General features: G+C 35.9%; 1 protein-coding gene and 2 pseudogenes across 2 annotated transcripts; 1 reads left to right on the plus strand and 2 right to left on the minus strand.

Annotated features, from left to right (window-relative positions):
• Positions 1–13,016: 13,016 nt before the first annotated feature.
• LOC143616084 (axial regulator YABBY 5-like) lies at positions 13,017–20,051 on the minus strand. Its single transcript, XM_077089032.1, has 6 exons — positions 19,528–20,051; positions 19,255–19,410; positions 18,942–19,062; positions 14,249–14,297; positions 14,081–14,156; positions 13,017–13,085 (listed from the first exon to the last, which is right to left on the minus strand). The coding sequence occupies exons 1-6, from the start codon at positions 19,660–19,662 to the stop codon at positions 13,017–13,019; spliced, it is 606 nt and encodes a 201-aa protein (XP_076945147.1). The 5' UTR covers positions 19,663–20,051.
• Positions 20,052–49,418: 29,367 nt separating this feature from the next.
• Positions 49,419–49,943, plus strand: LOC143616085 (auxin-responsive protein SAUR36 pseudogene; annotated as a pseudogene).
• A 450-nt stretch (positions 49,944–50,393) lies between these two features.
• Positions 50,394–55,262, minus strand: LOC143616082 (vacuolar-processing enzyme-like; annotated as a pseudogene). Its single transcript, XR_013150598.1, has 9 exons — positions 54,752–55,262; positions 54,506–54,670; positions 52,236–52,392; positions 52,040–52,129; positions 51,761–51,956; positions 51,614–51,662; positions 51,332–51,532; positions 51,036–51,256; positions 50,394–50,608 (listed from the first exon to the last, which is right to left on the minus strand). The product of XR_013150598.1 is annotated as a vacuolar-processing enzyme-like (transcript).
• Positions 55,263–65,164: the final 9,902 nt, after the last annotated feature.

Below are 65,164 nucleotides of genomic sequence, written 5' to 3' on the forward strand. Positions count from 1 at the left end.
CGCCAGAGGAATGGATTCTCAACCCAAAATTCCCAGAACAAACAATCACAATCGGAGCTACGATATCAGATGACACAAGAGTGAGAATGAAAAGATTGCTCACAACGTATATGTCAGTCTTCGCGTGGCAACATTCTGATATGACTGGGGTTCCGCGAGACCTGGCGCAGCACTCTCTCAACACATTCAAGTCCGTGGAGCCAATTGCTCAAAAGAAAAGAGTCATGGGAGACGAGAAGACAAAGGCCATGAATAAGCAAGTAGAAGATCTACTGCGCGCGAATATCATTCGCCCAATACGATATCAAACATGGGTAGCCAATCCTGTGATGGTAAAGAAGAGCAATGGGTCATGGAGAATGTGCATTGATTTCAAGGACCTCAACAAGGCGTGTCCAAAAGATTTTCACCCCCTCCCAAACATTGACATGAAGGTGGACTCTGTGGTGCCATTTAAGCTCAAATGATTCCTGGATGCCTATAAGGGCTATCACCAAATTCAAATGGCACCACTGGATGAAGACAAGACTGCTTTCAGAACTGACAAGGGTTATTTCTGTTACACAAAAATGCCCTTTGGTTTGAAGAATGCAGGTGCCACTTACCAAGGACTCATGGATGCAATTTTCAACGAGCAGATTGGAAAAAACTTAGAAGTCTACGTGGATGATTTGGTGATTAAAAGCAGGGAGGAAAAACAAATGCTCAAAGACATCGAAGAAACCCTTCGGCGCCTAAAGGAAGTAAACATGAAGCTCAACCCGAGCAAATGCACATTCGGCGTGGAAGAAGGGAAATTTCTCGGCGTAATGGTCACCAAGGATGGTTTCAAGGTGAACCCAGAGAAGGTGGAGGCTATCCTCGGCATGCCCTCACCATCCACCATGAAGGAAGTTCAAAAGTTGAATGGTAGATTGGTATCAATTAACAGGTTCCTAGCAAACCATGCAAGCAAATCTACCCCATTCATTAACACATTGAGAAATTTCTTAAAGAAAAGCCAATTCAAGTGGACGCCTGAGGCCGAGCAAGCTTTCAGTGAGATAAAAGAATGTCTGATAAATCTGCCTGCGCTCACAGCTCCACTACCTGGTGAAACTTTAACGTTGTACCTGTCAACAGGAGAGCGCGCCATTGGCGCAGTATTATTGGTGGATCGCAAGGGAATCCAAACACCAATTTATTACGTAAGTCGGGTGCTGACAGATCCTGAGACGCGCAACACCATCATAGAAAAGTTAGTTTTATCACTAACGGATGCGTCGCGCAAGCTTCACAGATACTTCAATGGTCATCCTATTGAAGTCCTGACTGATTACAACATCCAGCAAGTCTTGCAACGTCCCGCGCTCTCAGGAAGGCTGACAAAATGGGCGCTGGAATTAGGGGAGCACACGATCACCTATAAGCCTCGTCCAGCAATCAAGGGACAAGTCTTAGCTGATTTCATCGCAGAAATCCCTGAAGGAAAAGTCGAAGAGGCTCAGCGCGAAGTAGACCCTCCGCAAGCCAATAATGAAGAAAACGTTTGGAGATTATTCACTGATGGAGCTTCAAACAACGAAGGGTCCGGCGCAGGCCTCAAACTGGTGGATCCAGAAAATCATGAGTATACTTACGTAATCAGGTCGGATTTCAAGAGCACCAACAATGAAGCTGAGTATGAAGCCCTGCTGGCTGGTTTGCGCATCGCGCACAAGTTCGGAGTTAAAAAGCTAGAGGCTCATGTAGATTCATACCTGGTAGCAGCACAAGTCAATGGCCTTTATGATGCCAAGGAGAACACCATGCCTCTGTATCTAGAGCAGGCGAAGAAACTCACCGAACAATTTGACTTTTTCAGAATCATACACATTCCGCGCAGTGAAAATAAGTCTGCCGACGCGCTAAGCAAGATGGCATCAACCAGCTTCGATCATTTTGGCAAAGATGTCAAGGTGGAAGTAATGAGCAACCCGTCAGTGGGAGCGAAGTCTGTTCTTGTAATTCATACAACACCTTCATCATGGATAACTCCAATAATGGAATTCTTGAAGGAGGGAAAGGTACCAGACGATCGCGCACAGGCGAGGAAGATAAGACACAAGTCGCAGAACTACGAAATGCTCGATGGTACGTTATATCGACGCTCTTATCTTGGACCACTCATGAAATGCCTAGACGCTGAGGAAGCAAGCTATGTGATCAGAGAGATACACGAAGGAATCTGTGGAATACATGCTGGCCCGCGCATGGTGGTCGCCAAGGCAATGAACGCAGGTTACTATTGGCCAGGCATGTACTTGGACGCGTTAAAAGAGATCCAAAAATGCAAAGCGTGTCAGAGCTATGCGCCAAATACCATGCGGCCAAAGAACAACTTGATTCCGGTGACCTCTACATGGCCTTTCCACAAGTGGGCAATCGATATTGTGGGTCCCTTACCACAAGCGCCAGGGCGAGTAATGTTTTTGGTAGTGGCAGTAGACTATTTCACAAAATGGGTTGATGCCAAGCCACTGGCAAAAATTACAGCCGAGGCAATGAAGCAATTTATTTGGAGCCACATCGTATGCCGTTTTGGCCTGCCCATGGAAATCGTGAGCGACAATGGCAAACAATTCACTGACAGGAAGATATCCAGTTGGTTCAAGGAATTGCACATCAATCAGGTCTTCACTTCAGTATACCACCCTCAAGGGAATGGTCAAGTGGAACGCGCGAACCAAAGCTTGCTGAATGGGCTGAAGAAAAGGTTGGAGGGAGAGTCCCATGCACGGGTCGAGGAGTTACCTAATGTCCTGTGGGCTACAGGACATTAAGCAAAACCAGCAATGGCGAGTCCTCGTTCAGCCTAACCTATGGAACGGAGGCTATGATTCCAGCAGAGATTGGATGCCCATCCTATAGAGTGCTCATGATGAGTAAGACGGATAACGAGCAAGAAAGGAGGTTGGATCTCAATTTGCTTGAGGGACGCAGAGAGGCGGCTATCATCAGTGAAGCCAAATACAAGAAAAAGCTAGAAAAATACTACAATCAGCGCGTGAAAGAATGCCACTTCAAGAAGAATGATTTTGTCCTTCGGAACAATGAAGCTAGTCGCGCAATACCCCCGGGAAAGATGTCTCCCAACTGGGAGGGACCTTATCAAGTCTCGGAAGAATTGGGAAAAGGCGCATACGCTTTAAAAGATCTAAATGGAAAGAAGATCCCGCGCACATGGAACGCAGCACAACTTAGAAAATGTTTCATGTAAAAGTTGTCAAGTTTGTAATCAAGGCTTTTTAAGCCATTATGAATAATGATACGCTCTATATGCGTTCTATTACCTTTTGCATACATGTTTCGCACTTCCCTTTATTAATTTTGAGCAATATGACAACATTGTATTGACATCAAACTAAAAATAAAACGAAGTAAAACATACATGCGCGAGCTTCAAGCTCAGACGCGTTAACGAGTTTTAACTCTAAAATGTAAGGGCCTTAGCCCAATAATATGAGCCTTAGCTCAAATTACTCATAGCATCCATCCTACGTATTGCGCAGCTGGACCATAAAAATACCTAAGCACAACTAAGGCAAAGCACATGCCAAAGCATAGTTGTTAAGGTCTCAGGTCGGGGCCGCGCATGGGATTATAATGGATATAAGCAGAGTAACACATACTGACACGTAAAGGCTAAAAAACTCATTCATAATTCCCTATAATAAATGCACGATAACGTCGCGCAAAAGAGGAATAATGAAATGCCAAGGCACGTGTCAGCATATTCAGAATATCGCAAAAAAAAAACTTGAAATATGACAACTGTTAAGGATTAAGTAAAAATAATTTCCGTACAACCTTGTTCAAGTTTCAATGTGTAAGCATACCTTATATTCAACAAGCACACACATGCAATATAAAGAGATGAATTGGGAATGCGCAAGATGCGAATAAGGGAGAAACAAATTTCATTCCTAAACATAGAAGTTTACAAATTTACAAATGATGAGGTAAAAACTACAAACACAAAAAAAAAAACAAAAAAAAAAAAACAAGAAGGGCTTTTCAAGTCTCTATGTTAATATCAGCCTCTTCATCTTCCTCATCATTATTTCCTCCCTCAGCATCTGGCGCAGCCCGCTCCTCGTCATCTCCAAACTTACCACAATCAAGCTGTTCGTCTTGAATATAGTCGTCTTCTGTCATGATAGCGTCAGGAGTAGGTCCTTTGGCCACGCCAGAGCCGCTGGCAGAGGTAGCGTTGCCCGCGCCATCATCATTGCCACCATTCCCTTCATATTCATCAAGTAATTTCTTTAAAGCGCCAAGATCGGGCTGGTCAGCAAGCGCGGCTATCTGCAAGTCACAAGGAACAGTATAAGTACAAAAGATTATGAAAATAAGTCAAGTAAACTCATTAAGGTTAAAATACCTGCTCAAGGATGGGAATTGGAGTATTCAAGTACTTCTCCCCCACCTCAGCCATGTCAGCACAGACAGCGTCAAGCTGATAAGGGTAGTCGGATGGATTCTTCTTTAGTATGCCATATTCATAACCATCCTTAAACCCCTCAGCCCGACCCACCAAGCGCGACACCGCATTACAGTCCATCACAAGGGTCTGGAACTCGTATGAATATTTCATGGCATAAGCGCAACGAGTCACACCCTGTGAAATCAGCCAATGACGATCCTGCGCAAGAGAAGAGACAGACGTCTCAAAAGCAGGAATCTGAGAGTTTAACAACTCAACAGTTTCTTTGGCTTGCTTCTGCTCTTCCTTTTCGGACGCCGCCGCCGCCAAGGCCTCTTTCTTCTCTGCTTGCGCAGCAACAAGCTCTTCTTTCAGGCGCGCAACCTCACTTTCCAACAAAGATTTTTCAGTATTAACCTGCGCAATAGTTCGGTCACGCGCCTCCACTGCCAACTCCAGGTCACGCGCTTGACGCGCGCGCTTTGCCGCATCTACCTCTGCCACTTGCAGTTTCTTTCGCGCAGCTTGCAGCTCAAGCCCGCGCTTCACAAAAGCAGCGTTGGAACTTGCCCGGTTCTCGCTAAGTTCTGCTTGTAGTTTCTCAGCTTTCTCTCGGGCATCAGAAAGATTCCAAGCAGAAATCTTAGCCTCTTGCTTGGCCTCCACAAGGGCATCACGTACCTTTATATAATCATTGCGAAGCTCTTGGGAGGCAGCAAAAAACGCAGACCCAGTAAAAAGGTGGTCATTAAGCAAATTCACGCGAGCGCGGTCCTCTGGAAACCTCCTTTCAGCTGGAGGAACAGAGTGAGCCCAAAAGTCTTCACATACGCCCAAGGATTGGAATGAGCTCTCTTCAGTGATACTCGAACTCGGGCGATATATGTGATCGGCTCCCTACAAACACAAAGCAACGCAAAGAAACGTTTTAGTTATCTAAACACTAATTTGGAAGTCTGCACAGCGGAGAAAAATAAACTTATACCTGAGGAGAACCGGCAGAAAGATTAGCGCCAGCTGATGAGCTCCCGCCTGCCCCATGAGAAAAAGGCTGCGCCACGAAATCTCGTGGCGCTATAGGGCTTACGCAGCCACCATCAGAATTTTCAAAATTAACCTCCTCGTCATCCTCTATAACAGGTCTCTTCTCCTGCGACTTGGAAGAATCAAAAATAGTCTCGCGAGGAGGGCTGCGCGCAGGAGGAGGTGAGGGAGGTCTTGACGCTGTTAGAGTAGCGCGAAATATAGTCTCCTGCTCCTTATTGATCCCAATGAGGGGAGATTCAGTACTTGTTGGAGCAGGAGCAGAACTAACGGCGCCAGCGCTAGCAGTGCCACCAGCAGCTTGTGTGCCAGCTATAATTCCTATGAAAAAACCAACAAGGAGAAATGATTCATGACTTGAACTAAAGGAAAAAATCAGACAATTAAAGCGCAATAAATACCTTGGCGCACCGCAGTCCGCAAATTAAGCATCGCCATGAAGTCCATTTTCCCCCTTTTTGAGGGAAAAACAGAGGACTTCAAAACAATTTTCGGCATAGCCTTGGCACCTTGCTGCGCCTGAGGTTGAGCCACCAATGTTGCCGGCTCTACAAACATTTGAGTGAACAAAGCTTCATTAATAACTCTATCCGAATCACGCTCAAAAAACCACAAAATATAAACAAAGTATACCTATTGGAGAAGACGAAACAGCAGGCGCAGCACCGCTTCCCTTGTCTGCCGCGCGCAGAAATGAGGTGGCAGCACCATACCTCGGGTGGACTGGAGGATTGCCCACACCTTGAGGCAAAGAAGACGAGGAAAACTTGGAAGTAAAACCCTTGGTTTTCTCAAGTCCCTTCACTTGAGTAGGAGGTAGATTCTGGGCAACAGAGGCATCATCTTTTTTCTGTTTTTTACTGGCTCCTGCGCCAGTTTTGCCTTTAGCCTTGCGCTTGAGTTTTTGCGCTTCAGCTTCTTCCTCCTCCCCTTCCTCTTCCACAGGCTCCAACCCATAATTAGCGAGCGCATCTACAATACGCGCAACAGAAATGTTAAAACCAAATTTGGTATTCTAAGGGCCTAAACACAAATACAAGGGCTTACCAGACGCATCGCTGCCAAAGCAAAATTCTAAGTCGACAGGGATGAACATATCATCGAAGCGATCAGGGAAAGCAACTTCCCCAGCGTTCAGGGCGACAGAGCCACCTTCTGTATGCTCGTCATAGGCGGCGTGGATGTATTCCTTGCTTTCTGTATAAAACAAGACAAGTGATATCAGCAAAACGAATTATACTCGCGCAAAATTAATGCAATGAACAAACAACCCACCTGAGCCATCAACATGGATGACAGGCTCAGTCTCGCTGTCAGTCCACCTCTTGCTCATACCAACCCCCACCAACGCTTCCTCGCAAATATTCTTGGCGGGGGATGGTTCAGCAGTTAATTTTTTAACCCACGCGCCCGATGGATTCTTAAGAACGTCATCATCCGCGGGCGCGGAAGTAATCGCGCGCATGGTCATGCGAATGGGAATAACACCAGCCTTGATATAAAAGAATTTTTCAGCCCAGTCATGAAGGCTTTTGAAGGTAACAGTGCAGCACTTAACCTTCTGACTGCGCGGTGTGAATGAGAACCAAGAATCTTGGATTTTCGGCTTATAAAAAAATTGAAAGCGCCGAGGGGTGGGCTCCTCGCGCTGAGCTTTGCACATGAACTCAAAATGAGTCATGCGCACTAATCCACAGGGATGGACTTGAGATATATGAATCCCGTAAAATTGGAGGAGCGCACCTATAAACCTCGTCATCGGAAGACGAAGATTACAGCGGGTGAAAAAGTGAGAATATAAAGAGATATAGCCGGTGGGAGGATTCGCCGCCGTCTGCCCGGCTGCCGGGAGCAGACAACCATACTCAGGGAGAAAACCATGAGAAGCAATGAGACTATCAAGCTCAGGCTGTTTCAACTTGCAGGGGATCTCGGCAACCCGAATACTTTTGCCGATTTTCTTCAAAGTAGACATAACCACTGATTTTACACGGCCTTTACTAGGGGAAATTGTGGTGTCTGGGTTATCAGACATACAATTGCGAATAGAACAATATGGTTACTTTAAGCACGGAATTCAGGGACGAAGACGAAAGCTCTTAATCGGAATGTAAATGATAGGCAAAAGCTCTGAAAATGACAGTGGAGATGAAGAAAAAACCGTTCAAAAGGTTTGGTTTTATAGGCCCAGGGGAGAGAAAGAGAAACAAGTAATAATCAGATCTACGCTCACGCGCCCCCACTCGCAGGCGTAGGCCAACATAAGCGCGACACGTGTTCCTGACACTGCATGAGGAGACGTGAAAGGCCACTGTAGCACCTCGAGCACACGAAAGGTCTGACACATAACGTCTCTATCTCTGATGCATGTCAACACCAACCAACCACGTGCATTGACGATTCGTTTTAACCAAAGGGATGGAATTTCGCGCAACGCGCGTACAAGAAAAGAAAAAGAAAAAACAAGCCCTATTGAAAAAGCAAACTATTAAGTCTAATATCTATCTTACATCGCTCGCGCGAGACAAGACACACATTAGACTGGGGGGGCTTGAAGGGGTATGCACCCGCCTTAACATCGAGCGGGGCGGGTCAACCCACAAGATATAGACAAGAGGCTTGAAATCAGGATGTCAGGAAGACACAAAGCCAAAACCTATGCGCAAGCGCATGAAACATCTGCGCGTGGCGCATATCACATACGCGCAAGCGCATGAAACATCTGTGAGAATAAAGAGAAGACCTTGCGCATCCCCGGGATAGGCGCATAAAGACCGCGCGTAAGTGACACACAACAAATGAGACAATAGTCTAATCCAAATTAGGATAAGGACAACCATGATTGTACTCATCAGGCAACCTTCCAGAAGGTATCTTTTAAGGAATAAAGAATGTGCTGTTGTTGACAGCTGCCAATGAAGGGTGGACAACTCAGCAAAGCCCATGTGCCACCACGTGATGGCACATGGGTCAGGTGAAATACCTTGGTCAGAGAATAATCAATGAAAAAGCACCAGGTGTCCTAAGTACACGTGGCGCGAAGCAATAGGAGGAGGCCAAAAAGGCCCTAATTGGGTCTGAGCCCAATCATTGGAAACCCTAATACTATAAATACCACACCACCTCCACAGTTGGAGGCAGGCAAGAAAATATATTCCAAGTCCTTTACTCACTTTTACATCCTGATTATCTTCTCCTACAATACCTGATTCTCACACCGGAAGGTTACCCCAAAGAGGACCCCTCTGTCCCTTTCTGAGGGGTAAGCTCACGGTGCTGTTCGTTTTGTAGGTGGAAGAACTCGTATCTCGGAAAACCATCGGTGATATAACACACTCGTACCCGAGGAACGTTGATCGTATACAAGTAAGTCGATACACACTTCTTCAATATCTAAGTTGCATAACGTGTTCATCAACCGTTGAGTTCTTTTTAATGGATCAAACGTTATCAGTACTGCGGCTGCTAAACTTACCTCATCAGTCGACACATGGCTGATGCATTCTCTCATTTTTTTTATTTTTTATTTTTCAATTGATAACAGTCTTTTCATTCAATAGGGATGAGCATTTACATCGAAATAAAAGGTAAAATGGCAACAAATTGTGTCACCAAGTCTTTCGGAATATCAAAATTTAGTCGTTTAAAAATAACATTCATAGATTGTGAGGTCATAACATTACTTTTCAATATCCGTTGGACACAAGTATGTTCTTTGTGCAAAATTTTATAGGTTCAAGTCTCCTTGGTAAAAGATTTATTAGAGTTCATTTCTCTTTTATCAATTCCACCGAAGCACAAAAAACTTTTGAATGGAGTATTTCTTACAAGGTTATGGTGCATTTGGCATTCAAGAAAAGACAGAATTCTAACAATATAATTCTTGTCTAAAATGGATTGTTGAAAAATGAAGTGAAGTTAAGGTGCTCTTTTGATGTTTTAAGATATTATAATTTAATTCACCAAGTATTTGATATTTGTAATTGTTTCTTTTGTTTTGTTATTAATATTTTCTCTTATTTTATGCTTTTTAAACATTTATATAACTGTTTTTTACTTTCTTTTTAATAAAAAGACCGGGGTCATAAAAATTAATTATTGATGTTTTGCATGTTTTTTATCACGATTTGTTTAGACATTTAAGAATCTATTTTTGGGTGTTTTTTTTCCGTCGTTATAGCGTATATAAGTATCACACCGGTACCTTAACGACCCAATACCTACCGGATTCCCTACACGTCCCCTACTAAAGCACATGGGTTTAAAAGCACAATTTTTATTTTTTATATTATAAATTGGTTAGTTGCATTTATGTTCAATGAGGAATATCATTCTATGTATTCGAAACACATTGAGGTAAATTAATTTGGAAGTTCTTATAATTCTTTGTGTTTTTGAATTTCGAATTTTATTTGAATTTCGGAATCTTCAAATTCTGGTTGGATGATTGGATCATCGGATCTGGCCTTTGGTAGTTGGTTTGGTCTAGCACTGACTCAATCAGTCAAGCCATGTCCGACCCACAAGAGCTAAGGCTCACTGCTCCTCTAGCCCAACTATCCGCCCAACTTGTTTTTGATTTATTTACATTAATTTGAGTATTTCATGCAAGTAAATTAACATTTACATTTCAATTTTTATACAACCTCTTTAATTTTACAAAATTACTTTATGACATCAATAACGTTTTTCACTTTTGTTATATAACTTGTATTGATATTATATAAAGTAATCGTTGACTTATAATTGACGTTGTCTCAATGGATTTAATATATATTTGTGTTAAAACACAATCTTTAAACAAATTTGACTATTTATTTACTTATGAAATGAATGTAATGCTTGATCAAGCATTTTTCTTTTTTAATTATATGAAGATATATTATATTTTAGATCTTATACATGTCTAATCTAAGATAAAATGAATATCCAATAATTAAGCTGAATAGAAGATGACGTGTAACCGATTAAACAGCCAAAATCATGATCAAGAAACTTAATTTGCCAAGAACCAACATTCAAACATTCACATATGAAAACACGCAAATTAACTACAACGCAAAGTATTTCGAATGATTAACTATTTACCTTAGCTTCTTGCAATCTTCGATGAGGTTATAGCCCTAATGATTTTGGTTTCACCTCGTGACCGTTTTAAGTGTTTTCAAACAACCGTTTTAAAAGTGGCGTGTGAATAGACAATTTTGTATCTAGTTATCTTTTTGTATATATCTGAAACTCCGAATCGAGATTATGCCAACAACTTGTCATTCCTATCAATTCGACATACGATCAGTTGGCTATTTGAATTACGTGTCCATCATCACTAACGAGTAACGGCATTACATGATTCATATTGCCTGCAGGCATTCAAAATATAAGAATTTGCGAAACACATGCGACAATAATATATTTCAAATCTTTGTTTCTTCGATAACTTCTAAAAAGATGTTTTAAATCCGAAAAGAGAAAATGACAACATGCTTAACATGTTGGAATAGATATTGGCGAAAAATCAAATTCTCGGGTGTTCTTTTTCAAGCTTTATTAAGTAATCTTTTTCAGGAATTTACTTTATGGTGGGGGAGAAAAGAAAAGAGCTTTCAGAAAAATTCTTGTGTGCTACAATCTAGATAAAAGTTGTTGAAGCAAATTAAGTAATTCGTTATGTAACTCTTAGTACAACTCATGTTCATTCTTCATAATAATAACCAACACCTATTTTCGCTTAGGCTGAGGGGTGTGGAGCGCGAGAAAGGGCGCGTGAGGCCAGCCGCTCGCGCCCCGGGCGCGAGCACCACACCACCGAGGCGCGAGAGGGGCGCGAGAGGGGCGCGAGCACGAAAAACAACGCAGGCGCAAGAGGGGTAGCGGGAGGGAAGAGGCGTAAAGGGGGCTTGGGAATGCGTGAAGAGCCGTTGGGCTTGGGAATCCAGTTAAAATAATAGTTTAAGGAGGCTTTTTAAGGTGGCCAAGGTCGGATTCCGACGGCCGGAAACCCAAATCGGAAAAACGGGAATGAAGGAGATGGCTAGCATATTATAATTTAAATGTATTTTCACTTTTAGCCCTTGATCTTTGAAGCTTTATTATAATTTAGATGGCTAGCTTTATTTTCACTTTTAGCATATTATAGTTTGGATATTTAATGTTTTTTTTTATTTTGTACTTTAATTTTTTTTTAGATATTAATGTGTTTTTTTAATTAATGTGTGTTTTTTTAAATAATTTATGAGTTTTTTTAATAATACGTTTTTTTAATACATTTATAAAAAAATAAAAAAAAAACCGCTCGCGCCCCTTCTCGCGCCCCTCCACACCAGGGCCAGGGGCGCGAGCACCACAACCAACACCCATCTTATCAAGTTTCTCTCTCTGCCACACGTCACAATATTATTGGCTGGCGCCCCCACTCGCGCCCCCTCTCGCGCCCCCCACACCCCTCAGCCTTACATAAAATCATATGTATTAGCTAAGTCTGTTTTAGTCGACACGACAATGTAGAGAGCTCATGGGGTTAAGTACCGATACAACTTGGTTAGGGACGTTCGTTTTGACATATTTAGCCATGTCAGGATATCTGTTAAAATGAAGCACCTATAAATTTCTTGACCTACTCGTTGGAAAGAAGATCATTACTCAGACCAACAGACATTTTGGTATTTGGATGGATTGATGGAAGGGAAACACGTATGTGTGGACCTAACAAGGGTTTTTCCGTCTTTTTTATGTTTGGGGGTAGCGATTTCATGGTTAGTATGCTGCTCTAAAAGCTGTTTCATGCAAAGTGACGAAATACGAGAATTCGTATCTTGATAATCAACATGTGTTTTTATCTTTTCAATTCTTATACTTTTGGTTTCTTCGGCCTTGAAATAGTATCTGATTTCAATAATCATGCTTAGTAATGTTATGACTTCAAGATCTATCAATGTAAATTTTAAAACACTTGGTTTGGAAATTCAAAAATAACGGATTTTGCTTTACATATGTAATGGTGCTGCTTAAATTGTAATATTAAAAGTCCTTTAAAAAAAGTTGGTTTCGGCATTATTGTAAGTTATCTCCGGTAATAATGGGGAGTGTGTATTTTGGATAAAATACAAATAGATATTAGGGTGCGAACTCAAGTGCGAAGTGTAGAAGAGAAAGACGCAGTGACAATCTGATAATTACCCTTAATAAAATTATCAGACTACTACACTAAATTATACAAGTAGCTCATCGTATTACGCTAAAGTTTACAACTTTCGTAATAATTATTACGCTAGTTCAAATTGTTGTAGCATAATTACGCTATTTATGAAAATGCCACGACGTGTATTTTGCTTCACTTTGTACTCAATCCCGACAATATATATATATATAGAGAGAGAGAGAGAGAGTGAGAGAGTGGCAGAGATAGATTTGAAGCATAAAGGAGTGTGATATTGGAAACAGTTTGCTACATTAAAATTTGAAGGTACAAAGGTAGATAAGCAGCTTCTTATGCTGATAAAGCTAATTAATTAAGTTGGGATAAGGGTAACTAGTAAGGAGAGACCCCCACATTTGCAGCAGCAAAGAAACCATCTTTCATGAAACCTCCATCAGTGTCCTATACGCACAAAAGAAAAAAAAATATATTTCAAAAATGATATTAATAATGTTTCTTGTAAAGAAAATCATTTATTTTGTTTTTCAAGAGCCATGGGAATGTGAGATCATATAATAGAGAAATGATATATATCAACAGTGTACCAGTTGGCGCATGCTGCTCTTGTTCACAGCACTCATCTGAATATCTGATCAGGCATCAGACCAAAGTGAATGTGTGGAAAGTGGGCCCACTGTTGGATCAAAAAACAATTAGATCACATATTTAAATAATAAAATATACCTTTCTGTTTACATTATTTACGCTTTTTGTATTTTTTAAACAATAAGCATGAAACCTATTTTTTTAATTCTTGCAAATTACTTGCATGGTTAGTAATCAACTAATCATGTTGTATACTGCATACATCTATAAGCATGCATTTTGTTTATCCTTCATTGAAACAAAATGAAAGAAAATGAAATCTGGAACTTGTATTTTTTTTTTGTAATTTCATATATACCTCTAAAAAAATTTAAAATATCGTATGTACTCAAACAATACCGTATATGTCCTTTTAAATGAGTTAAAGTTAGGTATGTATAATACTTTTTAGTCTAATTGGGTGTTTATATATATATATATATATATATATATATATATATATATATGAGAAAACTAACGTACAAATGAAATTAACGTGTTAAACGTAAAAATCAAGTAGAGTAAATATATATAAGTAGAGTAACTATGTAATTACATTATAAAGTAATTGCATAATTACTCTATGATGTAATTACATAGTTACTTTACTAGTTTACTTGATTTTCACGTTTAGCACGTTAATTTTATTTGTATTTAATCCAAACCATATATATATATATATACATATATATATATATGATATTTTCAGTATTTATAAAGACATATATAAACTGTTCCTATTTTTTAACGTAAACCCTACGTGTTTACGAATAATAAACACCACCGAATACTAAGGAGGGGAGAGAAGTTACATTCTTAGCAGCGGCGCTGAAGGCTTCTCGATGGCTAATGTCCGGATTCCCAGCTTTGATCCTTTGAATCTCTTCCCTGCATTATATTCACATTATTATCTGCATTATTTCATTGAAAATGGATGGTTCTAGATCGAGCAAAAAAGAAAAGAGATTTTGAAAGCTGACTTGATGAACCGATTGTAGGCAGAGGGGACTCTTTGTCTCTTCTCCGGAGCTGACATCAACAAAAACAAACTATCAAATTTCACTTTTGTTTGACTGTGTCTGTGTGTGCTTCCATCCTCTTCTTTCTTGTGTTTTGTCATTTTTTAATAATTGAACAAAAATATAAGGAATGATAGGGTATCTATACTGTCACCTCATCCATCCTTTCTTATTTTCATACAAACTATCAATGTCAAATCTGTTCAAATTGTGTGCATTCCCTCATTTAATAAACTTAATAAATGTTAGTTATAAATATATATATATATATATATATATATATATATATATATATATACTTCACTTATATAAAATATTATGTGTAAAAAGAATGATAATATACAAACAAAAGAAACCAAATATATTACTGATTAAATTTTAGTTGATTTTTGAGTTTCTGGGATTATATGATAATGAATACAATTATATTACAATAAAAAAAATGAAAGATGAAAACTTTGCTATACTAGCTTATGATCATAAATGGTATTTTAAAACTTGTATATATTTTAGGTCAAAAAATAGTACAGTACAATATATATTATTTAGAGGTGGTCGAATCAGAGTGAAATATTTTATCTTTTAGCAAATAAATAATTAATGTTAAAATAGTGCAATGTATGTGTTTTATGCGTAGATCTATTATCTATAACCTCTAAGTTAAAACTTAGCTGAATTTGTAGATGTACATTATTATCTAGTTTGTTTACTATACCATTTCAACATAATCCGTAAAAAGAGAGATTAATTAGACCATTTTCAATATTTTAGATTATTTTTTGTATTTTTATTGGGAGAAATCCACAACCATGGTTATGAATGTTATGAATAAGTAAAAGGATTAGTTCAAAATTCTCCAAAAAATAAGTTAAAATATTGAAAATGGTGTGTGTTGGGTTCGTAGGCCTTGTTGGCCCGGTTTATTATATGAAGTCAAAAGATGAGACGGGTGTGGGCGGTCGGGCCCAAGCCCGGCCCGGTTTAGATTTCTTGCATAATAATTTACTAACCCTAGTTCAGTCTCTATATAAACAACATTATGTACTTGTAATATTGGTCACTCAATAAAGAAATACCTAGTTGCCACCCGTGGACATAGGTCAGTTTAGACCGAACCACGTTAAATCCTCGTGTTCGTTTATTGCTTTCGCGTTTGTGTTCAGTTCGTGTGTGTGTTTAATCCTAACAAGTGGTATCTAGAGCTTAGGTTCAGATCACGCGAAGAACACGTTGAACCAGCCGAGTCGCCGCCAAACCATCCAGCCGCCGCCACCCTACTGCGCTAGGGTTCCGCCGCTTCTACGGTTTTCCGATTGTCGTTAGGGTATACGCCGCCGCCGCCACCCTACTGCGCTAGGGTTCCGCCGCCGCCGTCGCTGTACGACTCTCGCCGCTACAACAGCCGTTGTCGCGCTCGTTGTAGTTGTTGGGGTTTTTTTTTGTTGCGCCAAAGAAAGAAAACCCACAGCCGATTCAATTTGCAATCTTAAACCAAAAAGTCAAACCCCACCTTTTGCAATTAATTGATCAAATATTATACTACAGACATCAAAATCGAGGAGTGGACGATTTTTTGTTTTTTGGTGTAATCTATATTAGTTCAAGGTTGCTATTTGGGTGGGAGTTCTTTTATCAGTTTTAATATAGCAAAGAACAAGTCTAGATTCTATTTTTGTTGAAGAACAGTTGTTAAGTCAGAAGAATCATTTAAAGAAACGGAGAACCAGTGCCAACCGCGTTTGTCAGGTTTTATCGTTTCAGTTTAAAGTTTCTGTTTCTGATTTACAGTTCGTATTTCTGCGTATAAATAGGTTGATTTTTAACAAAGTTCAGTAGAACAGTTGTTAAGTTCAGGCCCGTGCTATTGTTGTGTCTGTCTCTGTTTTTATCCAGTTTTTTGTTTTAGTCATTGTTATGGCAGAAGACGGAAAGGTTTCGATACAGAAGTTTGACGGACAGAAGTTCGGTTGGTAGAAGATGCAGATTGAGGCACTACTTTGTCAGAAAGACTTGGATGTAGTGCTTGAGGATGAAAAACCAGAAAAGTTGTCAGAAGCAGATTGGAAGAAGTTAGACAAGAAAGCTAGGGCTTGTATTACTTTGTCGTTGTCGGAAGATGTGGCGTTTAACATCATGAAAGAAACCACAGCACGTGGTATGATGGAGGCGCTATCCAACATGTATGAGAAGCCTTCGGCAGCGAATAAAGTCTATCTTATCCGAGAGCTAGTGATAACAAGAATGAAAGAGGGTGGGTCAGTTACAACTCATATCAATAATCTTAATTCGATCTTGTCCCGCTTAGTGTCAGTTGACATTAAGTTTGATGATGAAGTTCAAGGCCTCTTGTTATTATCCTCTTTGCCCGACAGTTGGTCGCAAACAGTGACTGCAGTTTGTAGTTCGTCTACAAATATTACTTTCGATGGGATTCGAGATCTGATTCTGGGAGAAGATTCAAGACGCAGAAGTTCAGGTGAATCATCAGGCAATATGCTAGTCACAGAAGGTAGAGGTAGGGGAAAACAGCGAGGCAGTGGGAGCAGGAAGAGGAGTCAGTCTAAGACTCGTAAGGATATTGAATGTTGGGGTTGTAAAGAGAAAGGACACTTCAGGAATCAGTGTCCGAATGGTAAGAAAGAGGTGAACGTTACAGAAGACGACACAGATGACGGGGTCAGTAGTGATGAGGCTTTGGTTTGTAGTGTTGAGATTAGCGTTGATGCTTGGGTGATGGATTCTGGTGCATCGTTTCATGCCACTCACTGTAGTGAAACGATGAAGAATCTTAAATTTGGGGATTTTGGAAAGGTTCGACTAGCGAATGATGATATTTTAGAGGTTACGGGTATGGGAGACGTTGATTTGATAACTTCAGCCGGTACTTCTTGGACTTTGAAAGACGTGAGGGTTATTCCAAGTTTGAAGAAACGTTTGATATCAGTTGGGCAGTTGGATGACCAAGGGCACGATGTTAAGTTCGGGAATGGGCAGTGGAAAGTAGTCAAAGGGAATCTCGTTGTTGCTCGTGGCAAGAAAATGGGTTCGTTGTATATGGTCGATATGTCATCGAAAGGAGTGGATCCAGTTTTGGTGAAAGACAAAATCCGGTTCACAGAATCTCGTGGGCAGAAGAAGGTTCGTTTTGCAAGTAACAAACCCAGAGCCAAAGTGAAGATTCAGGATGAACGAGCTAGGAAGGTTAAATCAGTTGGGGGACATCGTGACAGTGGGAGCACAGGTCGTGTTTCAGTTACAGTTCCAAGTCGACAGTGGATTAAGAAAACCAGTATTCCAGCTGTAAAAGTCTCTCTAATGAATTACTTGCTGAATATGGAGAGTGTTTGTTCTCAGGTTATCTCATGATCCGGTAGTTCGTTACAGTGGGAGCCGGTAGGGACAGAGAATGGGTCTGGGGCAGTTTCAGCCGTGACTGACGTGTTGGAGCTCCGGGGAGCTTCAACGGGCCTTCTGGTTAATTGATGAGAAGGCGGTGGCAACTAGAAGAAGTTTAATGTTCAGATTACAGAAGTACAATCAGGAGTGCAGACGAGAGTACTTAAGGCCTCCGAGTGGGAGATTGTTGGGTTCGTATGCCTTGTTGGCCCGGTTTATTATATGAAGTCAAAAGAGGAGACGGGTGTGGGCGGTCGGGCCCAAGCCCGGCCCGGTTTAGATTTCTTGCATAATAATTTACTAACCCTAGTTCAGTCTCTATATAAACAACATTATGTACTTGTAATATTGGTCAATCAATAAAGAAATACCTAGTTGCCACCCGTGGACATAGGTCAGTTTAGACCACCACGTTAAATCCTCGTGTTCGTTTATTGCTTTCGCGTTTGTGTTCAGTTCGTGTGTGCGTTTAATCCTAACAGTGTGTGTGTTAGAGAGAGAGAGATAATAAGCTTTTGATTTTAAACATGATCAAGGATCATGGAAAATGAGGGAATGGAAGTTTTTGTTAATTAGTCCTTTGAACATCAGTAATTTATGATCAAACAACTTATACATGTACCTCACTAAAACTTTCTAAAGAAGGAGATCCATAAGTAATCATTAATCATATAACCATATTGGATACTTTTCGCAAGTGCTATATTCAAAAGAGAACTCATGTCCAAAATAACTAGTTCTTTGAAGGTATACATATATTACTATCTTTTAAGATTTTGCAAGCTCTGTTTTAAAAACCAACAAGAATAAAAGGTTCCAAAAAATGAGAATATGGGTTAATTCTAATTTCCTCCCCTTTCTGGTTATGGCTTTAATTAAGATAATAGTTAGTGAAACACTTAATTAATATGTAAAGTATGATCTGAACATTTACAGTGCCTCAAGACGAATATTCAAAGTATGATCAGAACATTTAACAGCTAAAACCAATATGTTTTTGTCCAAAAGTGAAGAATGTTTGTTTCTCAGCTTCAAAGATTTTCAATTTAATTTTTACAAAGTGAATTAGAGTTTTGCCAAATGTTTTATTTGAATTGACACAACTTTATCACTTCTAATATTGAAAAAGAAATTTTCTAAACTTATCATGTTAACAATATTCATGCTTTCATTCTTGATCATCAGTATAGTTGTTTCTTATAGCATTTATAATAAGAAAAAGTTAAAGAAACATGTGATCAAAAGAAATTTGACTTACGTCTATTAGTCACAGGAGGCTTTGGAATCTCTCTAAATCCTCCTCTTGCAGTCAGCGAATAATCATTTGGGTAATTCTGATTGGTCAGAAAGTTAGCACTCACATTTGAAATTTGATCATCCTGTAAAAAAAATTAAACATTTAGATTACTTCTACCAATACTATGGTTGCAAAAATCACGTCTAGTCACTGAGTATTCAACGAGTAATCCCTGAGTACTCTCCGCCTAGGCTGAGTACTCCAGACTAGCAGCGACTAGCGACTTCTACAACCACACATTTACAAGCTAAAATATTGAAGAAAGGTTAATTACCAGATGTGTGTGAGTAGAAGGAGCAAAGAAATTATTGTGACCAAAAGGAAACTGGTTCACTGAAGGTGGCAGCACCATGTTCATAGGCAGGAGGCTGGTGCAGTGACCACAACGGACAGTTACTGTCTTGTACAAGCTGGTGCAAGGAACACTCACCTGAAGTAGTAGTTCATGAAGCCAGTTAAAAAATTAACAACAATAATAATAATAATAATAATAATAATAATAATAATAATAATAATAAAACCCTAGTTGAAAAGATGATATATATACAGCAAGGACAGTGTCACAGTGAGTGCAATGAACATAGTAGAGTTGATCAGAGCATGAAGGAGGTGGTGGTGGAGGTGGGAAGTGGTGGAGGAGCTGAGATACGGTGGGAGAGGTGGTGGAGGAAGAGATGGACATGTTTTTGGTTTGGTATGTTTGGAAATTTATGTGGGGTGTGATGTGATATGATTGATTGATTGATGTGAGTTGAGTTGATTGATAGTTGTGAATTGACAGATTAACAACCACCTTGGATCAGCTTTTGGGGTCTCATGAGTTAAGTTGAGAAAGAAAGGGGGAGCAGATAAGAGGTAAAGAGGAGTGGTGTGCAGTGCAGAGAGAAATTATATAAGGCCACAACAGTCAATTTGCCTTTTCTTTTTGGGTTCTTATTGCAAATAGTGGGTTGGGTATATGTACCCATGCATGGGTTGCATGTTATGTATGTATACTCTACATTCTTTCTTGGCTTTTTGTCCAATTGACATGGTATATAATTTACACTATCTAAATGTTAGTAAAATGTTATGAATCTATGATATAGAGTTCATGATTTTCAAATTTTCATTCATTCATTACTAGTAATGATTACTCTAGGCAATCGCTACTAAACATGACGAATCATGATAAGTCGATCATATTGGTTAATCAAGATCAACAAGCCTCATTTGATCATATTGAAGAATAACATACTCGTCATTAACAACTATAACACATATATAACATTTGTATATATTATATATTTATATAAACTTCTTCGTTAGTTATATCCATAACAAATGTGGTCGAAAATATACAAAATAAATCAAACACAAGTAAAATTTAACCTATTTATCTATGTGCATACTAAAATTTAGGTGCATTGAGTAAGTTCTAGTTAATTAGGCAAGTTACATTACGTTCACATACTATATACCTAACCTGCTTTACTTTCTTTAGTACATACACAAGTACACATATCCATACTTACTTTCATACATCCATTCTTTCTTACCTTCACATACATACTTATACGTTTTATAGAGCCTTTCTCCTTATATTATTAGGGTCTGGTCCTAACATCACATATATCATAAGGGTCTGGTCACTAACATTAGAAATGTATAAGGGTTTGGTTCTTAACATCACATATATTATGAGGGTCTGGTCCATATCCTCGCATATATATTATAAGGGTCTGGTCCCTATCATCACAGATATTATGAGAGTCTGGTCCCTACATTCCATACGACCGTACCACCATACGTTCATATATACATTTCTTCATATTAGATTTCATGTCATTATATGCAAATCTTTAACCTTTTCTATATCATTCAAACATCATCCATAAGACATCCATATTGCATGCACTTACCGATAAATGTGTTAACTAATCACATCGAGTATGCACACAACCTTGAAAACATAATAAGGAAATGGGGCTAGAAACTCACACGTGTCATGTTTTTCTCTGAGCTAACTGTAGTACCCCTCCTTAGCTGTGAACATCTAATCGTGTTATAATTATAAGTATCAATTAACTACCTCTAACTATATCATAATTCTAGGTTAGTGAAACCCCTAGCTAGCGAGGGTCCGAGGACAGCGCCCCTGGTAGTGGGGTTATAGGGGCAAAGACTCTGGCTGGGGTTAAGCTGCATCAAAAAACTGAAAACTTCATTCGTAAGTCTTTACTAAAAACTTTATCAGAAAACTGAAGTTTAAACCATCGAATCGAGTTTTCAAACATTCGAATTGAATTTTCATACCATTCTAAATCGAGTTTTCAAACCATATCGAATCGAGTGTTCAAACCATTCGAATCAAATTCCAATTCGATTCGATTCATTTTCAGTTCGATTCGATTAATTTTCAATTCGATTCATTTCAATTCGATTCGACTCGTTTTCCAAATGAATCGAGGTTCTCCAGAACTCGATTCAAACATGGTTTCTCGTGTCTTTCTTTCATAATCACATCTTGACATCTCGTTATGCCCGCTTTACTGATAAAACGAGTTTCAGTCCATAACAACTTCATTTTCTCATTCTAACACGCTCCAAACATCACTCGTTTATCCCGATTCATTCCAAACATCTTGTTTACGTTAAAGTTTACATTTTTCTTACATAATAAGGCCCGATTTTCTTTAGTTTCAAATCTTAAAACAACCTGATACTTAAAAATTAACCGTTACATCTAGAACGTATCTTTTAGGGTTTCGGTTTGGTTCGGATCTGGACCAACACATTATCTTAGACGGATTTCTTGTTGTTTGATGATGCTCGAACATGAAATCCAACCTTTCTCCAGCTCGGATCTAGGACCGAAATGATGAGAGTGTTTGTGTATTTTTCTGATTGTGTATGGAGGCTAAGTTGGTAGAATGAGGGTTTTAGGGAGGTTTAAGTGTGTTTATATATCTCTAAGCCTATGGACCTAAGACCCATCACCAACCCTTATCCCATCTTTTATTGTTTAAGCCCACACTCTATTATTTTTATTTAACTTAACTAAGTAATAACACCATTAAGTAAGCATAATTCTTCTATTTATTATTATCAAAAGTAAGATGTTACAATAATGATTCAACTTCACTAGTCTTTTATTTTTATAGTTATTAAGCCAAGAATCATGGTTAACACATAGTAATAATCTATTAAACATATTAGTATTTGATTAAACATGAAAATATAGTATTTGATCAAAACAAATCTATTTTCATTTTCTTCTCATTCAAGAAATTTTAAAGAAAGAGAACCGTGTTTGAGGTTTTCAACTTGGATTCGAATTTTAAGCACACCATCGCATATGGAATCTCATATTGAGAAGTTTGGCTGGTGGAGATCATCAAAAACAACTTCTATCATCGTCAAATCTATCGAGAACAATTTTGGGTTCATTTAAGGTAAAAAATTGCTTAAAACTTGACACTCATCATCCAATTTGCATGAAAAGTTCAGGGATTTAATCATGCAAAAGTGATGTTCAGATCTGATTATTTAGAGTTTTCACGAAGAACAATCTGAGTTTTCTGTTTTTCGCATATAGTTTTGATTTTGATAAATTTTCTCTTAGAGGTTAGTTTTTGCTTTAGGATAATTATCGCATCATAGCAGTTTTCGCTTTAGTTAAGTTTCTGCCTCGAGTGTAGTTTTCTCTTAATGTATTATCCGGTTCAAGTCGGCTAGTATTACCGATTGTACCGGTTATCGTAAGCATTATGCCAGCCGGTTTAACCAACCGTTACAACCTATTGAACCATTTCTGACCCCGCCCTGGTACGGTATAAAATCTGGTTTTTAAATCATTGCTTGTATTATAGTTTTCGCATGTAGGGGTCTAGCTTGACTTGTTTTCGTATAGCTTATGAGTTCTCATATGGCAGCAAAATAGATGTATGCGAAAATTAGGTACGAAGGAACATTGTAATTTAAGCGATAACTAGGTGTCTTTGGGAAAACTTAGGGTAAAGCGAGAACTATGATGAAGTGAGCACTTGTAGTTTTCGTGTTTCTAGTAATATTGATATGTGGACATTTTATTGTCATTCAATGGTCCATTTCACACAAACTACCTTTAATAATGAAGTGTTAGCATGCTAAGTGAGTTTTAGATCCTCACTATTATAACTTTTTTGGGTTGGTGGACATACGAGCAGGGTCACGGATATTGATCCCTAACAGACACCTAACAAATAGCCAACAACCCATCGATAATCCATTTAGGCAACAGACTTCTCTGAGTTGAACCAACGATCCGACACGTGCTACTGATGGAACCAAAAGTGACACATGGTCTTCACATTGTGGCATTGTCACAAATTGATCAACTAATAGAGAGTGACATCGGTTACTTGGCAATTAAGTGTGTCACGATCTATTAGTAATAGTAAAGGGTAGACTTAGCCATTTAATTCAAACTCATGGATGTTATTTTTCTACGGGGAAGCCTATCAATGTAGTGTACATTTTTCTTTTATAATTATGTTTTTTTAGCTTCGGGCACATATGTTATTATTCTATAAAAATTGTAAGTAAAAGAGTAAGAGTAGTAAAACTAGAACTCACTTAATGTGACGTTTAATATTCATATCAGGTTGACAGGTTAGCTATGACTAAAATAAGGATGAAGTGGCATTCGGACAAGTTTTTGTAGGCAAAAATTGGCATCCGTATTAGTCAAACTTTTAATTGTTGGGTTTCAGTTCAAAACAATATGGTATTTGATTCTTATTTGACTTTGTATGAGATATTTCCGCTGCTTATATGTTAATGTTCGTAATCTAAGTAAGAACTATGTTACATATGTAAACCCAACCTCTTAAGACACACTGGATTTACGTTGTTTAAATGTGTTTATAGGATTTCACTTTTGAAGCGGTTCCTCTATAAAACTGTTTCTAAAAAGTGCTACTCCATTTTTGGAAGCAGTTTAATATTTAATCCATATTCATGGAAGCAGTTTTTTAAACGGTATTTACACTCTAAAAAGCAATTTCTAAATGCTCCTAAAGGAACGTTTTGTACTAGCATCTATCAGTAAAGCTGTCGCTGGTGAGTCAAAGATAAAATCGATTGTGCCCGACAAAAATAGTATCACCCACGACTAATATACAAACGATGCGTCCCTAACTGATATGCCCATTAGTGATACCCTCGAGCCTTGTGTTTCTTGTATTACTATATATAATAAAATATAAGTTTGATGCCGCTAAGCCCTAATTGGTCCAAATGGCCGCACCAAATTAGTCCACGTCATTTTGATTTTTTTTATGTTTTAGTAGTGGCAGGCGTTAGGGATAAGCAAAATCGGGACCGGTACCGAAATCGGTACCGATTTGGTACCGTCGGTACCGAATCGGTACCAAAGTTTTAAGTTTCGGGATCGGTACGGTACCGGTATTTCCCGACTTTTTACCTCCGGTACCGGTATAATCCCGAACCGTCCCGGTACCGAACCGAATATTTCGGTACCGGTACCGGTACCAAGAATTAGGGATTTTCAGGATCTGGACCGGTCAGTACTGATCCGGTACCATGCTCATCCCTAGCAGGCGTGGCTAACGTAATGGAAATCGATCGAACGCCAATTTTTTTATGTGATAAAAATTGACTTAATTTGCATAAACTCGTCGCATCAACGTCCGGGACCGATAAGGCTCGGGTTTTGACGCCATTTGTTTTAGTTCCGGTACCATAACGAAAATCGACCGGATGCCCATTTTTTAGTTTTAGTTTTGGTACCATAACGAACGTGTCGAAACCCAACCAAGTTCGCATAGATTCACCGACCGAATTTGCGTAGACCCGCCATCTCAACGCCTGGGATTTATCGACCGACGTCACCCCATTGGTCCATCTAAATTTTTATCTATGTTTTTTTTTTGTTTTATTTTGGTTTTTGTACCGAGGTCATAACGCACATAACCGAAACTGGCCTAATTCGCATCGACTTACTGCCAGAGATTTACTAACATGTCGTCGCAACACGCCGAGTAAAACAATAGTTGTTTATAAGGCCATGGAGAATATTCTAACCACTACATGGGTTAACATGACATGACACTTTAAAGATGGATTAAAATACTCCCAATTTTTGTTAAGTGTGTTAAAAGACTTTAACGGGTTAAAATGAACAACATGTATTAAATATGTATATTAATTACTAATTGATTTGTTATTATTTATTTTTGTAATTAAACTAAATTTTTTATTTTAAATTAAATATTAATAGAAGATAGATGGAGTTAAATGAGTTAAATAATTTTATTTGCATGACATTGAATGAAAGAGAAAAAATGAGTGATGTGGAGCTTATGTGAAATTAAGATGGGTTAGAGTATATCTTATGGCCTAACTAATGTATTAAGTTTGGCCAAAGTAACATATTAACCATGATATTAGAGAGTTAAAAGAAATAGAAACAACAATAATTCCAATCAACATAACTTAACATAATATAAACCAATAATTTAAGAAATAATCATTCTTTTTTACATAAGTGTTGAATAAATGTATTTATTAATCGTTTCATTACTATTTATTCGCTTTACATATACAAATTAATCAATCATCTTAGGAACTGATGCCACGTGAATATGTTAACGGGTCTATTCTTGAACATGTCATTTGATTCAAAGATAAGAACGATGTGACTACTATTAACTATTGTCAAGAAAACAATAATACACGTTCCCATTGACAGGAATTTATCAAGCAGCCATTCAAGACATTATTATTCTTTGTAAAATATAATTAATATACTTTTTAAAACATAAAAATAATAAGCACTAACATCTACAATGCGCCCTAACAATAATAACTAAAGATAAGTGATGTTGCATTAGACTGATTGTTATGACGTTGTAAAGGAAGCGGTAAAATCACGTGGCCCTAGCTACTTCCACGTCTGAGACGTCACGCCGGGTAACCGACGGTAAAGGGTTGGGCTTCAACACATTAACGTGGCTGGAAGAGTAAAAAGAGAGAAAATGGTAAGGCTCAAATACTTTAATTAGAAATTTGTGGGGCTTTATTATTTTAACCCATAATGTGGCGTCAAGCGATGTGTTAATTACAGCCCCACGACCCCCACCGCATGTCTTGTAGCAGTAGAGTTGTAAACGAGCCGAGTCGAATCGAGCCAGAGTGTGCTCGAGCTCGAACTTAATCGAGCTGGCTCGAGCTCGGCTTGTTTTCTTTATCGAGCTGAAAAATCAAGCTCGAGCTCTCGTCGAGCTGGGCTGCTTTAATTTTTTTTTAAATTATTTTTTATTTATTATAATATTTTACAAATTTTGATATATAAAATACAAAAAATATAAGTTTAACATACATATTATATAAAAATTTATAAACTATAGAATTTATAAATTTATATGTTTTATTTTCGTTATTTTTTATAAGGTTTTAAATATTGAGTGACACAATATATGTATAAATTTTATTTATTTATTTCTTGGTATGATATTATTATATATAGATATTAAAATTTAGGGTTTAATCTAAACGAGCCAACGAGTCGAGCTAACGAGTCGAGCCAAGACCGAGCCACGAGCCGAGCTGACCCTCTCGGCTCGTTTAGAAATCGAGCCGAGTCGAGTCGAGCTCATTTGGAATCGAGCTTTTTCGAGCTGAGCTTTTTTCGAGCGAGTTTCGAGCGAGCCGCGAACCACGGGCTTTTTGAACAGCCCTAAATGCCTAAACTTCGTACAAGAATCATACGGGGTGTTTAGAAATTGTACTAAAGCGTTTAAAAAATGTACGAAGTGCCTAAACTTCGTATGAACGATAGACGCTTCCTCTTAAATATATCACATATAAGTAGATAAGTGGTATGTTTATGGGTTCGACAATCAAATAAAAACCTCTAAAGCCAGACGTTTAATCTCTTAAAATTTAAGAGACTTTCCATGCTTATTTTGTTTTTTTATTAATTGTCCATAGTTAATAGTTTGGTGCTTTTCCCTTTTATTTTGGCGGTTATACTTAAGCAAATACACAAATTTTTATGACTGATAATAATATGAAAAATTATTTACTGTAAACATATATAGATTTTGCAAATTATGGTCCAACCCCACCCAACCCCACCCAACCCCACCCACCCCCCACGGGCGCATTAAGACCCCCACCCTTCCGTTTCCGTCTCCGGCTCATTAGGGTTCTCACAGCCATCATTATGTTTTTTTTTCTCCCACATAATTAACTCATTTTGATGATGTGTATTTTATTAAGTTAAGAAAGCAAAACAAAATTGACTTCTCATGTTTATAATCTAGTATTCAAATAATGTATATTTATATTTTCTTTTTAACGACCAACAAAAATACGTTTCATTAATATAAACTTTAATCGAGAACAACAAGTCGATCAACCACCCGAACATATATACAAACACCAATACTATTAATTAGAATCAAACCGACACCAATTCTCTCAAAAAAGCTCAGTCAACTTCAAGCGGTTTTTGATCTATAAGAAACCAAGCACTTGATGTCCAGAACACCACTGAAAACTAAAGCATTTCTCGCCTTACAAGGACACTGAACCGCGACTAAACAAATAGCATAGACCGCTCTAACCTTCCTTTCAGGAAACTTGGCAAACTTATAGGAATCGATCACATCCCGAACCGGAAAATATAAAAATTAGAATACATGTTTGACAGTTTCATCCACAACCCCGCAGCCGGGCAAGAAACTGTTGAGACGTGCACGTTACTAGCTTCCAAGGCACTCGCCAAGCCACTAAACACGCCTTTTTCGGCGCCCGGTATATTTATATGAATATGAAATATGTGTTTGGACTCTGCCAAAGTGTTGACTATATTAACAAAATAAGCTAATTTTATGAAGAAAAATAATATCATAAATAGTCATGTTAACAATTCATAGAATTCATAAATATATCAGAATTCACATAAAACATTTCTAAAAATGAGATGAAGGAATTAAAAAATTAATATTGTACATAATTGTGTCCCTAGAAGACATGAAATAAAAAGGTCTACCTTTAAATGACATGACCATTCATAGTCTCACCCTCTTACACACACACACACAGAAGATCCAATTAAGCTCAGTAGAAACATAATGCAGGTGACAGTCTAGTATACGAATCAATGAATTCAATCCAGGCTACTAAATAACCTACTTTTTACCACCTTAAATTTTGTCATCTTTTAACCATCACGAGTTGGATCTCATTAACAACATGTTCCGGTATATAGCTCCAACATGTTTTGTAAGGCCTAACCTTTTCATGTGTTATCAGATACGTGTCTTTAATGATATCGATAAACGAGTTTTGTTTGGTTCAATTAAATGTATATTATGAAAGATGAAGATGAAGATGAAGATGAAGATGAAGATGAAGAAGTTAGGAATAATATTAATTTGAACGGACCAGACAAGAAACATAAAAAAACCGTCTGAAGAGACTGTTTTTTACAAAATGATTTAACTTGGAAATATAGATGAAAACCCCGAGATTTTTAAAAATCCCGTCGGGTTTGTCAGAAACTTGTCAAGTGTCAAGTTTTAATTGGTTGTAAAATCTCGTCGGATACAATTCCAAAGCGTCAGCTCAGTACAAGTTTGATGAGTTATTTTGAGAATCTGGTTTCATTTAAGATCATTTTTTTTCTCTCTCCCCTTTTAGGTCATTTTAAGAATTTTCCCTTTAGTTTTTGTAAGTTCAATCTTACAAATACTATGGTAACAAAGTAATTGTGCTAAAGTTAGCTAGCTAGTTTAGCTGTTTTCACTTTATACATGGTTAATTAACTTCACGCATTTTCAGGTTTCCTTTTCTTCTTTTATGCATAATACCTAAAGCTTTGGTTCAAGATGAATCCCTGTAATTACCTTATTTATTCAACTTTCTTGAACTTTACCCTTTCTCACACATATATATATTTTTGAAATGCACCCTTTATACTCACCATTTTATGCTGTTGCATACACAAAGTGTAGCTATAGCAACATGTGAAACTTAGAATCAACGTGTACTTTTTCTTAAATTTGTAGGGCGGAGGGAAAACATCTCACTCTACAAGGATTCGGACCAATAACGGCGACATTTGTCTGCTATAAACCCTAATAATCTCCGCTAAAAACACACTAAAAGTTTGTGTCGGTGCTAATATTGTCGCCACTAATGACCACATTTCTTGTAATACCACTCAAATAGAGTTAGCGGCACATCATCATTTTCCATCTCATTGCATCCCAAAACCATGAAATACATGTTTCAATTAACTAATTTAAATCAATATTATTAACATTAAATGATGACAATTATTATTACTTTGATCATTTAAATATAAAAAATATTGAAATTTTTGGTTTCACTACCCATGCCGATTTGCATTTGGTATCAAATGGGGCGGTGTTTCCCTTCGGTACCACACCAAAATTTATCCCATCCCGACCCATCCTATGACAATTCCGAGCACCCAAAGTCTCGAGTTTTTGACGGGTATATCGAGTCGATGCATCAACTTTTGATGGCACTTTTTAGTATATATAATGTACCTTAACTATTTCAGGTTTTCTTGCATGGTAATGTAAAACTTTAACATCTATCCAATATTAATTTTAGAAGGACGTACAACTTAAGAAACATCATAACTCAATAAAATCAAATTTTGCAGTAAAAAGGATGGAGTATAATTGCTTAGAGATATAGCTAGTGCAGTCATTGATGATGATCCACATGCCTGTGGGGTACAAATTTACTGTATGAATCCTATTCAAATATTAATTGTGTTCGCTGTTGAATGAAAAAAGTTGAAATTGTGTTGGAGCTTTACAGACCATGAAAATGGTAGATTCAAAAACTAAAGAAAACACTGGTTAGGTGATCTAAGAAAGACAAGCATGGGTCAGCTGATAGAAGTCAAATTTCCATTAGATAGATTATTAATGTATGCTAGCTCCAAAGTACATTCCTAAAATTTCCTTTTGTATTGATGTAATGTAACATGTGTTTCTTTTTTCTTTTCAATTTATAAATCATAAGCAAACAATGTTTGTACTTCTTTACAGCCCCAAGACAAATATAATAAAAGAAGATAAGGAAATGTGGGGCTAGCTAGATCAGTATGAATTGGGTACTTTCTTTTTATTCTTTAAATTCAAGCAACAACTGCAAAAAGACTAATTTAATTGCTTTTTGTAACTAGAAGGATTAATGATTTAGAAATGCATACATTTAGATGAATGGGTATGAAATAACTTTTACTGCATTAGTAAGGGTATCACTTTTACTTTAGAAATTTAAATACTTTTTATAAAGTATAAGATTTAGTATTTTTATGATAAGTTATATTATTGCTCCTTTTGTTTTAAAAATGCCTTTTGACTTGATATATAAACTCTTACTCTTCTGTGACTTTGAAGAAATTATTAACTTTATGTGAAAACTGTAAGTCTATTAGTTGTGGTGGAGCTTTAAACGTCAATTTAAAGCGTCAGTTAATGTCACATAAATAGTGTAGTTTTAATTAGTACATTCTTTTAACACCGCTTTGTGGTTAGCCCACCAAGCATTTGGGCCACACCATTTCCTTATTAAAGCTCCATTACCACATTCTCATTTCTTTGTTTACCACCCGGTCTTAATGCCCCAACGCGGTGTTAAAGCCTAGTTACCATGCCATATTACTTTCACTACTAGAAAACAAGTCATTTTCTCACAAGAATTTCCTACAAATTTCCTTCGACAAGTAGTTCCAACATATTTCCAACAAAAAAAAGCTCCAACTTTGCTACAATATTATCTAAGAAACATTACGTAAGTCAAAATAGTTTTTGTATGAAAGTTGTTGGAAGTTTACAACCACATGTTTTTTATAGCAATTTTGTAAAAAAAGTTATTGGAAAACGGCTGAAAACGATTTTCAAGCATGTGTTTTTTCAACGTAACTTTTTGTTAGAAACTGAAGTTTCTAACAAATTTCCTACGGATTCAGTTGTAGAAAAACATCTCTTTTTCTAGTAGTGTTTGTCGCCCATGACGAAACCCACAATAAATAGCCTAAGAAACATTTTAAAACCAAGTGAAGTATGGTTGTATAATGTAAAGAAACTACTGAAAGTTAGTGTTTTTTTCAAAGCTCATAAATGAATACATATATTTTATTGAGGTGGCATTTTGCATCAGCAATGGCATGCATGCAGCCATACTTGGATGTAATATATGTACCTTTGCTGTTGTGAAGGCTCATGTATAAAGCCTGCTACCTCACAATTGTTTAATTGTTTTTTTTTCTTTTACTGTCAATAATATCGGTTATCCCAAAAAAAAAAATATTAGGACAACTACAAGAAACTGCATATAATTATAAATTCATGGTCGATTTTCAAAATTTGCTCACCTATCTGACTTTTTTAGTTCTTTTATTTCATTTTTCCCATATCAATATCATATCATCTTAGCTGAAAACGTTTTTTTTCCTTGACAACTAACAAAACTTTAAAAATATACTATCAAGATGGATGCTAAAACCACCAAATACATCCGCCCATAGAAAGAGGCACAAGAAAAAATGACGCAATTCATGCCTCAGCACCCTACACAAAACCATACAATAATAACAACGATTATAATCGAAAACTACACCAATTCTCCATATTAACCCACTCTTCTTGGAGATATACTTTATCCAAAGGTCACTTAAGGCTTTAATCCCTTCGTAAAGACTCTGAATATGAGCTGGGACCTCATTATGGACTAAATCGTTTCATTTCATCCAAAGACACCACATTGTAATTAGACATATCGCCTGAAAAGCTTTAGTTTTGTCCTTAGGAACCGACATGACCTATGAAGCTCCACCAATTTCTATGGGCCCATTAACATGATGCGAAACGACAAAGAGTTAAGGCTGAAAATTTATGACATGGGTTTGTTAATACGACGTGAAACAACAAAGAGTTAAATAAGTCTGGGTTTGAGCTTAACAAGTAGTATACGTAATTATCTTGATCAATAGATTAACCATTTATTTATTTTCCCACCGTCTTAGAAAATAAAGATCCTATTGTTTCTTAACAATTTCCGATCTCTAATGCAACTCTCAATAGGATTCGAAAGTATATAAAGTTCTGGCCATTAGCCAGAGAAAAAATAACAAACAAATCTCTTAGGATTCCCAATGAAGTCTTTGATTTCTTCAATATACATATGATTAATCATCTGCTCCTCACGTTCTGTGAATATGCGAGATATTGAGGAATATCCATAAAGGCATTTCAGGAATCGGTTTGATTCTATTTTTGTTACTTTCATTTGAAGAAAGGAAGGATCTCAAAAAATTGATCTTTCTTTTGGTTATTGAATGTCACTTTGATCAAGAAATGTTTGATATCCCGAGTTCTTATTGCTATTGGAATCAAAATGATCTCTGAATTGATCATAAGATTCTTTCAGTTGTCTAGAATTCCTTACTGGAACAAAATAATATCGTGTATAATCATATTAAATATTTGACGATACATTTTGTACCTTTGGAAAAAACCGATTTGCATTTACCAACCACACACTGCCTAACCAAATCAAGTTCTGTCCTAATACATTCATCAAAAAATCTAATTCTAATGGATTATTTAGCCAGCTAACAAAGAGATCTCGGTGGAATTGTCACTGTCACACCCCAACATAACGACGGAACATGTCGGGGCGTGACAATATTTGTATCATAGATTAAAGACATTAAAATAATATAAGTGTCAATATCTAATTTATTTCATTGATATCAAAGTACACAAAGTATTTAAAACAAAAGAAATTTCAACAATTTTTAAATCCGTATTAATTTTCCTAAAGTCCAATTCTAGCATCTCCACTTTAATTCATAAAATCTGCATGCGTAAAAATAATTTGTCAACAATACATATTGAGCGAGTAACCACGGTTTGGTATAATAATACTAATAAATAAATAAAACAATTTCTTGCGATAGTGAATAACATCAACTAACATAAACAAATATATGTGTCTTTTCAACATGCCACTAGATTTTGGACATGTTTACTCGGATAGATTCGCAACCAATGAACAAATGTGTCATTTCGAAAATGCCACTATATTCAGACGTGTCTACTCGGACGGCATATGATCATACTATGAGGATGAGATACCAACCAACCATAAAAGCAGTATACATTACAACCACACAATAAATGGAATTGTGTTTGAATATAAATGTATATTAGTAAATAGCTTAGTACGCATAGTGCCCTACAAAAATATGAAAAGATGGATGTGAATTACTCACCTTAGAAATAAGGTAGAAGGTAACAAGAAGACGGTTAAAGCGAACAAGTTAGTTCCACAAAGAGTCTCGACGATAAGCCTGTTTAGGTGTTTGAATTGCAAGAGGGTCGAAACATAGGGTTTCGGCTAAGAACAAAAAACTCAAATTGATCTGTGATGGTTGGTTAATTTGTATATATTTAGTTTCGTTTATGTTTATTTGTTAGTTTTAACTGTTTATTGTGGGAACTTTGATACTTCATACGTGTTTATTGTATTTCAGGTCACAGACGTTAAAGCAGTTAATTTGAACCTGTTGAGGCATGAGATGAAGACCCGGGACGTCCAACATGCTAAAAGAGGAAAAGATTATTTTATTGCTGGTGAGAAGACCCATCACGTATTGCGATGGAATTTAAATAAATTAAATGTTGACCATGGTCCATCGTGTATCACGATGGGTGACGAAGACGGGAAACTTAGGGTTTTTATGTTTTGTATCTTTTGACGACCCGATAATTCTACAATCAGTTCCACGCAATTTCTAGAGCAAATAGCGGACAAATCCATCATTCCAAATCATACCGAGATCACATACATGTTCATTATCATCATAATTAAAGATTCCATGATTTCGAGGCTCAGCTAAATCCTTCGAGTCATACCCGGGATATCCGGTTTGTATCATTTTCAGTTTTCACATGTATTTTTTTTTTCTAACGGTGACTTTCACAGTTAAGCTAGCATTACGCGACCAAGTCGCGCCCCACCACCTCATTCAGGCCGGCTATGTTGACATGATCGGGATTCACGCTGGCATCCAAGTTTTGCTTATTGGCGTTCCCGGTAAAACCCAGTTTGCTCACCCCGCCCGAAGGCACGACAAGTTTTTTAATGCTCTGGAAAAATCCGGTCGGAATCCTGATTCGAACCCGGAACACCCGGGTCATCCATCATGTTCCTGACCATTGGGGCAAGCCCTTCTGGCTTTCACATGTATTAAGAACGAATACTTTATAACTATTATTGATTAATCTATGAGTATTGATGTTTATTATTGTTGTGCATTCAGTCGGTTTAGGTTTACGTTGATCAGAATGGTTATTTTTTGGTTGCTATAATAATTGCTCATACGACTGTTTTGACTAGTTGAATTCAATGAAGCATGCAATTGCCCTTAGTTGAGTCACACTTGTAGGGATTGTTTGATAACCAGTGTCGGGTGATAATGATTGTTGGTGCCTAAGGTTTAGCTCGTTAGTCAGTCTGTGTTAATCAGTGATAGTTAATCTGTTAGGTTGCATGAGATTACTGTTTGTGTGCATTATTGAACCCCGGGTGTGATTTGCTTTTATTAATTGCTTGAATTTGTTAAAGTGTTAAATCAGTATTAAAACTTAATCTTATTTGTTTGTGTGATCAGCACTACCAGTCATACTTAATAATAATATAAGTTGTTTGCACGATTACATTAACCACATACTCTTCGTGTTCGACACCCTACTTACCCTAGCTTGCTTAGGTGATTATGAATTTGATTTAATTGTTTTTTACTAGATAACGACAGTCTAGCATTAATCAGGAATGGCTATGTTTGCTGAAATTGATAGGGGTTAGGTTCGGAATGCTAAGAGGAGTGTGTGGATCAATTGAATTGCATTATGGACTAGTATTTATAATGTAAATAGACCGTGTTGAGCCCCTTGCTGGTGCAACGTGTGATTTGGTGTCAATTAGCTGTCTAATGGCTTGATTATATTGTGATTGATTATGCATTCAGCCATTAAACATTTAGCATTATCAATTCCATGATTGCAGGCTTCAATTGAAGATCAAGAAAGCAAGGGGGTATATCGTCGGTGGGAGAGAAGAAGGAAAGAAAATAAAATAAGTTCAAATGTTTTGCATTTTAATCCCTGAAGTTAGACGGGTTAAACGAATTAGTGTTTAAACATGATTAGGGGTCAAAACTGCACATGCTTGATAGTTTAAAATATTTTAGTAGCACACGAAAATTAATCCGAGCGACGAATAACGAAATAAATGATTAATGACTAAATAGTTTATTGATTTGATTAATAAAATGATATAATATAAAAAAATAAACGGGTCGGATTTTCGGGTCCAAAAATCGGCAATTGTTACAGTCATGTACGAAATTGAGTACAATTTTTCAAAGAAATAGCCCAATTGTTTCTCTTGGTTCAGTTATGCACCTTAACAACACACACACACATACACACAAACCATTGATCATTTTTTATAAGTCTGACTCATAGTGATCATCTATAAAAAAAATAACTTTGGTTATCAGATGATTCAACAATTAGAAGCAATATACTTACTAGACTTTGTTGACTTTCTTAAAAAGTATCAAAAGATTTACAAGTTCAGTACATCCCTCTTTAATAGAAAGACGGATACTCCTCACTCATTATTAGATAATCACTTATATACAAATTTCATGTGAGACTAATAGTTTTCTGAACAAGCTCTTGGATAAAAAGTCTCAAGGTTTTGATGATACGATATTGATTATATTGTTTCACGTCTTAAAGGTCGACGTGTTTAACACATGAATAAATTATTGTTTAAACAAGTTAAACATATGTTATTGGCATGTTTAAACCCTTTATATATATATATATATAATGCATAAAACATGGGCAAATTAAGACACCTATATTTTAAGTAATTCACAACTTGTAAAGCTTAAGGTACACCTTCTATAACATGTAAGATAAGAACAAACTTGTCCATTAGAAAATATACATGAAAAAAGTTACAACATTGTCCCCTCATCTTTACTCAACTTTTGTAAATTTAAAAAAGTAATACAACTTTGAACATTCATCTTAACTATGGATTCTTTTTTATTTTAATTGTAACCAAATTCCCACCAACAATTTTCCAACTGCCGTAACTTTTTCATACGTTAATATATCATTTTAAAAATTACAACATAAAAACGAGCATTTTATTGTCTTTAATTTGGGTATGGTATTGCTATAGTTTTTTTCAATTAAAAAATTAACATGTTACATATAGGCGTTCACAATTCAGTTTTAACGGTTTCTAAGTCAAATAGTGAGCTAAACCGTTGGTTTGATATTTTTCATTGAAAACAAAAACTAAAGTGTCGAAAATTTAAACTGAATCGTTACTAATGGTTTGGTTTCATGCATTGAGTTTCAATAATAAGTTTACAGTCCGGTCCGGTTTTATATGGCCTGTTTTTGGTATAAACCGTAAACCCAACTGTTTTCTATGGTTTGAACATTCAGAAACCAGCTAATCAAAAGTGGCGATTGGTTTAAATAATTTCAAGATTTCAAACGAACTTTGAACATCCGTAACTGTTACATGATTACTAGGATTTTGGTTTCCCGCAGCATCGCGCGGACACCCATCTAGTGTATATATATATATATATATTAATTAAAAATATGTGATTAGTAAACCTAAACCTTAGTTGACACATTTGAGTTTTATTCTTCCTCTTCGATCGGTAGACAGAAGTTCACGAATCAGGATCCACAAATCTTCAGTCCGTGAACCATGATTCACAAAACAGTCCACGATTCTCCACTTGTGAGTAAAATCTATGACTCTCCAACTATGAGAAAAATCGACCTTGAGACTTTAGGTTATACAAACATTTTATTCTAGGGAAGACGAACCTAAAGGTTAAAATAACGTTAATATATATATATATATATATCATTTAATAACTCTAAAAAAGTTAGGAACCCTTAACAATCAAACAATTTTTTAATTTTTTTTATATATTAACATTATTTAAGATTAGTTTTATCATATTATATATAAAAAATTTTGATTACATATATTAATCACAAGTTTACATATATGTAAATTTTTTTTACTAACAAATTTACATAGGTATAAAACAAAACATAGATATGTATAAAAACTAATTTTTAAAATTTTAATAGTAAAGATAGATATAAAAAATGATAAAACTACTCTCAAAGAACATTAACATACAAATTTTTTTTATAAAAAACGTTAGTTTTCAAGGGTTCCTTCAAGTTGTTAAATAATTTAACAGTTCTGTAATGATACTCATCCTATATATATATATATATATATATATATGTATATATATATTAAGGATCATAAAAGAACCATTTGAAAATTGAGAACCATTTTTAGACAACTAAAAACCTCTAAAAAATTTTTTTTTAAAATATAAAACAAAAAAAAACAAAAAAATTTAAAAAAGTAAAAAAAAAACAAAATTCTTATATTTTATTCCGGTTTCATAAAAAAAATAAAAACTTTGTATTAAACACATATGTATAATTTTATTTAATCTCTACTTACGTAATGTACACATATGTACACTATCATTTACCTTAAATTGTACACATGTGTATAAAAATAAACATATATGTACATATATGTATAATTTAGCTAAAACGAGACGTTTTTTTATGAAACCGGGTTGATAAATAAGAATTTTGATTTTATTACTTTTTACCGTTTTTTTTGTTTTATGATTTTTTTTTTATTTTTGCGTTTTTTGCGGTCAAAATAGTTCTCATGGATCTCAATTTTAAAATAGTTCTCACATGATCTTGATAATATATATATTGTGGGTTCGATGTGCACGATTCTTTTTATTGATGATTTGATAAGAAACACATGTACACTCTACACCCGTTCATGTAAATGTATACATTTAGATCAGTGGCGAAGCTTGGACTGAGGCACCGGGGGGGGGGGGGGGGGGGGCGAGCTCAAAATGTATACAAAATTTCACAAACGAGGGGGGGGGGGGGGGGGGGCGGACTCAAATTTTCGGCAGAAAAAGGCTAAACTTACACTTTGTATAAAAATTTTCAGCCGAAAACGGACAAATTTACACTACTGTGCAAAAAAAAACAGAGGGGGGCCGGGGCCACCCCGGGCCTCAATGAAACTTCGTCAGTGATTTAGATTGATGCATATATGTAGGTGTTACATAGGTTTGTTTATCGTGTCCCTAAGCATGTCATATCATGTAATTGTTTGTGTTCGTATTTGAAAAAATAAAGTTAAAACTAATAATATATTATATATATATTACCATTTTAATGTTGATCATTTGTACCCTTTCGGGTTACAAGGTGTTGTAATGAGAAATTAATAAGGGCGGCCAGCAATAGCAGCACATAATTAAATAGAAAGATGTACAAAATATAGGGGCTAGGACAAAAGAAGGACAAAACTTGAAGGGTCATAGCTTCAAGGGTCAATTTACATGTTTTTTAATGGTCATGATTTGGAAAGCAGGACCAAACTCTTGCTGCATCCGGCTTCCTACAATTACTCACCCTTCTACAAACCAACAAAGCAAACACCCTCCTAGGGTCCCAGCCACATATCCGTCCGCCATTTCGTCATCCCTATTCCCTACCATATTTCATATGCTCAAAAAAAGTCATTTATTCAAATAATTGAATCTATAAATATTCCTAAAGAATTTTCCTAATATGAAAAATTATCAGTTAATCACCATCAATTATAGAAAAAAACAATAATCCAATTACAAAAAGGCAGGTAAGCGGGCAACAAGCTACGTCGCAGCCCTTTTAAATGACAAACCCGATCCTACAGAATACAAAGTAATGGTTCTTCGCCGTCAATGAGTTATTGTGCACGACACACTGAATTATTTTCAAGAACACATCAGCTTCGAGGGCAAGGGACACAAATGTATCAAAATCAAAAAGAATGAAAACGCGTTGATTCTCAGCACAGACTTTCTCATGCTTAGCAACTTTCCCTTATTCTGCCTTCAATACAATCTGCCTAGTAATAACCCAGTGTCCTGAGTTCGACAAAGGGGGACACTTCAGTGAGGTCCACACAAGCATCCCCTAACCAACATCCAAGCGCTGGAGCATCCGCTGTTCGGAGAGTAGACTTCCTTTCAAACGGATTTCGACATAAAATTTTCATGAGCTTCTTCTTCTTCTATTTTCACTGAGGTCACTGCCCGTTTAACACATCACAGAGGACATCCTTAACCAAATCATGTATGTTTAAACCTTGGAAGCTCTTTGCAATGAACTACATGTTCACCAAAATTATCCAAACAAAATTTACAGCATACGGGGCACGACTCATCAACAAGGGGATCATTAAACGATATTTAAGAATAGCTCGATACTTCACTGTTGGCATAATCCTTCGATGGAGATAGCAATTAAGAAATTTTGAGCATGTGAGGGCTTGAAGACATTTTAGCATCGCTCTCTAGCGAGTCGATAGGCCAAACTTCTCTCATAAACTTTGTGCGATTTTACTATAAAGGATATTATTTGTAAAAAGATGATGCTAATGTTTTTAGTTTGTCTTTTAATAAAATGACGATGTTTGTGTATTTGTGTCGGTATTGTTAGATTGGGTTAGACTAAAACTGTAATTTAATTGAGCTAATTAATTATATATTTAATATATACGGTTTTCGGTTTGAATGGAAGTCATATTTTGTGAAACCGAATTACCAATTCTGTTTTGGTTCAAAACCGAATTTGCAATACTAGATTTGGTTAGTTCTAATTTCGTTTTGACGGGTTTCGAACAAATCAAATTATGAATACCTTCTATTGGCGTCTATATTTTTTATTTTATAATTCGTTATAATTACGTTGTTATTAAATTATTAGCACTAAAAGTTGAATGGGTTAACATTTTTCTTTGTTAATCGGTAAGTTAAAATTCCAAAAGGTCCAAAAGGATGTATACTTTTTTGTATAGATCATTCTTTAAAAAGAAAGTCTTTCTATAGTACAATCTATGAAATAAACATTAATAATCCGTTCTTTGTACAAACACGGTTTTTGTATTTGCATTCTCCGGCCTCACTACTATCCCAAGTCAAAAATGTATGCTTTTTTTAGTTGCTAAGTAGTGATTATTTTGTTTGTCACTTGGTTTAACAAAAATGTATGCTATTTGCGTGCCTATTATTTGTTGAATCCATGACTTTTGTTACATATGCATTTGTTTGTGACTTTGTGTAACACATTTATTTGTTGGGAAAATGACCAAAATGGCCTTTTTGGCCCATTAAATTCCTTGACTAGCCCTTTCCTTTTCCAAAAACCTAAAATGGTCATTTATTTGAACGTTCGATTCCAACCGATTAGAACAGCCACCGATCGTTTTTACTGCCACCCACATCCAGAAACGTGTAGTCATAAACGGTCGAGCCCGGAAACTTTCTAAAAAAACCGATCGTTTACTGGTCGTCCAACGAAATAAAATTAGCGGCCGACAACAGAGAACTAAAGTACGACATAATAGAATTAGAATTTCAAAAATGTTGAAAGGATCACCAAATTTAAGTTTATAGTGACATCTACTTTTTTTAAAAAAAAGACGAAACATAAAAATTAAATTTATTGGGACCTCTCTCTTTTTTTGCTAAAAAACAATTTTTATTAGTTTGTTGTATAAAAATTTATGCATTTACATAATAGTAAAACATGATAAAATTACTATAAAATTTAATTTATTGGCTTTTTACTAGCAAAATAAATAAAATATTTTCCAAGAAAAATAATAAATTTTAAAGAGAAGGTGCCATCCGAGAGTATAATACACAGTCAGATTCAATGATTCAAATGTTCGTTTTTTTTATAAAATCTATCGATGTTTTAAAAAGTTGCCGGGGCTAATTGATTACGAGTATACGTGTTGGGATTTGGGTGGCTGCATAAACGGGTTGGCTAGCAGTATAAACGATCGGCTGACAGTTTTGATCTCGTTGAACCGACAATTTAAAGAAATGGCCATCTAACTATACTACTGAGAGAAGACTTATTGTCCACGTGACATTCAACTATGCCCTCTACATAGAATGCCAAGTACATAAGTTTTTAAATTAACATATTACACTTCATTATCTATTTTGGTTTAATTAAAATTGTTAAAATGGAAAAAATATTGTTAACGAGAATTGAATTCACTGCATTGTTTTTAAAATGTTTGTGGCTTACCAACGTAACTAAAGTGATTTCATGCCAACCCTTTTTTTTCTTATAGGTATATATTTACAACCTTTCATTTTGATTTCTTTAAAATACATTTACAAGTTATTTTACTAATCTATGTATTTTGGTATGTATTTTAGAAATATGCAATTACTCATTCACTATTATTTATTATAGGGGGTGAGTAACTTAATCGCTTAACCGAACCATAACCGATATAACCGAACCGAATTTAACCTATAACCGGTGGGTTGGTTTAGTGAATTTTCAAAAATCGTCAAATATGGGTCGGTTTTGTGGTTTTGGTTAAAAATTATTCCAAACCCGTCATAACCAAACCAACCCATTATTTAACCAACAATATGTATGAGGCTACCTTGCACCTAACATATGGTCGGAATATACCAATTTGATGGTTTTAGATCAACGTTTGTTATTGAATTAACTTGAATTTCATCGTTGAATTATATGTTATGTTTTCTTTAAAAAAAATTGTATTAATATTATGGATTATATATTTTATTGGACTATGTATCGTCGGTTTTTTGTAATAATTCGTGCCAAAACTTTAGGCACGGACACGTTGTTTTGGTTAAGATTAACCGACCCAAACCGATTCGATATAACCTTCAAAACCGATTAACCGAAACCGTCATAATGAATCGGTTATGGTTATGATGTCCATTAACCAACGTTATGAGTTTGGCTCAAAACTGTCTCAAACCAACCCATGCACACTCCTAAGTAATACCTTATAATGTATAAAATTATAGCGTTCATTATTTAATTCATATAAGTATATTTGATGTTTTTTATATTTTTTTATCCATGTATTACACGGATATTAACCTAGTTTTAGGTATTTAAGAAAAGAGAGACTTGTCAAGAAATTTAGTGGGTCAAAACGTCAATCCCTTGATTTATTTATTTATTTATGGCGCAAGTGCCATTTGGTTCCTTGAGTCTATGTGTACTTGATTTGATGGTAGTCATGATGCAATATGTACTTAACTAGTGCGACTTTGTTTTGATGTAACGCTTATACTTTTTACATGTGGAGGGTGAAAGAGTGAAGGTCCTCAAAATTATTTGGAAGGAGAAAGAGAATGAGAATGACGGGTGGCGGATACAATCAACTAAGCCCCACATTAAAATAAACTTTAAGCTTTAGAATTAGCTTGAGACTAATATAGGATTATGTGTTGTGATTAGAGTTATCATCAGGTTAATCATATTATATTACGTCATATGGCGTTGACTGGACCTAACATTTCACCCATTACCCATCAGGCCATCATTCGCTTGTGCCCGTTGTGGTTCGCTATCCATTCGTGCCCCTATCCCTCCGCTTAATTGCCTATCGCGGCCGCTAGCTGGCTTGCGCTTGCCCATCGCACCACCGTTCACTTGCCACCCGTTGCGGTGTTCGCGAGTGACGTGGTTCAATTTATCCGTTCGCACATCCTTCACCGGACCACAACGGGCAGTCTAATCAAACTAAACTATTTTATTTTTAGTTTTCATTGAACATTAATTCTTTTTTAAAATAGTGACAAACTCTTAATTTATTTATATTGAATGAATGTCTTCTAAATATGTTTATATGCAAACACTTTACAAGAATTTAAAAAGACAATATATCATTTTACATGTAAAAATGAGCTTTTTATAATGGTTTCTCAGTTTTTAGTTTTGGTATTTTTTTTTTTGGATCACCATAACGTATGGGTCATTAAAGATTGTGTAGGGTATTTTTGTTTTGATTTTCTTTTTTTTTCCTTTAAATTTATTAGAGAGAGAGTTTTTCAAACTTTTTTAATTTTGTACTTATTTATATTATTAACATTTAGGTTAATACTGATATAAAAAATGGCAAACCAATCCCTTGTGTAGTTGTGTGTCTATATGTTTAGAACCAACGCGAAGCACTTTTATATTTTTAAAACATATTCAAATCAATTAAACTTGGTTCATGATCACCAATCTGTATGTACTTCATTTTATTATTAATAGTACTGAAGTATATCGTCAACTTTTATCGACGAAAAGATCCTCATGTCAATTGACCTGAAAATAAATAAATAAAAAAGAATTAAAAAAAACACGTATCTACCGTGGTTTAGGTAAGCCCAAATTGCGTCAACATATAAGCCTATTCCCCCTCTCCCAAAAACTTATGCTCTTACTTGAACCGGCCTGAACTGGTTGACAGCTATGGAAAACAATGTGGAGATTTATTTAATAATGAAATGCGTGAATTGGTTCGGCGATCTACAATACACTAGAAGGATATAAGGCACGCTTAGTTGTTAACGGGAAATGCCACATTGTCAAGACAAATTTTCATGACACCTTTAGCCCGATTGTCAAACCAACAACCATATGAACAATACTTAACCTAGTCGTGTGTTGATCATGGCCAATTAACCAACTAGACGTGAAACGTGTTTTTCTTCTTTGCAAGTTAAACGAGACCGTGTTTATGAATCAACCATCAAAATTTATGAATCAACATGTACCAACACACGTATGTCGACTTGAAAAATCTCTCTACGAACTAAAACAAGCCCCGAGAGATGGTATAATCAATTCGCTAACTATATCACTGTTCATAGCTCCGTCACAATTAATGAATCAAAACAACGGTAACATGCATAGTTTTATATGTTGATGAAAACATCGTCACTGCTTCAGACACTAAATTACTCACGACTATCAATAACACCCTATCGAGGGAAACTTGTGTGTTCGACTTGGGAAATTGACACCATTTTTTAGGTATTCACGTCACTCGAGATTCGAAAATCGAGGATGTTTTTATCTCAAGCATTCGGAGACATTTTACATCATAACAACATCACTAACTACAAATTGTGTGCTACATCAATAGGCACGACTACTAAAATTAGTGCCACCGTTGGAGAACAATTGTGGGATGTATCTCGTTATCGAGCTCTTGCTGATGCACTCCAGTACATCACGTTTATGCGTCCGAATATTACGTATGTAGTCCAACAGGTTTGTTTGTTTATTTATGCATGTCCCCACAATATCAACATTTTCGAATTTTTAAATGAATATTTCGGTATTTTACTAGTCCTATAATTAAAGTTTGGTTATTTATTGTCTGTTACAAACAACTCACTGCTAATTAGGCCAGATGCCTCGATTCCCGACGATCTACTTATGGTTTATGTGTATTTTTTTTGGGAAATACCCTACTCTCGTGGTTATCCAAACGACGGGCTAACGTATCCTACTAGAGCGCTGAAGTGGAGTGTTATGGCGTCATTGATGCCGTGGTTGAAACAACTTGGTTGCACAATCTTTTGTTTGAATTAAGGGTCCCGTAAAGCAACAATTGTCTGCTGATACGATATTATGGCCATTAGTCCAACATCCATGACTCGACCCATAATGATGGTCCAACAAAGAGTCTTCAACCATATCAACATGTATTGAATGAGAAGAACAAGTCAAGTCAACGATGCATAATTCAAAGGAAAACATTTGGCTCATAAATGTTTCTCATAGTATTAGTCTTTCATTTAATGCCCGTATTTTTCAATAGCATTTTCTTTTAGTATTTATAATCTTGTAATAGGAACTATAAAAGACATGGATGAATAAAAATGTCTAAATCTCTTCTTTAATCTATTTTGTTCTTGGAGAGTGGTTATCTCTAATCAACCGTATCAATTGGTGCTTTCATTCCCAAACTCATATCCTCCGACTACTATCATGTCTTCCGGTCGTGTGAAACCGACCGTCACGGAATCGATCTCTTTATTAGCGGGAACCCTCGTCATCAACTATGAAGAGAAATCATTGAAGTTAGACCTGCTCACTACCCTCGCCATTGCTCAGTTTGAGCAGACCCAAGCCATAATTGATGCATTAGCCCTACCGCAACCAAAGCATTCCTCCTTTTCACCACCACAAATACACATGAATCTGATATACAATCCAATTTGGTTAGTGCCATCAATCCCAAACCATTAGCCATATGTTCTAATTTCACAAACGATACGAGCGTCAATTCCAATCCACCACCCTTTGTAAATGTCATGGTTACCAAAAGTGTAGTGCTGATTTCTAGAAAAGATAAAGATCAACATTCAGATTTCCCTCCACCCACACTACCATCTATGTCACCCAAACAAACCCGTAATTCGGCACATGCACCTACAAAAAAATCTCATCCACAACAACCCGCACAACGCCCAAGTTGTGTCATTGACCAATGAGGAACCAAAGACAACCAACACACGTGAATGGCGACCACCGTGGAACTACCTTGAGATATCCCCTAACGCCGTTGTACGCTAAGAATGGCCACCACCGTGGGGAAATGATCCCCTCCTTGACGCTAAGAATGGCACTACCTTGAGATATCCCCTAATACCAAAGACAACCAACACACGTGAACCAAGGACAACGACGTTTTTCAGGGGGGGAGTATAGATACGATATTAAGGCCATTAGTCCAACATCCATGACCCGACCCATAATGATGGTCCAACAAAGAGTCTTTGACCAAGTCAACATGTATTTAAAGAGAAGAACAAGTCAAGCCATATTTAAGGCATAAATGTTACCATAACCCGAACCCCCTTTTGATTTAGCGTTAATCGCTAAATCTCATTTGACCCACCACATTTTCTTTTTTATTTTCATTCCCACCCCAAAAGAAATTCATCCTTAGCCCTTCAAGAACCATATTAAGTTTATTTGATAACAAAAACAGAGAAATATAGTAACTAGAAACGAAGTCAATAAATTTGCTCTCCCACCAGTAGAAAGAAGGTTCATCTTCTATTTCGCAAGTTTCATTGAATGATAGGTTCCCATCCGTCTGAATTTGACATTTCTCACCAACTGGGATTCAAAGGTAACGAAATGGAAAAACTTTCGGACTACATCCTAGCAAATTTACCATAAATTCAATCATTATTGTTAATCCCAACTCCAAACAAATTAGATTTTTCATAGTTTAATTTCAAACCTGAAATGATAATGAATCAATTAAGAGCTCAAAGAACATTCTTTGGACCACTTTTCGAAAACTACCACATCATCAGCATAAAAAAGACAGGACAATGCAATATTTCTAATCCCAGAAACCAGCATAAGCATCCCCGAAATAACCAAAGTATCAAATATGATGTGTAACTCTTTCATTTCCAAAATAAATTGAAAATGGGATAAAGGATCTCCTTGTCTAAGGCCTATTTGATACGAGAACTCTTTCGTTGGACTCCCATTAATGATAATCGAACCCGTAGAAGAAAGAAGCCACGACTTGATCATAGCAATCTACTTTGGCCCAAATCCCACCAAATTCGTAACATCCAACAAATAATTTCAAGCAGGAGAATCGCATGCCTTGGCAAAGTCTACTTTATATATCATAATTTTCTTCTTTATTTTTTTATACCACTCCAAAGATTAGTTAATAATAGCGGTCCGTCAAGAATTCAGTGTTCTTTTACAATCCCGTTTGAACCGGGTTTACCACATTTTCTGACTTTTGATAGTCGAATGGCAAACAACTTCACAGTTATTTGAAAAAGAAATAAGATAATCAAACTCATGCTATAGTCTATAAAACCACACAAAATAGATTAATGTTGGATTCTTGAATTTGGGATCACTTCCATTTCAATTATGGATATTATGGTTAATATATTTGAGGGATATTGGTTTTTAATACTCATATTTTTCACCTGTTGATTTGATTGATACTACTCTCAACTTACGATTTGTTGCCAATCATTCCGAACTTTCAACTTATTTTCTTCCACCACTTCCGAACTTACGGACCCTAACCCCGTTAGATTTTGTTGATGAGGTGATATTTTTTAATGGCATGGCATTCATTAGTGGATTTTTTATATAAACATCTGTCCCACCACCGTTTCATTATTAAAAATTAAAAAACCTAAAATAAAAACAATATACTCTCTCTTTATATCTAGACTCACTCTAGCTCTCTCCCAACTTAAATCCACCAGCCCCTACCACCACCGATCACCACCACCGATCACCACCACCACTACCCACCCTTCCCCATGAATTTCCGGTCACAAACTTTACCTCTCTTTCAGCACGTTAGGTTAACCACTACAATCATGGAATCGCCGCCTCCAATCCATGAACCACCATCAATATGTAGTTCGGTGATCACTATGCCCCCCAATTTAAATCTCAACAGTAGCCCCACCTTGGCGCATCTCCTTTTTGTATTGTTTTCGACCACAAGATCTAGGTTTTCAACACCGTATAACGAGTATACAATGACCTACAATCAAATGAAAGAAATAGATAAAGAGATATACAATGGATGAAGTTAACTTCTCTGTTTCCAGAAAAGCGATATCTACGACGATCTGCAAGCAAATCAATTTCTCTATGTCCGATTGTTAAGGGTGAGGTTTAGGATGCAAAGTTTTTTTTGGTGTCTAGAATTGAGGGAAATGAGATTATGATTCTAGTTTCATCTTGAGCAGAGATGGTTGTGACGCAATTATGGCGATGTTGGTTATGACATTATGATGGTACGTGGTGGTGGGGAGTGGGTGGTAGAGCGGGATGAATGGATGATGAGGTTTGGATGTTAGGGTTGATGAGGTAGGGGAAACGTGAGTTAGGTATAATGGATTAAGAAAAACATATAAACAAATGCTACATATGCATGCGAAGTCATCAAAAAATGTCATGTCAGTAAGAAATGTAATGGAGTTAGGGTTCGTTAAGTTTGGAAGTGCCAGAACAAATAGGGTGAAAGTTCGGAGTGGTGACTAACAAATCGTAAGTTGGGAGTAGTATCAACAACGGGATAAAGGTAAGAGTATTAAAAATCAATATCTCTATGTTTGACCTTATAAGTCAACAATATTACTTTATGTTGTCTCTGTAATCGAAGATGTAGCACACAAAATAATTTCTAGTTCATATGAAATTATGAATCAATTTTAATGGTAGTGAACATATCTTTTATTTTTTGAAAGGATATTTATGTAAATTTTAGAAGGAACAAACTATGTTCCAAAAAATAGCACAACATTTATTCATTTGACACACTCCATTCACCGTCATTATAATTGCAAAACTGCCCTTCACCATCACTATAATTGCAAAACTGCATTTTGACTTTACAAGTCATAATATGGTAAAATTGTGAACAGTTTAACTATGGTAATATGACAACATTTTTACTTTATAAAGTCAAAATCATGTATAAGGGTTTCTTTAAAAATAACTAAAACACCTCATATTAGGCATGTGAGGGGCTTCTCAGAGAAGTTTTAAATCTCGTTAGTGTTAGACCAGGTGTAGTGGCACGTTGTGCCTAGCGTTTTGGGTGAAAACGCAGGGGGTACACCGCCCCTCCCTCCCCTGCGTTATGTTGATTTTTTTTTGTGCGTTTTAGATACAACGCGGATATGGAGGCTTTATAACTCTGGAAACACCGCCCCCCTCCAAGTTATGACTACACTTGTTTTTTGTACAAAACCATAACTCTGACTGGGCGCCACGTGTCGCATAACCCCTGGATGTGGAGCTTTACGACAACACATGGTCTTAGCACCTATTACCTAAGTACTCAAACTTGTGATTTGAAACTTTAATACCCAAACCTGTTACTTTTTAAAATCACATATACCAACGGTGTAATTAACTCTTTTTTAAGAAAATGGGTATTTATTTTATTTATTTCATTCAAGTAACATGGAATACTTGTATTAAACATTCAATTTATTAAAGCATTTAAATTTCGTTACGATTTTGTTCGGTTAAGTCAAGTCCAACTAGTAAATCAATAAGCCGACGTAGATGTTTGGCCACATGGAAAAGAGTATAAAAAAACCCATTGAGACATTGCCAGGAAGCCACAATAGCATATGTACGTGCCGAGGATTGGCATATCACTTAAAAGTTTTTTTTATTATTTACTCGTTTTAATTAATTCTATGCTTCCAAATCCCACCAAACCATTTACCGACCACTTCCCACTTCTGTCGCCCCACATATTCGTTAGAATCTCAACTCCCCACCTTATAAACACACCCATCTATATTCATATTCAATCAAACTTTTCACATAACCAAATTCCCACAAAAACCTTTGAATAACTTCATCAAACATGCACACAATTAGAGGTTTTAGAATCAAAGGTTTTAGAATTAGACACAAACTCCTAAAGCTTGTCAAATGGGGACTTCATCAAAGACAAAAAGATTCGAGTTACATAAGATTAAACCAACCCGACTACACCACCCAAGCGATGTCCAAGCTTCGTGGGTTCACTCGTTCTTTGACCAAAAGCGCGAAAGATTTATGTATTCGTCGAAAATCTTGTTCGAGTTACATTCGGCTAGGGAGGAAGGAAAAGAATATTGTTCCAAAAGGGCATTTGGCAGTGTACGTAGGTGAAAAAGAAGATCATGCACATAGGGTTTTCGTGCCGGTGATTTACTTTAATCATCCGTTATTTGGGGATTTGTTAAGAGAGACCGAGAAGGTTTACGGGTTTAATTATGATGGTGGGATTCATGTACCTTGCTGTATATCCGAGTTTGAGAAAGTGAAAACTAAAATTAACGCCATTGGTGGTTGTGGTGGCTGCCATAGATTCCGTCCACGACGGAGTTGGCGGCTTATTTTGTAAGTGGGACGTTTATGTGACACAAAGTCTAGTTAGGACCAATATTGATTGTTGAGAGATTGATTTTTGAGCTTGCAAAACTCGACTGTCTTTCTACTTTTTGTGCTAGTTGTATATATTGAACTTTCCCTTTGCTTTTTATGAGAGAAAAATAAAGAGGTATGGTGTGTATGGATTAGTCTGGGACGGTTTTGGGTCAAACCCATAATCATATCTGATATGTCGGTTAATAGATTACAATAACCATAATTGATCGGTTGTGGCGATTCTGGTTAATCGGTTTTGAAGGTTATAACGAGTTGGAGCCTATAAAACAAGTATCATTGCTTTGGTAATATAATTAACGAGAATACACCTTTAAATTTATAAAACCAAGAGTTACACTATTTGATTCAAATCGTAAAGAAGCTATCCATAGTATAGACAACCACAAATTATGATTTTTAGACCCTAGTATGCACTATGCACAACTTGTTTTCTTTAGAACACAATGTCATAATCAAGCACTATATCCTATCTTCAAAGGACTCCATTGCCCAACATCATGCCCGCCACAAACATCTACCGAGGCAGCCACCATGGCTGCCTCGGTAACATTGTTATTACATATGTTGGCAAATGCCCGCATATGTTTCATCCCGTATTCTGTCAATGCACCACAATGCGACCAAGGTTAGCACGGTTAATGATATCAGCCAAAGTGTTAATTACACGGCCTTGACTATCAACTGCCGATTGGTTGAAATTGAAACCATTTAGGTTGAAAGCCATAGTACTGATACCTAAAGCAGTGAACCAGATACCTACTACACACTCGAAGCTGATGAAGTAAAGCCAACATCATATCTCAAAACATGTTAAACATCTTACATCTTAACAAAATAGAAGCAGTATAAAATAAATTGCTTTCACCACCCGTAAAATAAATTACTTACGGATCACCCATGGATATTTAGCACGGATCACCAACGGATATTTAACACCAATTCAGATAATAATATTACTTTTTCTTTTTGAATTTAGAGGGATGGTTTGGTAATAACTAACGAGTTTTGCCATTGGTGAATATTCGGTGTAAGTCTATTTTCTAGTAGTGAGATTATGATTACCATGGATTTGAGGCATCCCCAGTCATCTACGATTGGCTTCCCTTGAGCCCGAAGAGAGTTGAGCACGGTAAAACCATTTCCCGAGCCAAATAGTCGTGCCCCAATAGCATCCACACTACTATCCAAATGCGACCGATGATTCTTTATGTCATTGATTTGCTTCAACATGTCTGCTTTTTCTTGAGACCCTTCGGTCATTTTCTCATACTATACAACATTGCAAAAGTTAGTTTTTATTACATAAACATTCCATAAACTTAGACCAAAATCTTCGTCTCCTACCTTCCATTGGAAGAATACAAGATCCGCATCTCTTTGATTTACTACACCCATAGGGGCGTTGGTAATAAGCGTGTTATCAGCAACAGTAGATGCACCAAAACCTTGATAAAGGGATATGCGCTCCGACCTAATGTCCTTAGTACCATACTCCATTACATGGGATCCTTCAGAACTATCGTTATTGAATGTCCTCACTTTTACCTGAATATATATAATTTTATACCATAACAAGAACATTTTACTAGACAATTAGTTTATTTTACTAGAAATTTGGTCACTGACCTTTTTGTATTGTTGCTCTAATGTTTCTCCATCGGTAGCTTGTTGGTCACTAGCAACAAATCAAAATAAAACCGAATGTGAATCCAAAAATGAATGTCTAAGCGTTAAACAGAAATAGACAAATATGAAATATGCACGCGTATATACCTATCTTCCATCCAAGAAACGCTATACAAATCACCCAAGCAAGTGTCGTACTCAGGTGGAGGAGGAGGATGCATATCGGGGCAATAAGTTCCCCAACTGTTTTCATCTGCGTTCGAAGCTGTGGTGACATAAATGTTCATGTCTTCTTTTAACAAACCTTCGAAGATGCTCCCACTTTCACAGGATTCGACATATATAACGTAGTACAATTTGGATTTGGTTATATATTCCTTAAGAACATTAAAAGTTTGTTTTGCAAAAAATTAGGTAAATAAAAGCTAACCATTTCTTTGTATGTCCCAGCAGCATGTTTCTTTTCCAAAACTTCTATAAAGTCCTTTGCATAGACATTGGGCACGTTTGGCATTCCTATGTTAAATATATATTTTTACAGAATTAGTAATTAACTCTTTGAATAAAACACTTTTGTTGAGCATATATTTCATAAAAAAAAGTTGGATGATAAGGTAGTAACCAAGTGTTCCGGGGCCGCCATGATCGCTGTAATATACGAAGATCCTGTCATTCGGTTTACTAGCAACAACCTTCCCGCTTCCTCCCTTCACTAATTTTTTGTCACCAAGAAGCACGGCATAGAGATTCGCTGATGTTACGCTCTACCCCGTGTAATCCTGTAAAAAGAGTTACTTAGAACAGCCATTGTATGATAAACTAAAGCCAAGGCAGAAAGAGAAGGATAACATGAGATAATGGTTACTTTCATTGGTGAATTCAACCTTTTAAAAAGAAAACTTTTCAAGTTTTCAGTGAAAACATTATAAGAAATTGTATTGATTTTCTCAAACTTTAAAATGAAGTATAAAGATCTATCTATAAACTTGTATATAACTTTTACAGTTTTACTGATTAAATTTGTTAGAAAAATTAAGAATTTTCACAACTTGCATCAATGCATCTATTTATCTCGTGTAATCACAAAAGAAGTTGGCCGGTCTAGATCATTTAAAGCCTTCCAATAGTAGATATTGGACTATTGGGCTACTTGATATAATAATCCAAATACATCTTGGAGCCCATGTGTGGATTGTAATTTTGGTAACGATTTTTACCCGATTTTGTAACCAACTAATTGATCCTAACCACCGGTTAGAAACCGATTTATATTATTGATTTCAAAATCGGTTATTAACCGGTTAATGTTTAACCGGTTAACCGATTTATACACCTCTACTTGCGCTTGTCATGGACTCATGATTGGTACTTTGTCATTGGTAGTTGGTACGTGTCCTTGGAAATTATAAAGGAAAACTCTTTGTCGTCATAGCAAAATAAAAAATAGATAAATAAATATTATAAAGACTGAACCAATTTTTTTTTTAAATTGTGGAAACAAAAAACCATAATTAACTCTTAATCTTCAAAAAATATTCTGATAACACTGTAAGACCGATGTTAGTTGACTACTATTATTGTAGTTTATCTTTTGTAATCACATATGTTTATATGACATAGTAATACTGTTTTATTAAAAAAATTGAAATATTTGCAATTCGTCCCAGGCCAAAATCCAAATCCCTTTCATATGACGCTACAAAACTTATTTAATAATTAACTAGCTTCAGTCTGACGTTCTTATATTAATTGTATTGATTATTTTGTAAATTTAGTTTTTGGGCAATTTTATAGTATCTTAATAATAGATTCTTTAGCCTTTCAAAAAAGAATAATAAATTCCTTGGGGACATACTGAAACACTGTTTTGTTTAATGGTTAATAAGTTATAAGGTCAAGTCGTTGAAAATATTTAATATAACTTTATTAGCCATGTATAAAGGTTTTGGACAATGGGTCAATGCATGGGCGGATCTAGTTAATTGGTCGTGGGTTCACGGGAATCCACTGATTTACGAATTTATATAGAATGCCTATATAAAATATGATACTAAACCTTCATATAAATTATGAGTGAACACATAAGCAAAGTTGAACCATGGTCTAATGGTAAAAACCTTGTTTTATTATTGTGAGAACCCAGGTTTAATCCCCACTTGCAGCAAATTCTTTAATTTTTTATACTGATTACTTAATGTGTGTGTATCTTACTATTTTATAACTAAAAGAATGTTTTGGTCATTATTTTGAGGAAACAAATATGATCTTTAGTAAAATCTCATTCTTGGTACACTGAATCGACCCGAAACCGTCGAATTGAACCGAACTATCGAAGCGATCCGAACAGTTGAAACGACCCGAAGCGTAAGACCGACCCGAACAGTGAACCCATTGAAAAATATTCCTAAATCCGCCACTGGATCAATGCCCCCCCTAGAAGTCTGAAGTCTCCCACTTACTAAATAAATTTAGGTAACTTTGGAAAATCATGAAAATTAAGAAAAAGGTGAAACCGATGGATGCTATTAATTAATTTATCCTGCGATTTACAAAAGAAATATTTTATATTTTAGTTATAGCTATTTTAATTAATAAAAGTTTATGTGACTTAAGCTATATTTATAAATTTATAACATCACCATTCTATTATTGATATTTTGTTTCAGTTTACGACATTTCTTTCAGTTTATTGTGATCATATTTATTTAGCAATTTAAGGAACACATACTAGAAACAAAGCAATATATATAATAAATCTATTATAACCCAAAGAAGTTGTGTTTGTATACCTTAGAACAATAACCATCATCATAATAATAATAATAATAATAATAATAATAATAATAATAATAATAATAATAATAATAATAATAATAATAGATAAGGGACTACCTTAGGCACTCCAGCGTAAACATCATGACCTTTAGGATGGTTGATTATAACCCCCGGCTTCGGGTTACTCTCGTGATTTGCGATGTCATCATACATGTATACTATGATGTTCTCGTCTTTTAATCCTCCTCTTTTTAGTATTTGATACGCGTGACAAACATCAGCCTATGTAATATGAGACAAAAAGATTAAATATGGTATTAAATAAATATCAAATAAGGCATATGTTGCTAAAGATATGTTCACCTGATGCCTATAATTATAATATCCGTTTGAGCCAGCAACAAGAACTGCCCATGTTGTACTATCCTTTTCTTCTTTTTGTACCTTGTCAAGTGAGCACAACCCTTTTAGATGGCATGACAACTCGGCACCTTCCAAAGATGGTGTTAAGATTAACAAGAACAGGTTGATCAGTTTAAGAACTAAATTCCACGACGCCATTGCGAAACGAGTGAATGACTTAAGAGGGATATTGGAGATAAGGGGAACACTTGAGCCTTATATATATTGACACAAATCTCCCACTAATTTGTTAACTACACGTTAAGTGATAAACATACAAGGATTAGCTTTCGGATTTTCTTTTGTATAAAAATGGTAGTGCAAAGCAACAAAATAAGAAGATAGAATATGAAATTGGGCAACTGAGGTTGGCTCCAAAGATGAATTGTCATCCATGATGCAGAAGGTGTTTGCTCCACTATGTTTCACAATTTGCAATCATTGCACCACATAATGTTACTTTATATGATCTAAGTTCATTTTTTTTTCAAACATATTCTAGTGGTGGAAATATTGGTATGATTATATCAATCAAAGTCAAAATCATTATGTATATTCTATTTCTCGTAGACAAGTGCTTGAAAGCTTTTAACCAAGTCTATAATCAATACAAAATTATCAAATAAAAATAACGGGTTATGTTAAACGTACCCCACTCATATACTTATCATACCCTCTTACCTAGACTTTTAATTTATTTAACAATTTTATTTGATATAAACTACCCTCTAATATATTTTTTGTAAAGCTTATCATAATAGTAATATTGATTATTCTTTATAAAGTTTTTTTTATTTTCTCTCTTTTTGTGTTTATTATTCTTTATCATAATAATAATAATAATATATTTTATTATCATTATAAAATATATATAAAGAAATAATGATATAATCTCTTTATAAAAACGATAAAACGATTTGTATATTTTTATCTTATTATATGTCTTCCGCCTGACAAACTTTTTTTTAATATATCTTGTTAGGTTCGTGCGTATAAGATTATTGTCACATTAGAAAAGAAACAATTTTTGATCAATTCAATTTTGTTTAATCACTTTTATTGATTAAAAACAATGTGATATTTTTTTAAAAAAATAATGTAAGCTATCTCTAAAAGTTATTTAAAAAAACATACTCTAAATTATTAAAACACTTAAAAAAACTGATTTTTTTTCTTTTTAGATAAAATGTTTTTTACATAAACAATTTTTTTTTGTCATTAAAAAAAATATATATTTTATAATATGAAAAAAAGGAAAAAGAAAACTCTTTAAAGAATAAAAAAAACTTTTTAAACTAATGATATTTAAAGATAACAAAATGGTAAAGGAAAAAAAAATATTTAAATCGTATTAATACAAAACTTGAGGGATGTAGTATGTTTAGTAAAAATGAAGCGGATGGTGAACGTTTAGCAGCACCCAAAAAAATATTTAGCTTATTTAAAGTATGTTAAAAAAATCAGAGATATTTAAGAACATTCCATGTTTAAACCTACTCTCATTTTGAGAATAATAAAGTTGTGGTTTTCTTTACGTTTATTGTTCATGCTCAAAGATATTTATGAAAAGTTTATTGTTGGTCGTTATAAAAAGAAAATATTCTAATTTGCATGAATGTACAAGAAACGTGGGGTATTGGATTAGGTCATGAATATGCTTGATTGCGTCCACCACAAGTTGGAAAAGGATAACCAAAGAGTTCACCTCACACAATTTGTGGAGTCGATGGTGACAAAAGTAGTAACATTTTTTATCTTTAAGAAAATGACATTTATTAATACAAAGTCTTTGACGTGCATCTTGCAATGTAATCACATTATTCTCCTAGATTTTCATTTTCAAAAATTATGTATAATGAAAAGTAACTCAAAAATCATTTATTTATGGAATTATGAAGGATCGAATACAAAATAAATATGATCTAAAAAGCGTATGAAACAATTTAGATCGTTGATTAAACCAATTTCAGGATTAAATTTATATTGATGACAGTTTTTACCTTAAATCTGATACTTAACTGGTGACAGACCCGGAATTTTTTTCTCTATGGGCTTACTTTTTTTTGTTAATCAAATTTCCCACAACCAAACGTTAATTATTTGGGGTAGTTCGTGTCGAATCAGGTCAAGGAACAATAAGTTCCTGGCATATAAGTCATGTCCAATTTGCCGCAAGGTTTGTTCAGACTTCAGAATATTTTGGTGAGCATGTGGTTCGTAAGGAGCTACATGGATTTATTACAGACATGATTGGCTAGGGATGTTGCATGTGATGTTCTTAAATGAGCATGAATTTATGCTAAAGAGGAGGCCCCCATCAATTTTCTGACATATCCACTTGAAGGGAGGTCTACACTACGATCAACTGATGTTCTTGTGTTTCGGTGTACAAGTGGGTAACACGTTTGTGTGGACTTTACAGTAATTTTTGTTGGACTCAGGGACAATGAGTTTGTGGCAGGTCAGGTTGCGTTGAAAACATAATCAGGCAAAGTAGCTAAATACGAGAAATCTTATTTAAAGAATTAACACGTGTTTCTTCTCTTTACTTTCGATACTTTTGGTTTGGTGACCCTGGAGGCTGTGGATTTTCTTACTATGATTCAACGAGTCGTGCATGACAATTCTTCAGCCCCTAAGACCCAAAGCTTCGTTTTTAGTTGGATAGGCTTTGCTATTAAAAAAGGAGTTGCGGCGTAACTTATTACTCGTTTAGTCATTTACTTGTCACTTTGTTGTGATCGTTATTGTACTCGTTTTGGGTTAACGGAAACTATTTCGTTTTAAATTCCAAAAATAGAACAATCTAATAATACTATTAAAGCAATACATATTGTCCACATGTCATTCAACTAACCTCTCCACATCAACTGTCCACATGTCATTCAACTAGCCTCTCCACATCAATGCCACATCATTGCCAAGTCATCTATTTCCTTTCCTATCTTGTATATTATTAAATCAAAAATGATGTAATGATGGGAATCAAACCCTGGCACAATCACGAGATGGAAACTTAACAAATGCAACAATGGCCAACCAATTAAGGACTACTGATATTCAATTAGTTGAAATACAAATCCTATATATTGAAAGAACCATTGTAAATGGAAGGTTTCTGTAATTATGTCAATGGCGGAATTTCTCAACTATGATATAAGTAAATTGTCATCTTACACACCATATTTAAACCTTGGAATTTTCCACCCTAATCATTTTAATCTCTCTCTCTCTCTCTCTCTCTCCCCCCCCCCCTCTCTCTCTCTCTCGGCTTACTAACTTCGCCATCCACCATCTTCTATATTCCGGTAATGTAGATCGAGATTAATCGTTTTCCGGTAAGGTTATATATTATACTCTAATGACCAACAATGTTATATGATTTTCCGGTAAGGTTATATCTTTTTCCGGCAACATCATATTTTCTTCCGGTTATTGTAGATCTAACCTTTTTATCTTTATTTTCATTGTTAACTGATTTTTTTTTAAAATCAGTTTTTAAAAAGTGGTTCTTTTAAAAATCAGTTTAGGTTCTAAATAAAAAACGGCGATGAAACTAACATTTCTACGTATTTACGTTTTTCTATTAAGTTTTTCCGTTCATGTGTTATACCTATAACAATGGTTGTTTTATATTTATTTGAAGTTTTATATTTTTTCTGTATTTTTCTTTTACATGTTGTTCTCTAGGTTCTAAATAAAAATCAGTTTCATCCATGGACATTATCATTATTCTTTTTCCGGTAAGGCCAATTTAAATTTTCCGGTTACAAATTATAATTCAAATATTCCATAATATCAATGTTATAACAAAACTTAATTATTTCAGGTTATTGTCCCGATTGATGTACGGAATATTTCATTTTACCTTCTAAATAAAAATCGGAGATACCATCGTCATTTTCACTATTTCGTTTTTTTCGGTAAGACCATTCAAATTTTCCGGTTATAAAATTTTAATTAAAATCTTCCATAATATGACTATTAATATTTGACTTTATCATTTCAGGTTATTGTTCCGACTCATATAAGTTAATTGCATGCATTGAACATTAGTTAATAAGATGTATTTTTAAAATTTTTTTAATATTGATGTATATATTTTTTTAATATTCATGTATATTCCTTATTTGTAAGAGTATAATACACATTAAACTACCTATTTAATATAATCATTATTTTATTGTTTTTATCAACTTACAATTAAGTGACAAATATTCCGTCTAATTTAAAATCTCATTATAATTTACAATCTTATATTAGTTGATATTTTTAGATTTATACACATCTAAGAATCCAATTATGGCACTTTATCAAGTTTGACATTCCTTATTTAAAAAAAAAACCGAATGAACAACCATTTTTTATGTTTTTAATTTTTTCCATATTTATAAACTCATTCCTTAATTTGTGGTTTGACCGAAATAATAACCTAATTATCCCATTATTACAATTTATATCTTTTGATTTTCCTTATTTGTTAAAAAAACCGAATATATAAGTTATAACTTAAATAAATTTCCGAGTCTTACTTTCAACAATGTTTAAGTATCTCATTAATACAGTTTATTGAGTTTGACTATCCTTATTTGTCTAAAAAAACAAATAAGGAAAGTCAAATTCAATAAATTGTATTAATGGTTTTAATACAATTTAATTAACATATTTAAACTCCTTTTAAATTCGGAATTTGACCAATCTTTCAACAAAGTTTTAAAGGTTTTAATACTCTCCATAATTTTAAACTCATTTCAAAATCTTTTCATAATTTTTTAAAGTTTTTAAATTAACCGATTTGATTTTCATTTTTGGAATTTTCTAAATTAATTAGTCATATTTGTAAAATTAGAACAAATTTGATTTTAATTTTTGTCATTTGGCATTAACTAGAATAAGTTATCATTTTAATATTCAAAAAACTGATTGTCAAATTAAAAATACTTGTCATAATTGTAATGTAATCTTACTTTAAATTACGTGAATAATAATTATTAACTAATACTAAAATAATAACCGCGTTATTTTAGAACATAATATTCAAATTGACATAATTTCTAATAATCAATACTTAATATATCACAAATTAAATAACCGTTTTATCATCATTTATAAATATTATTCGGCACATATGATTTAGTGAATATTATTAAACATGACAACTTTTCATAATTTATTAATATAAATCAAGATATTTCAAATTATTTATATCTTTACATGGAAGACCAAATTTAAACTTAAAACTACAAAATTTAATTAGCATATTTAAACTCCTTTTAAATTCGGAAATTGACCAATCTTTCAACAAAGTTTTAAAGGTTTTAATATTCTCCATAATTTTTTAAACTCATTTCAAAATCTTTCCATTTTTTTTTGAAGTTTTCAAATTAACCGATTTAATTTTCATTTTTGTAATTATTTATAGATTAATTAGTCATATTTTTTCAGCTTTAATTATTTTCAAAGTCAACATAAAATTTTTTAATCTTTCCAAAGTTATTTGAGAATTCATTTATTGTAAAACGCTTTTAAGTTTTGTAAATTTAATGAAATATTAATGTTAGTGATTTAAAAGTTTGTTGCAAGATTGGTCAAAAATCAAAAACAATTTCATAATTTTTGAAGTTGACTAATTCCAATTTTTTTTATATTTTGTAACTATTTTGAAAATATTTCAAAACTGGTTGTTTTGAAATAGTATCAAATTTGTTAGTTATAAAATAACGACCAAAAAAAGGTTTTATTGATATATATTTTTGGTTTAATGGTTTAAGTTAGAAAGATGTTTTATATTGCCATTTTACTTTGTTTGTTGTTATATGTTATTTTGTTTTAATAAAAACACCAATTTAATAAAAACAACTTTATTAATGTTCAAATGTTACTCATTATTAAATATGTTATTATGGTATATTTAATTTGGATGTTATAGTTTTATTATATTTTCAGGTGGTGAAGTAAAATGAGTTTCTTTTGATAGAATGTTTGAAAAAGTTGATGGTGGTTTAATATAAAAGAACATGTTTATGTCTTTTGTTGATGTTTTTTGGTTGTTCGATGTACATTAACTTATTGTAACTTTTAACTTTTAATACCTAGAAAATGTAAATGGTTAATGTTTTGGTCCGAAAGTTTGAAGAAGTTTTGTGTTGCATGAATTTGTTGTTTAAATTTATTATGTTTGTTAGACATGTTTTTCCACTCTTGTGTAACACGGGCTATACCCTAGTATAAACTATGATATCACAATTAAAAGATGTGATAATTAAATAATACCAAAAATTTACGAGGTAAAGTAGAAACACACAATAGAAAGATATACGAACCAAATCCACGATCTTTCGTGATAAGTTTACTTTTGACCCAGGCCTCCACTTTAGAAGAATTGACTAAGATCAAAAGGTTAAGTATGTGCAAGTGGAAATTGACTATGTCTTCCACCATAAGGTTGTCCTCTATGGTGAGGGGCTTCGAAACCCCTCCCCAGTACCACGTCAACACCACATAACCACCGGGGGCTTTGTAGGTTCCCAGCCGGATCTACACGGAATATCTCGTTCTACGTAGGTGCGGAATCCCTACGTAAGACGTTACGAGCGTAGAAGACGATATACGTTAACACACATTACAATAAACAAAGACACGTTGTATTGCAATTGTAAACACGTGATACTCTGATCACACAAACTCGTAAACTCTCTGACTCGTTACAAATCGAATGACAACTTGTTACAGATTCAGCCGTAACCTAATGCATATATATCACGACAACTTCGCCTGGCATGTTCAGGCGAAGTTGTCCCTAACTTCGCTTGTTCCACAAGTTCGCCTATAACAAGCGAACTTGTGAGAACTTCGCTTACATACATAACACAAATCCAACTAACTCGATTACAGACACTATATACTGAACTACTGACATCATGTACCAACAGACTCCCCCTTGGCAGTAGCTTCATATCTTTATCTTCAAGCACGTGTCTTATAATCTTCAACAATCTTGTATCTTCATCTTTAAGCATGCACTCCTTCTCGTACACAAACCGATACAACTCTTTGATATTTCTTCGCTTCGTCTTTCCAAGCAGGAATATAAAATATCTTCTTCTCATTCAGCACCTGCAGATCAGCTTGAGACAAGTTCACTAGATGCATCGGATCATAGACTCTCAGCAGCTCTTGTTCATCTTCGTCCTCCATTACTGCTTCAGCTGTTTCACAATCTACATACCACCACTTCAGGTCTTTGAGCACATCCTTGGGCATTTGTTTCATCGGCACTTCTTTCAAACACCGGATCGGCTTATACTTCATGATCATCCAAGGCTTGCCATCTGCTCTCAATCCTCTATCTTTGTCTTCAATAAGTTTTCCCTTTTGTGGTTTCAACAGCTCGAATTTCTTCTCTTTTATACTCTCCTTCCACACTATCTTCCCGATGACTCTAGCCATATTATCATCACTTCTGTTTATCAATCCCAATCTGGCTAAGTCTTTCACTTCACATTCAGGCAATGTATTCAACGATCTCAACAGCCTCTTGAAGTACTGAACACTATCATATCTTTTAATAACAAAGAGCCTCAACTGCTCATCATATATCCAGCATATAATCCCCTTTATCGATTCAGCATAACCTCTAATGTTGTAACTCTTCTTAGACATAGTAGGGACTGCCGGTTTCTTCGTTTTTACGAACCACTGAGCGTAGCCTTCTTTCCATCTTGGCTGCTCTTCCCATTCCGTCTCATCACTTCCCATATCTTTACTCATATCTGCCTTATCAACATCCGGAATTTCATGCTCCACATTCTCCTCTACAATCTCTCCCTCTTCTATCTCATTATCAATAACAATCTCTGCACCAATCTTCTCTATCTCATCAACTGGTAATACATCATCATCACCTATAAACTTATCATCCATCTCCTCAACGTCCACTACCACCACATCATCACCACCAGCTGCACTTGTCGACTCCCCCTGAGATGTGGAAGTCCCAAGAGCTTGTTCAGTTCTTGGCAACTCTCCACCTGCACCTTTCGATGCATTGGGATCATCGTCTCTATCATTTCTCTTCTTAGTCCTCAGCTCATCGCCTTTACAGCTCGTCTCCCCCTGAGATGCCAAGAACTCCTTCAAAGCATCAATAATTTTGCCATGTTCTACCAGCAGGGACGACTGTATCTGATTCTCTGCAACAAGGCGCTGAATAGCATGGGTCTGGATAAGATTCACCCTTGATTGTTCTGCCACGACCCGTTCAAGTGCTGCTATTCGTTCAGAGTCTGATAAGGTTGCATCAAAATCAAACCTTAGATGTGATATATCTTGAGTGTACTGAGGAGGGATTTCTATTGTAACCGGGACCTCAGAAGTAGGCGTTAACGTAACCGCAGGTGGTATCGTCACCGATAACCCTGCAGTCGCTACAACCGTCGACTCAATAAATCTTGCCACGACCTCCGTTGGAGTAAGAGTTGGAGGCGGCAACGATACAATCTCAGGAGCCGAAAGTTGGAATGTAGTGGGTGGGAGGCCGAATGCAGATGAGGTAGCCACCACGGGAACGTCCGTGGCGCTTGGCCTTGTAACTTGTAATGATGAAGGGACCATTGTCATACCGGACAGTGCTGGTGAGTGAAACGTACCACCCTTGAGCTCTCACCGGCTCTCGAACCTGCACCTGCCCGTTCCCTTCTTGATCTACGAATCAACTGTTGTACCTCTTCCTCATAGTCTGACTCACTGTCATCATCAGTTCTCTTCCTTTTCCCATGAGTTCGTTCTTGAGTTACCAAAATTCGTCTCGCTTCGGCCAACTCATCTTCAGAATCAGAGTCAGCCACCGTTGTAGCTGCCCTAGTGACATTCACACTCGCAACTCTTTCAACTGAGACTTGCACATTTTCCTTAGGGTCAACCCTCTCCATATCAAAGAAACCTTGACCGCCAAACGCAACATCAAGATCTACGTTCTCCTCCGGTGACACAACAGGAGCAGCAGGTATAGCTTGAGGTGCTCCTGCCTGTTGTGGTGCCGGGTCCCGAAACTCGTCCCCACGAGCAGGCACATACTCCGGGTTGATCAAGTACCCAAATAGTGGAGTATGTCGAGGACGGAGCTCAGGTTTGCTCCTCACACTGGAAGATCTGCATTGGGCGAAGATCCTCTTGCTCACACTTTCCACGTATCTGATTGGGCGGCGCTGAGGTAGCGTTGGAGCAACATGATTCAAGATCATTTGTAAGAATCTTGGATACATGAGAAATCTCTCACGCGCCACCGCTCTTCTCTGTCGATCGATCTCATAGAAGACCATCTGACTAAAGCTGTAACGCTTATTATAAGTCAGAGCAGTCATCGCCGACTGCATGGTCGCGCCCATGCCATCAGTACCTGCCTTTCTCCCTGACATGCACACGATCATGACATGCATGAGAAAGCGCCACTGATCTAGTAAGAACCCCTTACGTCTCTGCGTATCCCCCAAGGGACCAGAGTATCCCATTCTCAGAAACGCTCCGTCACGGAATGGAGCTACAAAGTCTGTCGGGTCATCTCTTGTCTCATCTCCAAAACGCAAAGCCGCCCGGATTTGTTCAGATGAGAACTGAACAATCTGATTGTTGACCGTTGCTCGCATCACCGGGGGCTCTACGCGACAGTCATATTCCACGGTCTGCCAAAAATCCTCAATGTTTGGCAAGGATATCGGCAGTGTTGTTGTAATCGCGTGGAATATACGCGAGCGGAGTAAGAATGTGATGATTTCGCGGAAATCATCAACACCACTCGCGTCCGGGTCCAATGTTATGTACATGTTATGACCCGGGAAGAACTGTCGGTTGTTGTCTCCACCATCATCACCGCCTGCACCACCTGCTCCAGCTACAGCAGCCATATCTGCAACAAACAGACTAAGTTAGATAAACGACAAGGCAAATCACAAGTTCGCCTGTTACCATGAGCGAAGTTGTGATTTATTCTGTATAGGCGAAGTTAGAGGTGGGGCGAAGTTGGGAACAACTTCGCCTCAACTTGAACTTCGCCGGATAACAGTTAAGTAAAAAGGGCCAGGCGAAGTTAATGATAACTTCGCCTAACCACAACATCGCCTCATATACTGTAACTTAATTAATTATCAGGCGAAGTTAAACCTCAGGCGAAGTTACGGATAACTTCGCCTAAACTGTAACTTCGCCGAATATGAAACGGCGACAGATTAGACTGTTCAATCGACGTGAATTGGATCAATTTGGAGAATGTTCGGTGATAAACACATGATATTATGAAGATCTAGACGATTAAGTTGAGTATGACCACGTAAAAACACGTTTGAAAATCGGGTGTTAAGGTTTCGAATAAAAAGAGGT

The sequence above is a fragment of the Bidens hawaiensis genome, unplaced genomic scaffold (genome assembly GCF_021521415.1).
Source record: "Bidens hawaiensis isolate Kalapana, Puna unplaced genomic scaffold, B.hawaiensis_p1.1 tig00045564_1, whole genome shotgun sequence".
NCBI classification, from domain to species: Eukaryota; Viridiplantae; Streptophyta; class Magnoliopsida; order Asterales; family Asteraceae; genus Bidens; species Bidens hawaiensis.

Bases quoted from the DNA above. Each gene is read 5' to 3' on its own strand.
- LOC143616084 (XM_077089032.1), bottom strand. From the start codon at position 19,662: ATGTCCATCTCTTCCTCCACCACCTCTCCCACCGTATCTCAGCTCCTC. The intron at 19,411-19,527 runs GTATATATATCA...CTACTACTTCAG, and splicing joins ACTGTGACACTGTCCTTGCT to GTGAGTGTTCCTTGCACCAG. The intron at 14,157-14,248 runs GTCAGCTTTCAA...AATATAATGCAG, and splicing joins GCCTACAATCGGTTCATCAA to GGAAGAGATTCAAAGGATCA.